The sequence below is a fragment of the Lontra canadensis genome, unplaced genomic scaffold (genome assembly GCF_010015895.1).
Source record: "Lontra canadensis isolate GAN:19392208 unplaced genomic scaffold, GSC_riverotter_1.0 scaffold59, whole genome shotgun sequence".
Lineage (NCBI taxonomy): Eukaryota > Metazoa > Chordata > Mammalia > Carnivora > Mustelidae > Lontra > Lontra canadensis.
In genome coordinates, this window is record NW_022631053.1 from 6,735,442 (window position 1) to 6,799,120 (window position 63,679).

The 63,679-nt window shown below is 39.2% G+C and overlaps 1 protein-coding gene across 1 annotated transcript; it reads left to right on the forward strand.

The window, feature by feature from the left end:
- The first annotated feature begins 225 nt into the window (after positions 1–225).
- RPAP3 (RNA polymerase II associated protein 3) lies at positions 226–41,251 on the forward strand. The gene is made up of 17 exons (XM_032876953.1): positions 226–312; positions 3,385–3,568; positions 4,732–4,872; positions 7,535–7,657; positions 8,480–8,607; positions 18,988–19,109; positions 20,068–20,138; positions 21,542–21,667; positions 22,649–22,776; positions 25,694–25,815; positions 27,335–27,405; positions 27,525–27,626; positions 34,333–34,568; positions 36,776–36,962; positions 37,767–37,864; positions 38,479–38,579; positions 40,958–41,251. Exons 2-17 carry the CDS (start codon positions 3,416–3,418, stop codon positions 41,041–41,043), a joined length of 1,995 nt encoding a protein of 664 aa, XP_032732844.1. The 5' UTR covers positions 226–312; positions 3,385–3,415; the 3' UTR covers positions 41,044–41,251.
- Positions 41,252–63,679: the final 22,428 nt, after the last annotated feature.

The window sequence follows — 63,679 nt, forward strand, 5'->3', positions numbered from 1 at the left end:
TCAAGGCGTTATTATTTTGGAAATCAGAACGAGTCAGGATGACTCTGCAGCTTTGGGTTGTCTCCTGTGAAGTTTAGCCATATTGGAAGCAGGCAAGGCGTCAGATTTGGCTTTAATACACCTGTCAATTCTCTAATTGTTCCCCCAGAAGAGGGGCGCACCTTATCTGCGCTTCTGCGCACGCTCCGCCCGGACGCCAAGGGGCGGGGCGAGGGCACGCGGGGACTTGTGGGAAAGCTCGGGAAGGCGGGGCTCGGCGTGAGACGCCGCGGGCTTGCGGTCCGGCCCTGCGGGCAGTAACGGCCTAGTGAGGTGAGCCGGCTTTACCTTTATCGCTGGCTGCAGTAGCCGTCGAGGCTTTGGGGGTGGCCTGGCGCAAAGAGGGCGCGCGGCCGTGGGCCCCGGGGGAGGCGAGGGCAGGAAGGCGTGAGCGGGGAGGCGAGGACGCGGCGGCACGGCGGTGTCCAGGGTAGCGGCGTCCCGGGTGAGCGTTCCGTTCCGGAAGGGGCTCGCCCTGCGCGCCCAGGTATGGAGGATCTGCTCCGCCGACCGTCCCTCCACCCCGGCTGCCGGGGGTATTGGGCAGATTCGCGGTGATTCGATTGCAGATCCACCCTCCTTGGAGAACTGCGGGGCGCCCGCCCCCTTTCGGCGTGGGGGTGCTGTGTTCGCCCGGATACCGAGGGTGAAAGCGATACCCCCCGGCACTGGAAGTTTCTGGTTCCCTGCTCGGACTCTATCCCCGTCGTAGGTTCCGTGGGACCAGTTGTACCTTTCGGAGCAGAAGAGGTGATGAGTGAAATGGAAAAGGGGTTCGACCCTTTGCAGCATCTCAGGGGCTTGCTGCGTTTATTCCTATTTTTGAGTTCCCAGCAAAGTACTTCACTGATTTCGTTTATTGAGATACACATGTGTGATCAAACTTGGGCACTTTCTGAAAAGAAGGTTAAAGTTAGGTTGTAAGTCAAAGCAAGGGTTCAGAAGACCTATCTGCATTTGCAACCATTAGGAAAGTGATGTTTCTAATTTCCGCTCTCTCTCCCGTGCTACTCCCCCACTCCTCTTAAGCGTTGAGTCCCTTCCCACCTTTTTGCGGACTTTTCCCCATCAGTCATCCCTTTAACTAGATCTTCTTTTACCTTGATTCTCTTCGTCCTCTTCCGCCAGACTCTACTCGTCAGTAATCTTAGATTATTAAAGACAGAATTATGCTAATCCCCATATAATCTCATTTACTCCGTAGCTCATTTTATGTCCATCCTTTTCTTAAATCTCATCGAAACTCTCAATAAATCTTTATATGTCTAAGTACAGTGCACCTTCTTTCCCCTTATGCTACCTATGTGTCATTAGGCATTGCCAACCTTTGTTCAAAGTGAGAACTCTTTTTTGGAAATTCTTTTCTGTGGCAGTACGCTGCAGGTTTTCCTCCAAGCTCTCTAGATGTTGCTGCCTAGTTTTCCTGTATTGGCATCTCCTCCTCAGTTTGTTCACTAAATGGTAGTGTTTTGCAGGCTCCACCCCCTCCCTACCCAACCCAGTAGTCACAGTGATGAAGCAGGTCCATATCCCTGATTGTAATTTCCACCTTTATGCTACTGACACCCAAATTTATAAATTTATAGCTCTATCCTATGTAACTACCTACTGGATATGTCGTCCTCATATCCCAGAAGTACCCAATTCAGCATAGCCCAAACTGCAATATTTGTCTTTCTTCTTGTCCTCCAATTCTGAAATGTCTTTTTCTTTCCTTTTCAAAAAAAAGGTGTTTTTTTATTTATTTTTTATTTTTTTAAAGTAATCTCTATGCCCAACCTGGGGCTTGAACTCATAACCCCAGATTAAGAGTGGCACTTTTCACCTGACTGACTGAGCCGGCCAGGTGCTCCCCTCTTTTCTTTTTAAAATTGTGACTCTGACTCAAATAGCACTACTAATTTCTCCAGGCTTCCAAGGTGGGCATCTAAGACTGGTTAGGTCCTTCTCTGGTCCCCTGCTCCTCAACTGAATCAGTCATCAGGTACTTTTTATTTTACCTCCAGGATACTTTTCATAGCTTTCAGACCTCACGGCTTGGTGTCTTGAGATCTGTCCATAGCCACCTCAGCCATCTCTTCCATCATCTCTTTCTTAGTCCTTTGGTGTGCGTGCCCACTCCTCCATGGTTAATCACTTTGGCTGGCCACTTTGAAACTTGGCTAGTTATAGCACCTCTGGAGACTCTTTCCTGGAACCCACCACCCTTTCCACCATCTGATTTATGCCTGTCATTTGTGGTCAGCCCCACAGCATCTGTATGTGCCTCTAGCACATTTGTTCTCAACCAGGAGTTAATATGCCTTCTAGGTCACATTTGACAATGTCTGGAGACATTTTTTTTTTTTTTAAAGATTTTATTTATTTATTTGAGAGAGAGGCAGTGAGAGAGAGCATGAGCGAGGAGAAGGTCAGAGGGAGAAGCGGACTCCACATGGAGCTGGGAGCCCGATGCGGGACTCGATCCCGGGACTCCGGGATCATGACCTGAGCCGAAGGCAGTCGTCGAACCAACTGAGCCACCCAGGCGTCCCTGGAGACATTTTTGATGGTCACAGTCTGGAGGGGAGGAAGAATACTGCCATGTAGTTGGAACACACCGGGGGTGTTGCCAACTAGCTTACAGTGCATAGGACAGACCCTCTACCACAAAGAATTAATCTGGCCCAAAATGTTAATAGTCCAAAGGCTGAAAAACCCCGTCTAGCATATTTTGTGGCTCAGTACTTGATTATTTTGTTTCCTTCTCCACTAGACCTGGGACCTTGTCTTACTTGTGTGTGAGTGTGTGTTTTAAACATATAAGTATTATTTGTTTCATCAGTCCTACACAATTCACAGCACTCACCATAGCACATACCCTCCCCAGTGTCCATCACCCAGCCATACCTTTCCTCCCACCCCCACCTCTCCAGACACCCCCAATCTGTTTCCTGAGATTGAGAGTCTCTTATGGTTTGTCTCCCCCTCTTACTTGCTTTTACATGGCCTGCCACATAGCAGAAGTTCATTAAATTTTGAAAAGGAGTAAAGGAGATAATTCGGATTAATTTATAAACGGGAGATGAGCAGAGTCTGCTACCATAGGCTACTAGCAAATTTTAGGGATTTCCCCCTCATTGCCTTTCATTGATATTGCATTGCAGTGATGCCCAGACTTGTCTGTTTATTTTTCATTTGTTCATTCAGCAAACATTGACTCATTTAAATAATAACCTGATGTTTTCTTTCTTCATCATCACTTTAGGCTCCCCCCCATGCATGTGTTTTTGCCATTTATGAAGTGGTAAAAACTCATTAATTAGCTGTGCTTCAAAAACAAATAATTCTTTTCATTCATGTCAGAGATTGGTTGGCCAAAACTCTGCAGGCCACAATGACTTCGACAAATAAAGCAATTGAATTACAGCTACAAGTGAAACAAAATGCAGAAGAATTACAGGACTTTATGAGGGATTTAGAAAACTGGGAAAAAGATATTAAACAGAAGGATATGGAACTAAGAAGACAGAATGGTGTTCCTGAAGAGGTAAGTTTCTTAATCAAGTCCTCCTTCAGAATCCAGCAAAACTATTTAAAATAAAGCACAATCTTTTAAAATGTTCTGAAAATACTGAAACTGAAGTGATTTGCCAGCTGTCAACATTTTGAAAAATTCTGCTTCTTAAGTCTTTGTAATAATTGTATTAACTCTATTAAGACATTTTAAGGCTTAGCCAATAGTTACAGAAAGGAAGTTCATGTGATAATTCTTAATTTGATATTTAAGTATATATATGATACAGATCATGTATAGTTATATATTTAATGATATCTTAACATACAGTATTAACATAACATGTAGATTACTTACCTAGGTTCAACCAAACATTTATCTTAAGACTGCATTTAAATATGGATAATTTTTTCATACTGATGATGTAGAGGCAGTTCAATTTGCTGTTGCACTGCTGCTAATTCATTGTAGTAAGGCTGAAAATCAGGCAATTTTGGAAGTGTGAATTTAGGTTTGCAAATTAAATGTATAATTAAAATTTCTAGATAATACTTTCCTTGTGACTAAACAATATTCAACATTTGTCAAAGAATGAATTAAACTTTTCAAGCATGAATTAAGTGAAGATGGTAAATTGGTATATTTAAGCCCTTAAAAAATAAAAGTACTTCTTGAAAATATAATTTAGTGAGAATTTTTTTTTTTTTTTTAAGATTTTATTTATTTGTCAGAGAGAGAGGGAGAGAGAGCGAGCACAGGCAGACAGAATGGCAGGCAGAGGCAGAGGGAGAAGCAGGCTCCCTGCAGAGCAAGGAGCCCGATGCGGGACTCGATCCCAGGAGGCTGGGATCATGACCTGAGCCGAAGGCAGCTGCTTAACCAACTGAGCCACCCAGGCGTCCCAATTTAGTGAGAATTTTAAACATTGGTAGTTATAGGGGCATCTGGGTGGCTCAGTTAGTTAAAGCCTCTGCCTTTGGCTCAGCCCCATATTGGGCTCTCTGTTCGGCAGGGAGCCTGCTTCCTCCTCTCTCTCTCTCTCTCTGCCTGCCTCTCTGCCTACTGTGATCTCTGTCTGTCAAATAAATAAATAAAAATCTTAAAAAAAAACAAAACAAAACATTGGTAGTTATACAGAAAAGTAATAGTAAAGCAGTGCTCAAACATTGTGTGTTTATTTTTTTTCCCATCCCTAGAATTTACCTCCTATTCGAAATGGGAATTTTAGGAAAAAGAAGAAAGGCAAGCCTAAAGAGTCTTCTAAAAAAACCAAAGATGAAAACACAAAAAACAGGATAAAATCTTATGATTATGAGGCATGGGCAAAACTTGATGTGGTGAGTTAATCTCCTTATGTGCTTAGTATTTGAATAAAATTGTCTTGAAGTTAGGTAAGAGTGATGGGTTAAATGAAAAGTAAAGTTCTTACCTTTGTGTCTTTCACTTAAAGATTATTTTATGTGAATCCAAATTTAACTATAGTGCTTTTCAGTTAACTAGATTATTTTTTCTCCTGAAGCCCTCTTTCAATGAGTTGGCTAAAACAGCCAGGATTCCTTTCTTTTTTTTCTATTTTTTCTTTCTTTTTTGTTTTTGCAAAAATAGTACGTGGAGGTCCAGCATACTCCCCGCCCAGTTTACTCCAGTGGTTATATCTTCCTTAATTATAGTATAGTGTCAAAACCAGGAAATTGATAATGGTACAGTATATGTATAGTTCGATGCCATTTTTTAACATGTAGATTTGGGTAACCACCGTTGCATACAGAGTTCAAAAATACTGCATCCCCATCCCATCTTTTCTTCCCTCTACTCCCATAGCTAACCACTCTTCTGATTTTTATGTTTATTTGGACTTTTTTGTTTTAAAATTTTTATTTGAAGTTCTTAAACACATACAGTAAAGTGCAAAAATCTTAAGTGTATAGCTTCCTGAATTTTTTTCTCCTGTATATACCTGAGAATCCACCATCTGCATCAAGATAGAAGACATTTCCAGCATCCCAGAAGCCTTCCTTTTCATTTGATTACCTCTCAAAGGTAGCCACTATTGTGATCTCTCATAGATCAGTTTTGTCAGTTTTGGAATTTCATATAAATGTATCATACAGTATGCACTCTTTTGTGTTTGGTTTTTTTGCTAGCATTGTCTGAGGTTGATCCATATTATTAAGTAGCAATAATTTGTTCTTTTTCCTTGCTGATCGGAATTCCATTGTGTGAATATATCACAATTTGTGTGTTCATTCTCCTATTAACATACATTTGGGTTGTTTCCAGTTTGGGGCTATTATGAACAAACCTGCTACGAACATTCTTTGTCTTTTGATGGATATAAGCACCTGGGAGGGAATTTGCCAGGTCATAGTTTATATATACATTTAGTTTTAGAAGACACTGCTCAAAGTTTTCCAGATGAGTTGTATTTTTCTTAATGAAGCCAAAGCTAATTGACTTAAGTTAGAGCTGGGACTACTAACTAAATAGCTTGCCATCTGCTTCAGTATTGTTGCGATATAAGAGAAGTATGATTTTAGTCTTGGATTTATTGCTGTGGGAAATGATACTTTCTGAACATATTTTTTCTGCTGAGTGTTATGTAGTCTACCTTCATTTTTTTGTGACCTTATCCCTCATTATACAGCTTTTTCCTTTTCTTAAGGTGGTATCTTCCTATAATGCTTTTTCCTGAGAGCCATCGTCCTTAGATCATTTCTGAGAGAGGTGCTTTCTACACAGTCATTTACTCATTCAACAGATACCGATTGAACTCCTTTGTGTGGCCAGTGCCTTCATGATGTACTGCATTGCTTGATGTCATTTTCATTTATCTATACAAGATGTAGGTGTTTACTTACCTTTCCACTCGAGTTGAGATCTGAGCAACTGCTTTAGTGTGCTGCTGCTGCTAGTGGTCTACACATGCAAGCATAACAGCGTTGGATAATCTTGGCTCTTTAATGTCGGGAGGCTGGTGGGATTTGTAGAATCTTCATGCTAAAACACTTAGCTGAGTTTCAGTCTCTTAATGTTCATTCAGTGAAACTAAGCATAGATTTTATTTTATTTTTCAGTTTACCAATGATTTGGGGTTTTTTGACATGAAGTAGTATGGTATTAAATGCAAGAAATTTTGTTTATATAATCAAGGTTTTTGTTTAAATGAGTTTTAATGAACTTTTTACACTTACTGGTTTTAAAGTCTCTTACTAAAAACCATTCTTTTATCATATATGATAAACATGATTTAAAAATCCTGATGGGGATTATGAGATGATTCATTACCATGAGAGGAATATGTGATCCAAAAGAGATTGGGAATTGTTGGATTAGTATATTATGTATTTTCTTTGATAGAGTCAGCTGGAATTTTGGAATTCATTGAGAGACAATATAACATAGTCACTGAGAGCTCTTCAGAGGATGCAGATTTGCCTCGATTCAAATCCTGACTTGGCCACTCATTAGCCGAGTGTTCTTGAGTTAACAAACCTCTGTGTCTCGGTTCCTTTCAGTAAAAAAAAAACATGGGGAATTATACTTACCTTGTAGGTTTTTGTGACGATTAGGAGTTAATGTGCTTTACAGGCAGTTTTTCATGTTTTGAGAATAAGGAAGAAAAAAGGTTTTTAGTAAAAACCCTTTCTTGGCTATTGGTTCTTTATTACATTAGTTTGGGGTTATTTCCAGACTTTGTGTATGTTAAGCCATAAACACCTCACTACCAATAGTTTGTAATTTAGGGGTGGTATAGACTCTGTTGACTTAGATATTACTTTATGACTTCAAAGCTAGATTCTTCAAGTGGTTTGGATCTTGGTTTTCTAAACAAGGGTACATTTTTCTCTGGAGATAATCCTAACATTAGAGGCTACTTGGATTGAAAGCAACTGTAGGCCTTCAGGTCCTTAGATCATTACAACCTAAGTTCTGTTGAGTCTACTTTTTCTTTTTTTAATGGTCATGTAATTATGAGCACTGTTCTCCTTATAATTTCAGGACAGTATCCTTGATGAGCTTGATAAAGAAGAAAATACCCATGATTCTGTGTCTCAAGAATCAGAGTCAGAAGAAGATGGGATTCACGTAGATTCCCAAAAGGCTCTTGCTCTAAAAGAAAAGGTATTCCTTAGGCTAGCATTAGTTTCCTTCGTGTAAGCAGGATATGTAGAGAATTACGTGGATCTCAATATCTCTTCAATGTAGTTTAGGGGGTGTTCAAACTTGTTACTGGCTGTATCTATATCAAGAGGCAGTATAACTTGTTGGTTATGAGTATATGCTCTGAAACCAGATTGTATGGGTTCAGATCCTGTGACAAGTTCTTTAATTACCTGTACTTCAGTTTTCTTAACTGTAAAAATAAGATTAATAGTATTACTAAACTTCAGTGGATTGTTATGAATGTTAAATGAATTATATGTAAAATGCATGGACTGTACGAGTCCTTTTAGGTTTTTGTTTTTTTTTTTTTTGTAGTAGACTAAAGTAACTTAAAATCGGAGTGTGAATCTTGACATGAATATTAAATTCCACTCCTCCATATCACAGGTCATCTTTGGTTACTTTTTAGAAATGTTAAACATCCCTCTTTAGAAAGCCTCATTATAAAACTATATTGCTTTTCAAGAAGGTGGAATTCTTTACAGATTAAACTTCATCTTAATGTCTTTCTTTTGTTACATTTCTGTGGGTTATTGTCAAATCAAAAGTGCATAATGCTAGGTATGTTACTCATTTTTCTGCCAAGGCTTTTTTGGCTTATGCTCACACAGTGACTAGTGAATTTCAGCATTTGTTGAAAGACCATTCTGCTTAATTTTCTTTTCTTACCTATTAACCTTGAACACAGAGCTAATGAGTTAGAAAGAGATGCTTAATATTGAAAGAAAATGGTTCTGCAATTCTTTGCTGGTATATATCTGATCCCATATGCTTTTTCAGGGCAATAAATACTTCAAACAAGGAAAATATGATGAAGCAATTGAATGCTACACCAAAGGCATGGATGCGGATCCGTATAATCCTGTGTTGCCAACAAACAGAGCGTCAGCATACTTTAGGTTGAAAAAGTAAGGGATTCCCATAATGTGTGTGACTCTTTTAACTGTTATGGAGGCTGATTTTTAAAAAAAAAATCTTTCAGACATCCAGGCAGCGACGTAATATTGAGCGATAAAAAGGCCTCAGTTACTAAGCCCTGAAAGGTCATGAAGGAACCTTAGATGCATATTTCTTCTCTGTCTTTTTTTAGTGTTACTTTTTATTCTCATAACTAAGCCTAGTAAAACAAACATATGGTCATTTGCTGTCATTATAATTTCTTGAACAAAAGGCTGTTTGGCAGTATTATTTTTTATTTTTATTTTTTAAAAAGATTTTATTTATTTATTTGACAGAGAGAGACACAGCGAGAGAGGGAACAATAGCAGGGAGAGTGGGAGAGGAAGAAGCAGGCTTCCTGCCGAGCAGGCAGCCCAATGTGGGGCTCGATCCCAGGACCCTGGGATCATGACCTAAGCTGAAGGCAGATGTTTAATGACTGAGCCACCCTGGTGTCCCTGGAAAGGTCTTTTAATGAAATCATTTGACATTTTAAGAATTTACTGTATGGCCTGTCTTTTCCCAGTTTTCATCATAACGTAGTAAAAACTTGTCCCAAATTCTGGAACTTGCCTGCAGACTAGCATTTGGGAATCATAAATCATAAAAAGATTATTTCTTCTTTTCTTGAAAATGGAGGTAGAATCTTCATTTTTTTCCCCTCCAAATTGTTATTTAAATTCCAGTTAACACACAGTGTAATACTAGTTTCAGGTGTAAAATTTAGTGATTCATTGCTTACATGCAAGACTTAGTGCTTATCACAAGTGCCCTCCTTAATATGCATCACTTAACCCATTCCCTCGCCTACCTCCTCTCCAATAAACCTCAGTTTGTGTCTATAGTTAAGAGTCTGCTTCTTGGTTTGTTCCCCCCTGCCCCCCGGCCCATGTTCATTTGTGTTGTTTCTTGAATTCCACATGAGTGAAGTCCTGTGGTATTTGTCTTTCTGACTGATTTTGTTTAGCATAATACACTCTAGCTCCACTTGCATCATTGCAAATGGCAAGGTTTCATTCTTGATGGCTGAGTAATATTCTGTTGTGTATATACTACATCTTCTTTACCCATTTTACGGTGGACTTTTGGACTCTTTTCCATAATGGCTATTGTTGGTATGCTATAAGCATCGGGATGCATGTACCCTTTGAATCAGTATTTTTGTAACCTTTAGGTAACTAGCTAATACTGCAGTTGCTGGAATGTAGGGTAGTTCTGTTTTTAACTTTTTGAGGAACCTCCATACTGTTTTCCAGAGTAGCTGCACCAGTTTGCATTTCCACCGTCAGAGTAAGAGGGTTCCCTTTTCTGCCCATCCTCAATCAATACCTGTTATTTCCTGTGTTGTTAATTTTAGCCATTCTGACAGGTGTGAGGTGCTATCTCATTGTAGTTTTAATGTGTGATGATGAGTGATGTTGAGCATCTTGTCATGTGTCTATTGGCCATTTGTATGTCTTCTTTGGTGAAATGTCTACTCATATCTTCTGCCCATTTCTTAACTGGATTATGTGCTTTATGCGTTTTATAAGTTCGTTATAGATTTTTGGATACCATTCCTTTATCAGATGTGTCATTTGCAAATATCTTCTCCCATTCTTTGGGTTGCCTTTTAGTTTTGTTGATGGCCTCTTTTGCTGTGCAGAAGCTTTTTATTTTGATGAAGTCCCTGTAGTTTATTTTTGCTTTTGTTTTGCTTGCCTCTGGAGACATATCTAGTAAGAAGTTGCTACAGCCAATGTCAGAGAGGTTACTGCATGTGTTCTCCTCTAGGAATTTGGTGGTTTCCTGTCTCACATTTAGGTCTTTTGTCCATTTGACTTTTATTTTTGTGTATGGTGTAAGAAAGTGGTCCAGTTGCTTTTTTTTTCCATGTTACTGTCCCATTTTCCCAATACCATTTGTTGAAGAGACTATCTTTTTCCATTGGATATTCTTTCCTGGTTTGTCAGAGATTAATTGACCATAGAATTGTGGATCCATTTCTGAGTTTTCTGTTCTATTACATTCATCTATATGACTGTTTTTATGCCAGTGTCATACTGTCTTGAAGACTGTAGCTTTGAAATATAGCTTGAAGTCTGGAATTGTGATGCCTCCAGCCTTATTGTTCTTTTTCAAGATTTCCTTGGCTCTTTGGTTTTTGTGATTCCACACAGATTTTAGGATTGTTTTAGCTCTGTGAAAAATGCTGTTGGTATTTTGATAGGGATTGTGTTAAATGTGTGAATTGCTTTGGGTGGTGTAGATATTTTAACAATATTTGTTTTTCCAATCCATGAATGTAGAATGTTTTTCCCTTCTTTGTGTCCTCTTCAGTTTCTTTTTTAAGTGTTCAACAGTTTTCAGAGTACAGATCTTTCACCTCTTTGGTTATTAGGTTTATTCCCAGGTATCTTAACGGTTTTTGGTGCAATTGTAAATGCGATTAATTCCTTGATTTCTCTTTCTGCTGCTTCATTATTGATGTATGGGAATGCAGCAGTATTCTGTACATTGATTTTTGTATCCTGTAACTTTACTGAAATTGTGTGTCAGTTCTAGCAATTTTTTGGTAGAGTTGTTTAGGTTTTCTATATAGTGTATCATGTCATATGCATAAGTGAATGTTTGACTTCTTCCTTGCTGATTTGGATCCTGTTTATTTCTTTTTGTAGTCTTGATTGTTGAGGCTAGGACTTCTAGTACTATGTTACATAACTGGTGAGAGTGAACATCCCTGACTTCTTCCTGACTGTAGAGGAAAAGCTCTCAGTGTTTTCCCATGGAGGATGTTAGCTGTGGGTTTTTCATAGATGGCCTTTGTGATGTTGAGGTAGGTTTCCTCTATTCTCACTTTGTTGAGGGATTTTATCATGAATGGATGTTGTGCTTTGTCAAATGTTTTTCTGCATCTTTTGAGAGGATCATGTTTCTTATCCTTTCTTTTATTAATGTGGTATATCATGTTGATTGATTTGCAAATACGGAAATATTTGCAGACTAGGAATAAATCCCACTTGGTTGTGGTGAGTGACTCTTTTAATGTACTGTTAGATTTGATTTGGTAGTATTTTGTTGAGAATTTTTGCATCCATATTCTTCAGGGTTATTGGCCTGTAGTTCTCTTTTTTAGTGGACTTTTTGGTTTTGGAATCAGGGTAATGCTGGCTTTGTAGAATGAATTTGGAAGTTTTCCTTCCATTGCTATTTTTTTTGGAAGAGTTTGAAAAGAGTAGGTATTAACTCTTCTTTATATGTTTGGTAGAATTCCTCTGGGAAGCTGTCTGGTCCTGGACTTTTGTTGGGAGATTTTTGATTATTGATTCTGTTTCTTTGCTGGTTATCAGTCTGTTCAAGTTTTTTGTTTCTTCCTGTTTCAGTTTTGGTAGTTTATATGTTTCTGTGAAATTTACCCATTTCTTCCTGGTTGTCCAATTTGTTGGCATGTAAGTTTTCATAATGTTTTCTTATAATTGTATTTCTGTGGTCTTGCTTGTTAATGTCTCCTTGCTCTTTTGTAATTTTATTTATTTGGGTCCTTTCTCTTTTCTTTTTTGATAAGTCTGGCCAGGGGTTTATCGATTTTATTAATTCTTTCAAAGAACCAGCTCCTGGTTTCATTGATCTGTTCTACTGTTTTTGTTGTTGTTTCTGTATCATTTATTCCTTCTCTGATCTTTATTATTTCCCTTCTTCTGACTTTAAGCTTTGTTTGTTGTTCTTTTTCTAGCTCCTTTCTAGGTGTAAGGTTAGGTAGTATAGTTGAGATTTTTCTTGCTTTTTAAGGTAGGCCTGCATAGCTGAATACTTCCCTTTTAGGACCGCTTTTGCTGTATCCCACAGCTTTTGAACCATCATGTTTTCATTTTCATTTGTTTCCTTGTATTCTCTTATTTCTTCAGTGATATCCTGGTTGATCCATTCAGTCTTTACTAGGGTGTTGTTCATAACATCCATGTATTTGTGCTCCTTCGTTTTCTTGTGGTTGACTTCAAGGTTAATAGTGTTGTGGTCAGAAAATATGTATGATACGATCTCAGTCTTTTTGTACTTGTTGAGGCCTGATTTGTGACGTAGTATGTGATCTCTTCTGGAGAATGTCCCCTGTGCCCTTGTAAAAAACATGTATTCTGCTGCTTTAGGATGAAATGTTCTGCATATATCTATTAAGTCCATCTGGTTCTGTGTGTCATTCAAAGCCATTGTTTCCTTGTTGATTTTCTGCTTAGGTGATCTGTCCATTGCTGTAAGTGCTGTGTTAAAAGTCCTCCACTATTATTGTATTATTATTGAGTTCCTTTATGTTATTAATTATTTTATATTTTTGGGTGCTCCCACATTGGGGACATAAATATTTAATAGTTGTTAGATCTCCTTTTTGGATAGTTCACTTTATTATAATATAGTGCCCTTCTTCATCTCTTATTGCAGTCTTTGATGTGAAATGTAGTTTGTCTGATATAAGTGTTGCTATTCCAGCTTTCTTTTGACTTCTATTTGCATGATAGATGGTTGTCCATCCCCTCACTTTCCCCAATCTTTCAATCAGGTGTCTTTAGGTCTAAAATGAATCTCTTGTAAGCTGCATATAGATGGGTCTTTTTTTTTTTTTTAATGCATTCTGACACCCTATGTCTTTTGATTGGAGCATTTAGTCCATTTACATTCAGAGTACTTACTGATAGATATGAATTTCGTGTCATTTTATTACTTCTTTTGTTGTTTCTGGAGATTTTCTCTGTTACTTTTTAGTCTTTGTCACTTTTGGTCTTTTTTTCCCACTCAGAGGTCCACTTAATATCTCTTGCAAGGCTGGTTTAGTGGTCATGAACTCCTTTAGTTTTTGTTTGTGTGGGAAACTCTTTAATCTCTCCTTCAATTCTGAATGACGGCCTTGCTGTATAGAATATTCTTGGTTGCGTATTTTTCCAGTTCAGCACGTTGAATGTATCTATCATTCCATACCCTTTTGGCTTGCCAGGTTTTTGTGGCGAGATCTCCACTTAGCCTTATGGGTCTCCTGTGTAAGTTAGGTGCTTCTTTTGTTCTGCCTGCTTTTAGGATTTTTTCTTTCTCACTAGGTTTTGCACATTTAACTGCAATATGTCTTGGTGTTGGCCTATTTCATTTGATTTTGGTGGGAGTTCTTTGTGCCTTCTGGGTTCTGATGTCTGCTTCCTTCCCCAGATTGGGAAAGTTTTCAGTGATTATTTACTGAAATAAATCTGCCTCCTTTTCTCTCTTTTCTTCATCTAGGACTCCTATGGTATGAATGTTATGTGTGATGGAGTCACTGAGTTCCCTAAGTCTATTCTTGTGATCCATAATTCTTTTCTTTTGTTCAGCTTCTTTATTTTCCGTTATTCTATCTTCTGTGTCACTTATTTGTTTTTCTGCATCTTCCGTCTCTGGGGTCATTCATTACATCCAGTCTGTTTCTAATCTCAGTTACTACATTTTTTTTTTTTAAGATTTTATTTATTTATTTGACAGAGAGATCACAAGCAGGCAGAGAGGCAGGCAGAGAGAGGAGGAAGCAGGCTTCCTGCTGAGCAGAGAGCCCGATGCAGGGCTCGATCCCAGGACTCTGAGATCATGACCTGAGCCGAAGGCAGCGGCTTAACCCACTGAGCCACCCAGGCGCCCCACTACATTTTTTATTCTGATTGTTTTTTAACTCTAATCTCTGTGGCAAGGGTCTCCCTGATGTCTTCTATACTTTTCTCAAGCCCAGTGAGTATCCTTGATTGTTGCTTTATATTCTCCATCAGGCATATTACTTATCTGTTTTGATTAGATCTCTGGCCATGACCTTTTCTCATTCTCTTTTGGGATGAATTCCTCTGTGTTGGCATTTTGTCTGAGTCTCTGTCTTCTGTATTTTAGAAAAGCCTGTGATGTTTCCTAGCTTTCTGGAGAAGAGGTCATATAGTGTCCAGGGCGTGGTGCTCCGGGAGTGTCCGGTGTGTGCTGCGTGGACTCTGCTGCTGTGTTTGGCTCTTCTGTCAGGTATCAGCAGAGGTTCTTCTTGCCTGCTGTGGGCAGTATTTGAACCTTGGCCAGAGTATGGCAAGTTTTAAGTAGGTGTGCTCTGGTCTGCTTGTTAAATGAGACCTACTGCTGCTACTACCACTAGAACTGAAACCTTGCAGAAAACTCTCTGGTCAGTAGACGTGGTGCATGTGGGGGTTTCTGCTGGTGGTCTGGGGAAAGGGCCTGCTGCGCTGGGACTTAGGCACACTTGCCTGAGAAAAGCCATACCAGTGGGGCGCAGGAGGCTGGGACTTGGTGTAATAAGCAGGTTAGGCAGCCAGTATTGGTGCTGTGCTATTGACTAAAGTTGGTTTATGTTAAGGGGTTTGGAGGGATGGTTCCTTTGTACCCAGAGAGGGGTCTCCACTTGCTGCTCTCAGGGAAACACTCCCAGAAGAGCAGTTTCCCAGGTGTTCAGGTCGTTGTTTCCAGGCTGTGTGTCTCCTGGTTGCTTTCCTGCTGGAAACAGTGCAGCGTACTTTGCATTCTGTCCTAGCCAAGCCTGCTGACTTCTAAAACTCTAAACTTTAAAGGATACCTGAGCTGGTCTTCTGGGGGAGGCTCTTGCTGCGCAGGGACGAATGCAGGTTTGACCAAGAAGGGCAGTGGTGCCACAGCGCAGGGGTGTGGGATTTGCAGCAAAGCCAGCCAAACAGCCAGTGTATCTGGACTAGCCGGGTTAGCTGCCCTCGGCAGGTGTCTCTGCACCTCTGCTGGGGGGCAGGGGTGGGAAATGGCACCTGCTGGCTTTTTCGTCCCTCAAAAGGTGTCTTTGTGGGGCGCCTGGGTGGCTCAGTGGGTTAAAGCCTCTGCCTTCAGCTCAGGTCATGATCTCAGGGTCCTGGGATCAAGTCCCGCATCGGGCTCTCTGCTCGGTGGGGAGCCTGCTTCCTCCTCTCTCTGCTTTCCTCTCTGCCTACTTGTGATCTGTCTCTGTCAAAGAAATAAATAAAATCTTTAAAAAAAAAAAAAAAAAAAAAGGTGTCTTTGTGGATGCTACCTCTCCAAGAAGAGTGCTCCAAGAAGAGTCAACAGTCTTCCCGTGTGCCATAGGCGAACCTCAGATCACTTCTTCTGCCCCCAGGTAGCTTGCCTGCCTTCTCCCCAGGAGCAGGGCAGCAGCCTCAGGGCTCTATCCCAGCCAAGTCCAACCTCTAAAACTCCAGTTGTCAAGTCCTACTGGCTGCAAAAACTGAAAATCAGCTGCTCTCATTTTCCAAGCCAGTGACTTTAGGGACTTGCTGTGCCTGTCCCTGAGCACTCTACTCTATCACCGTTCTTCTCAATCAGGATCAGGGCTCCCTCCACTCCACAGCACCTGAGATCCGTTTCTCTCCCAAACCACATTTCTGCACTCTCTACCTTCCTTGATAGGGTCTCCTCTCCCTCGAGTTGTACAGTTCGTTTTGTAGTCCTCAGGTCAAGTACTTGGCTATTTAGAATGATTTGATATTTGATATTTATCTAGCTGAGTTGGAGGAATGAGGCAAGCCTACAGTCTTCTGCTACACCACCATCTTAGATCCCCTTTAAGATGCATATTTCTGTGTGAAAGAAACTAATCTGAAAAATCTATATGCTGTATGATTTCATACTTTTCAACTCTGTGACATTCTGGAAAAGGCAAAACGATGGAGACCATAAAAACATAAGTGGTTATCAGGGGTTGGGGGTGGTGGAGGAATGAATAGGCAGCGCACAGGAGATTTTTAGGGCAATGAAAATACTCTGTAATAATGTAATGATAGATAAATGCCATTTTATATTTTTCAAAACCATAGACTGTTCAGCACCGAGAATAAGCTGTAATGTAAACTGTGGACTTTGGAGGATAATGGTGTGCCATTGTGGGTTCATCTCTTGTCCAGATGTACCACTCTCATGTGGGATACTGATCATGATAGCCCTGCATGTGTGGAGGCAGGGAGTGTACAGATGAGAAGTGTCTGTACCTTCCCCTCAGTACCGCTCTGAGCCTAAAACTGCTCTAGAAAATTTGTCTTAATAAAAAAAATTAGAATAAAAAAAATCTTTCGTGATAAAGTGTCTGTGAAGAGATGAAACCCGTACTATATTTCTTTTTAGCTGTAAATTCTTACGGCTCGCTTCTTTTTATTGAGTTATTTTATTCAAACCATTTTAAATGGTTTAAATGGTTTCAGATGTTCAGACCATGCTCCTGTAGTTCACATTACCAAGGCGTTCCTCCAATAAAAATTTGAGTAATGCCATCTTTACCCAATTCACAAAAGAAAGTTAGCTGGGTACATATTGTATAGAAATTAATATCCTTATTTTGAAAAATCATTTATCCACACTTTAAGCTAGAGACCTTTCATTATGGAAAACTTAAAATATGTTCTAATCTTTATCTTTAAGTCATACTGACCCTTTAAAAATACATATTTATGTTGAAGAACATGAATGTATTATAGTTTTATCATAAGCAGAGAATGGACTTATGTAAGAATTTAAAAAAAGACAAATACCATCAAGATATTTCTTGAATATTAAAAATTTTAACTGTTAAATAATTATTTGGAAATACAAATTATATGGGTATCTGAGTTTTTTAATAGCTTAAATGGCATATTTAGGTCTCTGAAACTTGTTAATAGCCTGTCAAATTATAATATTTACATTTTATAATATAACTATAATTTAGTATGTGTAAGTTATGGAAAATAATTTTACATAAACCCACATGCACGCAGTGTTCCTTGGGGGTGGGTCACAGGATGTATATATGTTCAACTTTGCATGGTGATGACCAATTGTATAAGTAGTACAAAGGTGGTTGTATGAATTTGTATTCCCGTTAGGAGCATGTAAGAATGCTTGCTCCATTATCTTTACCAGCACTGGTAGAATCGGGCCTCTTAATTGTTTTCAATCTAGTGGATGTAAAATGGTAATTCACTGTGGTCTTAATTTGTATTCCCACAGTTGCTAGTAATGTGGAACATTGTCTTATATATTTATTTACCACTTGTATTTTTTATCCCCCTGTGAAATGCCCGTTTTGTCTTTGGGCCACTTTTCTGTTAGGCTGTTTTTCTGTTGATTTTTAAAAATTCTTTATTTTGGATACTAATCCTTCAGTGTTTTTTTATAATTATTTTCTCCTAATTTGCTTTTTTAATTTTCTCCCAATTTGCTTTTTTTCTTTCTCTATGAAGTCTCAGTGAACAGAAATTCTTAATTTTAGTATATTTCAATTTATTGACTTTTTTTTTAAAGGTTAGCACTTCTAAAAATATGATTTGTTAAAAAAAAAAAGTAGTTTCCTTCCCTGAGCTCATATAGTCTTCTGTATTTTCTTTCAAAAGGTTTTATGTTCTGCTTTTCACGTTTAAGTCTTAATATATGCTGAAGGTAGAATTCCAGTTTCATATCTTTTCATATGAATATTTCAATCATTTAGTCTTATTTATTGACTCCATGCTTTTTCCATGGATCTGCAATGCCACCATTATTCTGTGTCAAGTTTGTACTGATGATCTCTTTTATGTCACTGTATTTTCCAGTTGATCTGCTGCTTATCCTTCTCCCCGTTCCATACCATCTTTAACTGCTGTAGTATTATAAGTCTTGGTATATGGCATTGGGCATGTTTTCTTACCTTATTTTTGAGGAATGTCTTTGGTATTCTTGGACTTTTGCTTATCAGTGTGAATATTAGAATCATCTTGTCAAATTCCTTAAAAAATTATGTTGGGGTTTTGATTATAATTGCTTTGGATTTAGAGCTCAGTTTGGAGAGAATTATATTGCCATGTGTCTGTGACTTATTATAGATCATGAATGTGCTATATCTCCACTTACATCTCCTTTAATGTTTTTCAAGACAGTCTTCAAATTTTCTGCATATGGGTCTTTAAATATCTTTTGTTAGATTTATTTCTGTTCTTTGTTGCTTATCTCTAGTAAAGCAGCCACCTTGCAAACTTTGATTATTTCTAACAGAGTCTCTAGATTGTTTTGAGTGATTTAGGTAGACCATCATATCATGTGAGAATGTCAGTTTTATTCGTTTATTTTCCAGTCTTTTTATCTATTTTTCTTCCTTATGAAACTGTGTTAGTCAGGACCTCTAGTACAATAATGACAAAAAGTGGTGATAGTGGGCATTCTTGTTCCTTGCTTTAAAGGGAACATTACTTACATCTCACCATCACGAATTAATGCTTTTCAGTAGCCTTAAGTAAATAAAAGAAGGTGGGAAACACACCTTTAATTGTGAACTAAATCCCCTTCTTGGGGATTTCAGGAACAAATTTTGAAGTTTGGGTTAACAAATGAATTTTATTAACCTTAATTTTTTTAAATTGCAGATTTGCTGTTGCTGAGTCTGATTGTAATTTAGCAATTGCCTTGAATAGAAGTTATACAAAGGCTTATGCAAGGCGAGGTGCTGCTCGAGTTGCTTTGCAAAAATTAGAGGATGCCAAGAAAGGTATTAATGTATTTCAGTTCCTTAATATCTAAAAAATTCCTTAATGATTTAATTTAGCAGATGCTGTACAAAGAATACTAGACAGTCACAGTTCTTACCTCTGGAGAGCATTCTGTATTTGAATAAAGCTCATTTTTGCTTTTTTAAAAGAATCTTGATACTTGGGAAAGAATGCATTATTTGCCTCCAATTAGACTTTGGTTCAAATTCTCATTCCACTAATGTGGAGTGAGACACCGATCACATTAGGTGGGTGACCAAAGGGAAGGTTATGGATGGATCTCCTATGATTTTCAGTTTATCTGTAAAGTAAGGATTAAAACATCTTGTTGGATAATTTGAGGCAGAGGCACTACATATAAAATTCTTTTTTTTTTAAAGATTTTATTTATTTATTTGACAGAGATCACAAGTAGGCAGATAGGCAGGCAGAGAGAGAAGGGGGAGAAGCAGGCTCCCCGCTGAGCAGAGATCCTGATGTGGGGCTCGATCCCAGGACCCTGGGATCGTCACCTGAGCCGAAGGCAGAGGCTTTAACCCACTGAGCCACCCAGGCGCCCCTGCATATAAAATTCTTAACACATTTTTCTTTATTTGTAAATTCTAGGGCTTGTATTAGTCCATAAAATAGGTTTATGTACTATAAATAACAAAATCTGAATAAAGTTGATAATATGATAATTCTGCTGCTCCTTGGTTTTATGATATACAACTTAATGATAGCAAGTATCCTTTCTGGGGTTGGTGGAAGAAGGTGATTTGTCACGGGATTCTCTCAGGGTTTTGTCTTAGGGGAGGGAGAATGGAGAAAGTCTAGTAGCCTGCTGTTGTTAATATTTCTTACTCTTAATTTTGCTGCAGAACACTTGCCTGTTTGTCACATGTAGCAAATGATTATTGTTTTGTAGAATTTTTAAAATATCCTGTCTTTCAAATATTAATCTTCTAATTTACCTAGATTATGAAAAAGTATTAGAACTGGAACCAAATAACTTTGAAGCAACGAATGAACTCAGGAGAATTAATCAGGTAAATCCTAGTTACTTAAATTAAGTGCATTACTTACCTTTATTTGATGAAGTGTAAAGGTTTTGGCATAGTCTTTGTACTGTAAATTACTTAATATAGACTTTTTCTGATTTTTGTTCTTTGTACTGTATAGTTTTACTAAACAGATTTGCAAGCTAGAGGAAGTAGAATGAATGTTATTTAAAGATCCGTAGGAGTCATCATCTTAAAAAGTTGTCTGAGGGGCACCTGGCTGGCTTAGTCGGTAGAGCACGCGACTCTTGATCTCAGGGTTGTGAGTTTGAGCCCCATATTGGGTGTGGCGATTACTTAAAATAAAATCTTAAAAAAAAAAAAGTTACCTGATGTCTGTGAACCACCGCTGCTTTTTTCTTTCCCAGATGATTGAATTACTTCTCCTTATCCCACTAATTATTCTTTATTGGCTTGTGCTTTGACTTCTATATTAAACTTCTGCATATTTCTTTGATATAGGCTCCATCCTTATAGTTTATATTTTAGCAAAAACAATACTAGTTTTTTAACAGTGAGAAAATAGTTATTACTTAGCTAAAAAATTTGCTTTCAAATGATATTGCACAGTTATATATTCCTTTCATTATGCTGTTCAGTCAGTTACAGTTATTGTGCCATATGTTAAAACTTGGAGGAAAAAGTGGGGAAAATCTGCTTTTATTTATTTTTTATTTTTTATTTATTTTTAAAGATTTTATTTATTTGACAGAGTGAGACACAGCAAGAGAGGGAACACAAGTAGGGGGAGTGGGAGAAGGAAAAGCAGGCTTACCGCCAAGCAGGGAGCCTGATATGGGGCTTGATCCCAGGACCCCAGGATCATGACCTGAGCTAAAGGCAGATGCTTAACGACTAAGCCACCCAGGTGCCCCAAAAATCTGCTTTTAAATATTGCTATTACTTATTGCTCATAATCTGATAAATTTATCAACTTGCTTATAATTGTGAATTATGTTATATATTTTTGTATTTTGTCTGAGGTTAAATAATGACTGAATATTAAATATGAGAAATTTGGATGTGTGGTCTTAATTATCTATTTTATTTTTGAAGATAGTTCCTAGAATGGTGCCTGGCCTGTGTAGAAATTCAATAAATATTTCTTGAATAAATAAATGAACAACTACTATTAGTGGATATGGCTTATTTTCATTGGAATAAGATGTATATTAAATTCACTATTTTGTTTTTTAATTTGAATTAGACGTTGGATTAGAGTAAAAACTATTATTTCAATATTAATTTGAAATGTGTCAAAAATTCTAATACATCTAATACATCTAATACAAAAATTCTAATACATCTAATAGTGATTTACTATTTTAAAGTCAAATATACATGTATCTTGCATTACTTGTTTTATTTTAGCTGACTACTGTGTCTCCTAGGCTTTAACATCCAAAGAAAATTCATATCCAAAGGGAGCTGATACAATGATTAAATCATCTGAAGGAGAGAAGAAACAAATTGAAGAGCAACAGAATAAGCAGCAAGCCATTTCAGAGAAAGATCTGGTAATCCAGAGGGATTTTAACATATATATGTTTTGCTGAGTTTACTCTTCGTTTCTTGTGTATTTGTTTCTGTCTTCTCTAACGTTAAAATTCTTCAATAAGAGCTGAAAATTATACTAAAAAACCCCTGGAGCTTACTAATTCAGAATTTGAGTAATTGATGACTTAGTACATAATTAAAAATATAACATAGTTTAGGGAGCAAACTACTTTTGAGGATTTTAACATACTTATGTATAGGTGGTTATACATTTAACATAGAGATAAGTTACAATTCATTCTTAGAATTTTTTTTCATTAATTCATACTGGACTGTTTCTAATCAAAATTCCTTTAGAATCTTGAGTTGAGATTAGTTTAACATATTTGTAGCTTTTTTTGGAAAAATACTTATGGAATGATAAATACATATGGAATGATATTGATTGTGAGAAACCTGACTGATTATAAATAAGTTTGCTTATAGTGATGTCTGGTATATACATTCCAGTATGGTTTAATTTATCCTGTGTTTAGACATGTTAGTGTTACCAAAGAATGAGGTATACAATTCTGGTACTCTGTTCTTTCACAAAAATTATTTGAGTTAATAAAATTCTATTGTACAGCTTCTAATATTGAAGAGTATAATATTTGGGCCTCTATTTATTAAAGTGTTTTTTTTAGATTTAAGTTTTGTGTAATATTTAACTAGTAGAATAATGGTTAATGGTGTAAAGTAGCATAGTAGTATACTTTTTTCTTTTTAGTACTGAAAAGAGAATAATGCCACTACAAAACATAACCTAAACTAACAGATTCTAGAACATGTATCATGGATTGGATATTTAACATTAACATATACTTTAATAACTGATAGAGTATTGATGAGTATTCTCATAGTGTTTACTTAAGATTTGAATTCAGCTAATTTTTTATTCTTTTTGCATATTTTGCATTTTTTTTTTTAATTCTTCTTTATACTTCTCTCCAAAATGATAGGGGAATGGATTTTTCAAAGAAGGGAAATATGAAAGAGCAATTGAATGCTATACTCGGGGGATAGCAGCAGATGGCACTAATGCCCTTCTTCCAGCTAACAGAGCAATGGCCTATCTGAAGATTCTGAAGTAAGGATTGGTTATACTTAATACTTTTCAGGATGAAAAAGAAATTTACCATAAATTGGCACATTAGATAAATAGTAATAAAATAAAATTTATTTATTCTTGAACGTTAAATTTAAATGAGAGAGATTGAGTGTGTATCAGTACATATTCAGAAAATGTTTGCTCTTATTATTTTCCCACTTGAAATAGTGTGGCATTACACAATTTAACATTTCTTTGTTTTATGCATGTTATTCTGAATTAGTGATTTAAAAATTATTTTTAACCTCAGAACCTTTTGGGCAAGTTCTTATCTGGCAGTGTTTTATACATAAGAGAATTGTTGCCATTGAGATCATCTGATTGATTATATATACGGCAAAAACTTGGTCCTGTGATACTAACAGTTATTTCTGGATGCACTCAGGTGTTCCAAGTTGAACAATCAGGAGGATAATATCTGCTGGTAGAAACTGTCTCATAGTTCTTTATATCTGTTGTAATCACCTTTTATACTTTAGTGACAGAATTTAAGAAAAAACCTGTGAATACTTAAAATGGGGATTCTGAAGTTTTTTTGGTACCGTGGACCCATTTGGCTGCATGGGGAACCTTTCTCAGAATATTTTTGAATGCATAAGTATACATTTGAGGTTACAAAGGCATCCAATTATATTGAAATATAGTTTTTAAAATACTGCGATTTTTGACATAGTGGTATATATACTTTTCTATTGACACAACGAAATAAACTACATTAAAAATATAGGCAGATATAAAGCAAAAATTTGTTTTGAAGACATAATATGAAAATTTAAATTTGGGCTGATCTGTGACATCTTCCACATACTGATGAACTAATAAGTGTGAATAGGAAATAAAAAAGTAACACAAATGATTATGTTACCAGTGTGGTAACATGAGACTTTGCTCTTTGGTATCTGATGACTACTAAGGGCAGAGTTCTTAGTTGCCTACTAGTTGGCCACTTGGGTCCTAGGAGCATTTATAGACCAGGATGCCGTGGTCACATACAAATAGGTTTAATTACTACTGTAATTCTGAAACAGTGGTGAACATAAGTAATACTTGGAGATATCTGTAACAGTTGTAATGTGATATGAAAGTATCTATGATATTTACTGAGGCAAAGTTAAAGCTACTGCTTTTGCTATTGTGGTTTCTTGTTTATAGTCATAATTGAAAAAAAAGCCAAATCCCATATAAAAGTTAGTGAAAATAAGGATGTAATATTTTTCCCATCCCACTTTTCAGATCTTTCAAAGGACCTCAGGTTAGGAAACTCCTGTCATAGAAGTAAATTTTGTTTGTATATTTATTGTCATTTAAACCAATAGACACAATTAGAGATACATTATTTGGTTAGAGTAAGTGAGGTGAAAAACAGGTTGAGTGTCCCAGTACAGGTTTAAAGGCATGAGAGTGAAAAAGTTAATGTAACTTCCAGAAAGGGCAAGTGGTCCATATTATGGCTGTTAACATAGCTGGAGAGTCAGGCAGGCCTTACTTTGCTCTTTAAAGTACCTTACCCTGAAAACTGGGGTGGGGGGAACAAGGGGGTATGCATGTGTCTGAATGAGAGAATGATACAATCAGCAAAGTAGAGAATATATTAGTGGGCCATGGGCACATGCACTTGCATAGACACAGACATATTCTTTCTTCCGTTGAAAAGTGAAGTAAAGAACTAGAAGATATTTAAGTTCACTCAAAATTTTGATTGTGTTTTTATGAGGTCTTGTTTCAAGGGTAGGATGGCATTCATTTTAGGCTTTGGGGAGAATGTCATTGCAGGAGATTTTCTTTTTTTGGAATTTTTTATTATGAAACTTCTACAGATTTCATGTAAGTAATATAATAAATCCCATGTACCAAATCATCTAGGGTTAACAAACCATACCTTTGTCATTATATTTAGTTAGCTTTTTTTCCCTCTGAATTATTATAAAACAAATTAGAGACATTATGACATCTTATCCCTAAAGGATCTTTTATACATAATTGCAATGCCATTATCTTGCCAAATAAATTCACAGTAATTCATTAATGTCATTTTGACATATACGAGGTCTTCAGTTTTTCTGTTCTTTTTTGTTTTGTTTTGTTTTTAGCTCTCCTTAACTTTTTGTTTTTTAGAGCACTACCCAGTCTGACTGAATTGATGGCCAGTTGCATGGTTGAGTAGAGTTTAGGAAAGGTGTTAGATGATATGCCATCACACATGTAACAGGTCCTGAGTTTTGCGTAGATTAGTTTTCCTTAGGTGATGTATAACTTAGGTGATCCTTCGGTGGGTAAATACTAAGTTTTATTAGAAAATGAATGCCAGTTTTAATTGTCAGTGTAGTACCTGTGTGTATTGAGTATTGGCAGGGTGCAGGGTGGGTTCCAGCCAGTGTATTCTTTTGTCTGCTTGGCTTGTATTTTACCACCATTTTTTACATTCTTCCGGCACTTTCTATCCTGACTTTCCTTTAACCTTGTACCTTTTCCCTCCTTCCTAGATGTTTCCAAGATTCAGTGAGAGTGAACAATTAAAAAAAAATAGTCTTTCCTCTGAAAGATAGATTTGGAAGTTTTTTTTTGTTTTTGTTTTTTGTTTTTTGTTTTTTTTAAAGATTTTATTTATTTATTTGACAGAGATTACAAGTAGACAGAGAGGCAGGCAGAGAGAGAGAGAGGAGGAACAGGCTCCCTGCTGAGCAGAGAGCCCGATGCGGGGCTCGATCCCAGGACCCTGAGATCATGACCTGAGCCGAAGGCAGAGGCTTAACCCACTGAGCCACCCAGGCGCCCCCAGATTTGGAAGTTTTTAATTAAAATAAATATGCCTGCATTTTACATTAGAAACTCAGTTTATGTTAAGTTTTACCTATAAGCCGCATTTTTCAGTTGGTAATTTTGTCATATTAAATAGATATGAAGAAGCCGAAAAAGACTGCACACAAGCTATTTTATTAGATGGCTCATACTCTAAAGCTTTTGCCAGAAGAGGAACGGCAAGAACATTTTTGGGAAAGTTAAATGAGGCCAAACAAGGTATGACTATCTTTCTAACAACTATCACTCACTCATTCTTATGAGACTCCCATGTTATAGAAGCAGAGATTTGTGTAGCTTTTCCAGTGTTCAAGGGTACAGAACTTACAGAAGTAAATTTTCTTTCACAGTTCAGATCGTGAATAGTTTGCAGATTTGAAGGAATGCAGCTTTCATAGTGGACCAGATTATCTTTTACTCTAATAGTGTCCAGTCTGATCTGGCTAATTGCCAATCATAGTTAATTAATAATTTGAATTATAGGTGAGAAGGAAAAGGCAAAAAGAAAGGGAATCAGCTGTTAAAAGTTAGAGGATAATGTGAGATCTGCAGTGATGCTCCTTTTTATTCTTGGTACTAGTTATTTTGTTTTTCCAGGATCTTTTAAGTATTCAGTCTGTTAGCTTTCTTGAAGAACTAACTTGGTTTTATAGCATATGTTTTCTGTTTCACATATTTCTGCTCTTTCTTTCCTTCGATTTTGTTTAGGCTTATGTTATTTTATTTTAAAGATTTTATTTACTTGAGAGAGGGCGGCCTTGAGTGGGGAAGGGGCAGAAGGAGAGGGAGAAGCAGGCCCCCCTGCTGCTCAGGGAGCCTGATGCAGGCTTGATCCTGGGATCTGGGGATCCCAGGATCATGACCTGAGCTGAAGGCAGACACTTAACAGACTGAGCCACCCAGGTCCCCCTATTTTGTTTAGGTTTCATTTGCTGTTTTTCTAATATCTTGACATCAATACTTAGATTATTGATTTTCAACCTGCCTTCTTTTCTGGTATGTGCATTTAAATCTGACAGTTTTTCTCTAAGCCTGGCTTCAGCTGTAGCTCATGAATTTAAAAAATGGTAGTAAAATATACATAACATAAAATTTACCATCTTAATTATTTTTAAGTGTACGATTCAGTGGCATTAAGTACATTCACATTGTTGAGCAGCCATCACCATCACCACCAAACATCTTCAGCGCTCTTTCATCATCCAGTCCTGAAAATCTACCCATTAACAAAAACTCCCCATTCCTTCCTCCTTTAGCCCCTGGTAACTATCATTCTACTTTCTGTCTCTATGAATTTGATTGTTCTAGGTACCTCATATAAGTAGAATCATGCAGTATTTGTCCCTTTGTGTCTGGCTTCTTTAACTTAGCTAATGTCTTCCAAGGTTTAAGGCCAAATAATATTCCATTATATGGAATTCTCTTAGATTCTGTCTTAACATTTAGTGAGTAACCCTGTCATTTTTTAATAATGTGAGCTTTGGTAAGTTAGATGACCTCTAGACCTCAGTTGTATCATCTGACAAGTGGGGTTGTGATGGGGGTCACACGAGAATTCACATAAAGTAACTAGAAGAGCACCTGGTCAATGTTTAGCTCTTACTATTGCTCAACCTGTTTCCTAGCGCCTTAAGTAAAACTTCTAGAGAGAAGCCTGGGTTATTAACTAAATGTATCATGTCTTGAACTCTGTAAATATTTTCACTAATTTATTCTGTTTCTTAAAAATTCACTTTAGATTTTGAAACTGTTTTGCTTTTGGAACCTGGGAATAAGCAAGCAGTTACTGAACTTTCCAAAATTAAAAAGGTAATGTATTCTTTTCAGCAAAATATGGTCTTGTTTTCTGAAGCAGAAACACATTACTATTATATAACTAACTTGAGAATATATATTTTGGTAGTCATGCTTACAAATTTATTTTCAAGGACTTAATTGAGAAAGGACATTGGGATGATGTTTTTCTCGATTCTACACAAAGGCAAAATGTGATAAAACCTATTGATAATCCATCTCATCTTGGGTCAACTGTAAGTGAAACACTTTTCTTTCATTTTTTCCTTCCATTTTAAATATCAGTGTTATATTAATAAGAGTTGGAGACAAAGTGTTGAATAAATAAACTCTTTTTAGAATCTTTAAAAAGCACTCTTAGGATTATTGATATAATGAAAATGGGGAAAATTCAGCTGTTTAGTATTCTGGGATAACTTTTTCGTTGACTTAACACTACAAATTTAAATATTTCTACATATTTTCTTTTAAAAAATTTTTTAAAGATATTTATTTATTTGACAGACAGAGATCACAAGTAGGCAGAGAGGGAGGCAGAGAGAGAGGGGGAAAGCAGGCTCCCCACTGAGCAGAGAGCCCGATGTGTGGGGCTCGATCCCAGGACCCCGAGATCATGACCTGAGCTGAAGGCAAAGGCTTTAACCCACTGAGCTACCCAGGCGCCCCTGTGATTTTATTATAATAATAGCCTTGCATCTTCTGTGGGGTTAGATCTAAAATCATCACTTAAGCTCAACAACAACAAAAGTAAGATGAATGTGCATTACAAGTCCACTCACACTGCTCAGATCATTTATCAGGTGGTGCGGGTGGGGCGGTGTGAGTGGTTCCCGGGGCCACCGAGGTGCAGGGGGTAGAGGTGGTTCAGAGCCCTGGATGGTGATAAAGGGGGGGCCCACGGAGTAGCATGTGCAGGATGGTCCTGATAAAGGGGGTGTCCTCTGGTCACCATACTGACTTGCAGAGCAGAAGTGAAAGCTGTGTTGATATGACAGACAAAAGAGCCAATATCAACAACAGCTGAACCCCAGAAAAGCAGGCATCTGCACCTGCCATCTCTCCTATGCCAGGTTCCCAGAGAGCAGAATCAGTGCCAGAAAACTCTTTCCCCCCACTGGGTGCCGCCTGCAGCTTGGGGGAAAAGAGGCCAGGAGGTTAAATTACTGTCACCACATGTCACTGCCCATGTCTGCCACTGTGGAACAGCTGGGGTTCCATCCTAGAGGATTACCAGAAGTAATTTCAAACTAACAAAGGCACGTACTCTAGTTAGGCAGGCGTCTGTGTCCAGGATAACACTGTGTCCCTCCTCTGTGGCTACAGGAGATGGTTCTTTGTGCATTGAGAACAGAGAGAATGAGTGAGATTAAAAAGCCCATTCCACACACGGAATCATAGCCACTCCTGTGGAAAGATTCTGCTTGCCAGCGCACGACCTTCTTCCTTTGCTTCCCTCCCTGACAAAAGGGGTCTTCTCTCTGCAAGTTCTGTCAGTGGCCTCAGGGACCTCTCGGAGGTGGGGATGCCTGGAGACTTGGAGAGGAGCTGAGAGGGTGTTTTCTGGGAGGAACCTGTTACTTATAAATGTTAACTAAGCTCAGCTCTGTTTATCTTATCAATTCATAGGTAGTTCTGATTTAAGTACACTGTGAGACACATAGTAATTATGTTGTATGGAAAAAGGCAAAAATTGTAAATAACAGCATGAATGTGTTTGGATGTGTGCTATAGAATTCCCATAATGTATCATGAGAGGCAGGATAAGTTCTAACAGTGACTCAGGACACAGCAGAACCCGCTCATATGAACACAGCAGAAGGACTTTGTGTGGAACTGGCTCTGCAAATAGTAACTGATTTTTCTCTCTTCATGACTTCACTGCTAGTGTACATTTTCTACTACAAATCTGTCACCTCCTATAATTCAGAATATTTTTACCCAGGGTACAACTGGAGGGATTCTGCATATAGCATATTTACCAACAGAGATGGAGCAGTGATGAGTTAGGAAGTTGACCTTCTCTAAGACCATTCAGAATTGCACAAAGCACACAATGTAAAGATGGAGGGACGGCATTTCACATTTACCAGTTGAAAGGATTATTGGAGATATTCTGAATAGGTTAGTTGCCTAACTGGCAACAGGAAAGGAGGAAACAACAATGATTCCACCTAGAGTCGTTCTGGAAGGAGTAAGCCAGCCCAGGAGTATTCAGCGTGGAGTGTGGTGTTATCCTCTCCATGTTATTCACAGCCCTAAGGTCCTCAGCCTTTAAGTACTTTGGCTTCTGGAGGCACAGCCAAGATGACACAGTGAAAACAGAGAAGCCTATAGGCTCTTGGGTTGAGAGTTTGCACTTTGAAAATAAGTAACACAGCAGACATCTCGCACCACCCACAAAACAGAGGTAAGGCCAGGGAGAGTGCTGTACAAAAAGGCTTCCCAAAAGGGGTACTGCTGAAAATGGCCACAGCATTTACCTTGCCCTTCTCTGTGTCCTTGGTAGAGACAAAGCTGCTGTTCCTCAGGGGGAGCGGCACCAGCTTCTGGATCTCATGAAGGCTCTGGGAGGAATGGAGGTTTATTTTGATATGCATGGGCTCTGCAGAATTAAAACAAACCCTCCACTCATTTTTCCACCAACTTGAACTCTTCCCTACTCTCCGGTCTCTGATTGGCAGAGGATTTCCCACATGCTTAGATGATCCCCAAGGATAAGGGGGAGCCCTGTACTCTATACTTAAAGACACGACAGGGCCCTGCCTGGTTCAGGTATTTTCATAACTCATCAAACAACTGTGGACAGCTTGGGGCTCAGATCAGCTGGAAAGAAAGAGGTATGCTTCATGGCTCAGAGAACCCAGCATGGGGTATTGGTACAGTGCACATCCTCAGAAGTGGTGTATGTCTGCCTTTGTTTAAACAGCCTCATTTTTTTCTCTGCTAGAGACCCCCGCTCTCCAGCTCAGTGGGCAGAAGTGACATAGCCATCACAGGGGTATCCTGAGAAACCTGAGGATGGGTACAGTGTCCTCAGCCAGGTTTACCCTTACATTGCAAGACCCTCAGTACCCTTGGTACATCTTTAAAAAAAAAAAAAAAATTCACCTAAGGCCGAGCTCTAGTATAAGCAAATTGCCTTTAAAAATATACATTGCACATTGTTTTTGGTATACCATACTGTTTTTCATTAAGTCCAACAAAGCCAGTTTTTTTCTCTGCAATATTATAACAGAAAGAGTAGCTGGCATGAATTTAGCAATTTATTTTGTGCTGAAGAGTCCACAAGACTAAGATTTTAAAAATAATTATAAAGTGAACACCCATGAAATCACCAACTAAGTCAAAAATTGAAAGGTGTCAGCCTCCAGAATCCCCCTGTGTGCCCCCCCCCCACTGGCCATGATCCTCTCGCTGCCTCTTGGAAGTAGCTGTTCTGCATGGTGGATGCTTTGAGAGCCTTAATTTTATAAGGAAGTCAGAGCAGGTATTTTTATCTTCCTTTTACAAAGGAAGAAAATGAAGCAAAGAAAGTTTGTTTTGTTGAGGTCATATTTCAGGTAGCAGTGAATTTCTGTTAAATGCTTTTCTAGTGTTCTTTTTTTTTTTTTCCTTTTTTTTTTTTTTTTTTAATTAAGTAGGCTCCACGCCCAGTGTAGGCACTCCCAACTTGTGACTCTGGTATCTGGAGTCCTGTGCTCTACTGAGAGCCAGCCAGGGGTCCCCCACTCCCAGTGTTATTATGACTTTATTCTTGGATTTTCTGAGACAAGACTTGTTTCGGGACAGGCAAAAATCTAGTTGCTTCCATACATTGTATTCATTTTCATACATTATGTTAATGTGCTGCTATTCTTTTCAATTAAGGTGATCAAATGTTTAATGAAAAGTGGTTTTAAAAAAGTGGTTTAAACTTTTACATCTTTGTAAGACATTTTCACAAAAAATTGATAAGGTTAAAAAAAGCATTTGTCAGACTGTTGTCCATAATTATAAAAACATGGCCGTGTGGTAGATCAAATGTCCCATGGCCAGTATATAAGGACTTTTATACATTTGTGGGGTTCTCTTCTCCCTCACTTTAAAAACCAGTTTATGTTAATAGTTTGAAAATGCGACATGCATTTAAGTCTTTCGTGGCAAGATCTTAAAACACCTCTGTGAAATGAAAGATCTGGGGTGGACTATTCTGTAAATGTTCCCAAACAAAATAAACCAGTATCTTAGCAGGAAGGGGAAAAATTGCTGTTTATTTTTGTAGTAGGTCTTCATAATAAAAATGTGGGCATTATTTGAAAGATAGAAGATGCTGTTTGGTGTACTGTTTTTAAGAGTTGATTTGAGCCCCCTTGTGCAAGTTACCTAATCCCTGTGTGATCCTTACTTTTTCTCCCCGAGGATAACTCACAGGTTAGTTTTGATCGAAGGAAATAATATCCATTAATGCTAAGGCAGTTTTAGGTGAAATGGATATTAATTTCCTTCTCAGTCACATATTTGTGAGAGAACCATACCACTGGGGAAGAGGTCAGGGAAGAGAGGAAAGTCCAGGAAGTGGAGGGAGAGTCCTAGCATTACTTGAGTCAAATGAGAGCCTAGGCCAGGGAAGTCTGCGTTTTCAGGGGCTGATAGCCTGGGGGTACTTTTGGCGAATCTTCTCCAGAGAGCATCTAGGAGAGCAGTGATGTAGATCTCCTGGTACCCGGGGTTCCTGGGTAGGTGGTAGTAAATGAAGGGTCTCCTGATCTCATAGTCTTATCTGAAATACTTTATTTTGTTTTATTTTCATTTTTCTGTTTTCCTATAGCAAAACTTCATCTTTCCACTTGGCCCTTCCCCTTCTTTCTCCCTTTCTGTTTGTTTGTTTATTTATTTATTTATTTATTTATTTTTTAAGATTTTATTTATTTATTTGACAGAGATCACAAGCAGGCAGAGAGGCAGGCAGGCAGAGAAGGGCGGGGAAGCAGGCTCCCCACTGAGCAGGGAGCCCGATGTGGGGCTGAGACCATGACCTGAGCTGAAGGCAGAGGCTTAATCCACTGAGCCACCCAGGTGCCCCCCTTTCTGTTTATTTTTATATTTCTCTTCCTTTTCTTAAAATGGCCATAGCATAGAGCTAAATAAAATGCATCTAAATGTTAGTTTTGAGAAAGTGTTAGTTGAACCTTTCATATTTTCTTAAATCTTTCTGTAGTGATATCTTTTGTGTTTCACTCCTGTTAACCAGCATACTGTCATCACCCCTGTCGCTCCCAACCATCAGTAGCCCTCAGCACTACTAGCTCCCAGTACCCACTCATAGGTCTATACTTCACAGAGACTATTGATGAAGGAATTTTTAAATTAGGATCATGTTTACACATCTGTTGTTAGTTTTGAAAGGATTTTGTTTTAAATGGGACTGTATTGGGGCGCCTGGGTGGCTCAGTGGGTTAAAGCCTCTGCCTTCGGCTCAGGTCATGGTCCCGGGGTCCTGGGATCGAGCCCCACATCGGGCTCTCTGCTCTGCGGGGAGCCTGCTTCCTCCTCTCTCTCTGCCTGCCTCTCTGCCTGCTTGTGGTCTCTCTCTGTCAAATAAATAAATAAAATCTTTAAAAAAAAAAAAAAATAAAAAAAATAAATGGGACTGTATTGATTTAGTCCAGTGATTTATTGCCTGTCAGAAATCATAGTCCCTTGTGCAGCACTGACACATGCCCATTCTTGGTTAATATCTTCAGAGAAAACTGTTGCTCTTCAGAGTTCTCAGCAAGGCAAAGGCTTCAGATTAACTCGATTGTACTTTAAATAGAACGGCTGCTGGGATTCTGTTAATAGTTTTGCTAATACCTTTTAAAATTTATGTTTGTTCATCCAGCAACACTCAGTTGTAACTGTTAGAGGTCTTATCTTGGCTATGTTAATAGAATGTCAGAGTTTAATATGTATGTCTAAAGTTTTTATATTTAAAACTTTTTGATTTAAAATTCACCCATACAGTTGAGATGAACACTTAGAGTAAATTGAGGGTTTTTTAAATTAAAAATAACAGAGTATTATATGTAAACTTAAGAAGAAATTGAACATGTTTGACATTTGTAATGATTGAAATAAATAGTGAATCCTACTTATTTTGTTACATTAGAAACTAATTATGGTCAAGTCTTACTGACTTTGTGGACATATTTGGCAGATCTTTAATCCTGGGCTGGTTTTGTCTAGCGGCTGCATGTTTAGAAAATCGACTTAGGTGTTTTTTATTTTTTATTTATTTATTTTTTAAATCTACTTAGAGTTTAATGTTAGTCTGTTTCATACAGAGTGCTGGTCATTGTCTGACCTTGTTCTGCTTGCCTTCAGTTAGTTCACTGGAGATTTGGCCATACTTTTTCTTGGCTTTGTTGCCTCTCGGGTCAAGTCCAAACTCCTGGACGTGGCACGCAATTCCTTTATAAGCTGTCTTTAAACAGCCTTTCAGGCTTCGTTCCCCCCAACTCCTCCCCTTGCTCTAGCCCTTTTGGACTTCTCATCTTTCCACTGACCATGCTGTGCCCTTCCACATTGCCACTCATGTGTACTTTTCTGTGATGACTCCCCTGATGCCACTGTTTGTCTTCCTTCCCTGTGTTCTCTTAGCATGTGGTGCTTTCCCCTTTCACAGCATGTGTCCCATTGCCTTGGAATTATGTATATGTACAGCTCTTCTTTCTCCCATTCAGACTTACATACTCTAGGTGCTATGCATCTTTTTTTATTCTTTGTATTCTCAGAGTATGACCCCTGTCTATCTTGCCATCAGAGTGAACTGACTTAAAACTGTTAGTCTGTGAACTTAAAATCTAAGTACGTTCTCTAAATAGGGAGTCGATACTAGATAAGAACACTGCAGCCTTTTAATTGGTGACCCTAAAATAGGAAACCTTTAATGTTGATTTAAAGAATTGATTTTAATCGTTGTAGAAACCACTCAAGAAAGTTACTATTGAAGAGACCGGTAATTTGATCCAGACCATTGACGTGCAGGGTAGCACTCCTGCCGCTCCACAGAACAACCCTAGTCACCTGGCAGACGGAATAGCAAGTGCAGGCACTGCGAGTAAGAAGAATTCAAGCCAAGATGACCTTTTGCCCACCAGTGATATTCCGAAAGCGAAAGTATTGAAAATAGAAGAAATCAGTGATACTTCAGCCCTGCCGTGAGTAGAAGAAATACTCTTTAAAAAAAAAAAAAATTATTTTGAGAGAGAGAGAGGGAGTGAGAGCAAGGGGAGAGAGAGGGAGTCTTATGTAGACTCCGCGCAGATCCTAAGCCTTACGTGGAGCTTGGTTTCATGACCCTGAGATCATGACCTGAGCCGAAATGAGAGTTGGACACTTAATTGACGGCGCCACCCAGGTTTCCCAGAAGAAATACTCTTGATACTCATCTAGAGTGGTAATAATGCACTAGAAAATTGGTATTACTGATGAGACTTCTGGTATGTGCTTATCACCATAGTACTTTGAACTGCCCAACTTCACATTCTAGATTTTTATTTGTACTTAAATTATAAGAGAGGTTTTGCTTAAGGTGTGATCACTATTCCTGTACCATAGTGGGAAATTCAGAGGTAAGAAAGTATCTTAACAAATTGATTCTCTGCATTTTTATTCTAGAACTTTAGTATTTGTATTTCACTTTGTAATTCAGCAAAAAAAGTTTTTAAAAGGAAGCTTCAGGGGCGCCTGGGTGGCTCAGTGGGTTAAAGCCTCTGCTTTCAGCTCAGGTCATGATCCCAAGGTCCCGGGATCAAGCCCTGAATTGGGCTCTCTGCTCAGCGGGGAGCCTGCTTCCCCCTCTCTCTCTGCCTGCCTCTCTGCCTACTTGTGATCTCTGTCTGTCAAAAAAAATTTTTTAAAGGAAGCTTCATAAAAAATGTAGAAATTAGTCATCATTATTCTAGCCATTAATCTAAGATTATTTGTGGGCTCTTTAAATTATGTGTGGAATTTTAAAAAATAGTCATGTGTTTGCTTAATGGTGAGAATATAAAAGATCTAGATTAATTAGGTTTATTTGGGGATGTTGAAACTTTTTTTTTTTTAAGATTTTTAATTTATTTGACAGAGATACAGTTAAGAGAGGGATATAAGCAGAGGAAGTGGGAGAGGGAGAAGCAGGCTTCTCGTTGAGTGGGGAGCCCGTTATGGGGCTCAATCCCAGGACCCTGAGACCATGACCTGAGCTGAAGGCAGACATTTAAGGACTGACCCACCCAGTCACCCCAGGGGATGTTGAAACTTTATTCATACATTCTTGTATTGACACTCAGCAATCCTATTAAAAGGTTTTTTTGGGGGGGGGGCACCTGGGAGGCTCAGTGGGTTAAGCCTCTGCCTTCGGCTCAGGTCATGATCCCAGGGTGCTGGGATCGAGCCCCGCATTGGGCTCTCTGCTCAGCAGGGAGTCTGCTTCCCTTCCTCTCTCTCTCTCTGCCTGCCTCTCTGCCTGCTGGTGATCTCTGTGTGTCAAATAAATAAATAAAATCTTTAAAAAAGTTTTTGTTTTTTAATGTTGACTTTTAGTGGTTTTATTTAAAGTGATAGTGATTATTTAGTGATTTGGGGAAAACACTGAACAGACAGATTTTTTTTTTAAGATTTTATTTATTTATTTGAGAGACAGAGATCACAAATAGGCAGAGAGGCAGGCAGAGAGAGAGGGAGAGGCAGGCTCCCTGCTGAGCAGAGAGCCCGATGTGGGGCTCGATCCCAGGATCCTGGGATCATGACCCGAGCCAGAGGCAGAGGCTTTAACCCACTGAGCCACCCAGGCAGCCCCAGACAGATTTTTTTAAAAGGAGGAAGCATTTCTTGGTGTCTGGGACTGTCTTTCCTGAAACTGTCATAATTTGGATTTCTGAAAGGCAGAGTTAAGAGTGTATGTGATGTAGTGATGCAGTATATAGAAATGGTGTGCTTCAAAAAGTGGCCAGGCTAGATTAGCGCAACAGATGAGAATAGTCATTACATAGCCAGCATGTGAAAATTGGCAAAGGAAAGGGGGTGGGGGGATAATAGGGTGTTGGGTATTGAGGAGGGCATGTGCTGTGATGGGCACTGAGTATTATACTTAACTAATGAATCATTGAACACTGCATCAGGGACTAATTATGTACTACACAGTGGCTAACTAAACATAAATAAATAAATATTTAAAAAATCGGCAAAAGCATTATCTGCCTTGCCAAAAATATAGGTGTGTTTTTATTAGCCGGCAGAGTTCACTACGTGTGGAATATAAATAGTTACAATACTATATTAATAAAGTCAGGAATTGAAAATCTCCATTGACATTTCCTTGTATAAGCTTTAACTATTTGTGGTTCTTTTCTAATTGTTTGATGCCTCTGAAATATTTCAGACCTCCAGTCAACTTGAACCAGGAGGTATGTCCGTCTTTCAGTGAGAAGATTTCTGTAGAGACAGATGAGACACCTGCGCAGCTTGTCACAACTCTTCTTCCTCCAGTTCCTGCAAACTCATTTCAGCTTGAATCTGATTTCAGACAACTAAAAAATTCTCCGGATATGTTGTATTGGTATTTGAAGGTAAGAAAGGAAGCTAGTGGTTGTAGTTTAAGTAGAAGGTCATAGGACTTATTTTGTCACTAGTACTGTACACTAGGACTGTATCTGCTTTTTGTAGAATATGTTTGTAGAACCCTTCCTTGCCTGCGCGTATTACCTCAGCCAGACTGTTTTAAATGTTTGCAACTGGGAAACCTTTGGAAATAGGTTCTGTGTTAAGTTCTGTGGTTTAAAATAACTTGATCTTATTTCAGAAATCCTAACTTAAATTTAATACTTCATTCTTCAAGATGGGGAGAGAAGTTAAAACACATTGAGTGCCTTCCATGTGCCCCAAGCACTGCTTGCAATATTTAGACAATCATTTTCTTATGTGAGCTCTTATTTGCTCCAAGAAAAAGGATCAGATCTTAGGAAGTTTCCCAAATAATGGATTTTAGCATTGTCTTTTCAAGTGTGGTTATAGTAATAATCCCTTACAGTTTTCTAGTATACAGTTACTTCTAAGTGCATTATCTCATGTAATTCTGTTTTTTAAACTAGTTATTTTTATTGCTCCTTGAGAGCTCTCTTCAAGTTTCCTGTCTTTGGGAACATCTCTCTGTTCATGGATTTTTCTCTGCCTCGAACAGAGTGATTTATCTAACATTTCCTCCTACTTTTGTTCTTCACTCGTAGTTACATTGCGCTGTGACCCCATTACTCAGTCAGCACTAGTGCATAAACAGTATTCTTCCCTATATTCACGTAAGCAGTTGTTATATACATAATTTGTGATATATAAATGTTACTGTGATATAATTTTCTCTTTTTATCTTTTCCAAGCAAATTGAACCATCCATGTATCCTAAGTTGTTTCAGAAAAATCTGGATCCTGATGTATTCAACCAGATCATTAAAATTCTGCATGACTTTTACATTGAGTAAGTGGAATTTTTTTTGTTATACCTGCATATTGTAATGTTAGGCTATTTGTAGTGGTTTGGGAAAGTCATTCTCCTTGATGTCGTATTACTTACTGCCTTCTGTATAGCAAAATTAGCTCTCTGGTAAATTTCACCATTGCAGAAGTTGTGAAGAGATGACAAGTGCAGACAATAATATGGGAAATGTATAGGTAGGAGGAAACAGGACTTTAAAACTTTTTTTTAAAGAAAGGGAGGTGTAGAAGTGATAAATGTGATAGCAAATTAATAAAGTCTGCTATGCGATATAATGAGCACTGGATGTTATATGCAACTGATGAATCACTGAACTCTACCCCTGAAACTATTAATATACTATGTTAATTAACTGAATTTAAATAAAAAAATAAATTTTTAAAAAGTCTGTGCTAAGCCTCACATTTAAGAAAATTATAATTTCTTCAGTTACTTGATAAATCTCTTCATTTGGGCACTTAAAATGTAGACCACAACCAGGGAAAAAAGATAAATGGAGACCTTATTTATGTATAATTAGAAATACTGTGTTAGAAAAACAGAATTACATGAGCTACTTTTAATTAATCATTTGTTTTATATTTGGATTGTTTCAGGAAAGAAGAGCCATCACTCATCTTTGAAATCTTACAAAAACTTTCTGAACTAAAAAGGTTTGATATGGCAGTGATGTTTATGTCAGAACCTGAGAAAAAAAGTAAGTCTGTGAAGAAAGCTTTTCCAGATCTTTATTCTGACATGTTCCTTCATTTATTCAACAAATATAGTGGACATTTATTAAATACTTACTCTAAGATACATATAGTTAAATTTAAATTAATCACAAGTTAAATTGAATTACAGTTAAGTAAAATAAAATCTTTTAACCCCCAACAACAGCATTGTGAGCTTTAAGTGTGATTATTAATTCCTTTTTACAGAGATAGAAACTGAGGCATAGAGAGGTAAGGAACCTGACCAAGGTCGTCTAGGTAGGAAGCCAGACCCAGGATTGATTGATTTTTATTCTTTTTTTTTTTTTTTTTTTTTTTTTTTTCAGATTTAAAGTTAGGCAGTCTGACTTTATGTCTGGACTCTTCTACTTGAAAACTCAGTAAAGCATAATGGTTGAGAGCTTGCTTTGGTGGGACTTGTTAAGGGTTCCTACCACAGATGCATGTCACCCGGCATGGGTGCAAGGGAGGTCCAGTCCCTTCTGTGAGAGCCAGTTTCTTTGTGTTTGTTTGATGGAACCTGAATCCTCAAAGACATGCGGGAGTCAATCAGATGAAAGGGCTGGGGAAGAGTGTTAGACCCGGAGAATGATGTATGTGGAAGTTCTGAGGCAGGAAAGAGCAAATTGTCTTCAGAAAATTAAAAGAAGTACAGTGCGGACTGTAGAGTCGGGACAATTGGCGGGTGATGAACCTGCAGAATTCTATTCCTTATTTATTTTTACATCTCTGTTCTTCCCATGAAGTGTCAGTTTAGGGAAACCTTAAGTAAAATCAGACTGTGCAGGAACTTCAGTTAGGTAAGAGTTTTGGGCTTTCCTCAAGTTTTTGGAAAAAGAAAAATTATTAGAATGCAGCAGTATCAGGTTTTTAGTTTTAAAAATAACAGAAACTCTATGTACCATTTTCATGTATCTTCTGGATTAAATATACCTTGGGCTCCTTTTCTTGTTTCTTTATGTTTCTAGCAGCAACATTGAATGAGTCTGAATCACTAAGAAAAATACTCTTTGTATTGTACTTAAAGAAGTGGACATGTCATTTTACGTGTGATTTTTAAATAGGGTTTAAGCTAAAAGACCTTTCTGTTTTATCTTTACTCAAAAACAGTCCCTAAAGTTCCCTGAAAAATACTAACTTTTCTTACTATTATAACTTACTGTTATAACCTCTTCCACTACTTTTTTCGATTACTCTGCTCCACCATACTAACTTTATATTTTTTGATATACCAAGCTGGTAAACTTATTTTGGCCTTGGGCTCTTCGCAGTTGGCCATTTCTGCAGCCCAGAATATCTCCCCCTTGCCAGCTTCTTCACTTCATTCAGTTTCCACCAGAGTTACCACTTCAGAGACCTCTTTCCTCAGCAGACCTACTCAAAGTAACTGTCTGCCTCCCTTTATCATCCTCTGGCTTCTTACCCTCCTTTATTTTTCTTCATAATGTGTAACTAGCTGAAAATATTTCATGTATTTGTTTATGATGTCTCTCTCCCTAATAGAGTGAAAGCTCCACGAGAGCAGGAACTGTGTATACCTTGTTCTCTAGGCCTCAGGGCATAGAGTAGTGCTTAGAGCGTAACAGCCTGTCTGTATAAATGCATTGAGGAAGTGAATTTCTTGCTACTGTAATGTGATAAGTAGAAGTGTACTCATAGAATGCGAGTTGGTTCTTTACACTGGCCTACCAACAGTACTCTCTTGGTTGGGTCACCACTGTCAGCTAAGCTAAACATGGGGAGCACCTGGAATGGTTCCTAGAGTGTACCTAATAAGCATTTGATCAATATTAGCTGGTGTTACCTTTTTTTTTTTATCAGTAACAACCAGTAGCCAGTGTTAATGTTGCACTCTACAGAGTTTTCCAAAGTGTTGATTGTGGACCATTCAGTGGTATAAAAGATGATTTTATATGATTTATAGGCAAGTTTTGTTTTAATTTTTAATAGTTATGTATTTTATTGCATATTATAAAAATGTATGGCTAACATTTTGTAGATGTTACTGCTAAGTTTCAATTTACAGTAGTGGATACAAAATTTTCTTTTAAAATAGTTTCAGTTTGAAAAAGTTAATTAAAATATTGAGTAAATTGTGCTCGTTACAGAGGGCAAAATGTTTAAAGTAGGACAGAATGTGTTAAGTTTAAGTTAATATTTTTTACAAAATATTCTGGTAAGAAACATTAGATTCCTGTATAACTTTCTCAGATTAGCTTTTTAAATATCTGGATTAGAATTTGCAAATATAATGGTTATTGCTTTAAAATATGAGAAGTTTTATTTGATAAATCAGATTACTCTAATTTTGTCTCAGTTTTTAAAAAATGGAGATTAAAATGAATTATTTTTCTTTTTTCAGTTGCACATGTATTGTTCAATCACATAGACAAATCAGGATTGAAGGATAAGTCTGTTGAAGAACTCAAGAAAAGATATGGTGGTTGATTTTCATTTTTATTGAAATTACTGTCTTTGACTTTCATATGTAAATTTTTTTATTGAAAATAAAGTATTGCTTTTTAAGAAAATGAAATCATACAAGAACAGATTATCTTTAGACATAAGTTAATTAACTATATAGTGAATTGTGACTTAAGTAATGAGAATGTACTCAGATAAGCTATTTGTAAGACATTTTCCAAAAATAAAAATATAATGATGTATACTGGTAAAGATTGGTATCTTATGTTATTTGAAATTCTAAATCTAGATGCATCCTTCAGTGCCCCGTAATTTTAACATTACATTTTCATAAGTTTTTGTAGCCACATGCTAAGGTTGCTTCATTAGCATGCAAATAAAGTTATGGTTGTATAGAGGGTGTTAAGTAGATAAATAAATTGTTTCTTTATAGTTTTAATATTGTGCTGGTTCACTAACAAAAATACTTATTTACAGGATGTGTATTTTTAGTATTTACAGTGAAAGGAGACTCTTACTAGACTCTTTAAGTAGGTTACTTGAAGAGTCACAACATCCTTAAATTTTCATGCTGCAGTTTTTTTCCCTCATGATATCCACATTATATATCATCTAAAGGCAGATAATAAGCTAAAGCAAAGTGTAAAAATTTTAAGAACTAGGAATGTCTAAAGTAGTAATTAGCATGTATCTTGTGTATATGTGTTGTGTATGAGTGTGGTGTCTGTACGTTTTGGAAGCAGGGCTGGTATTCTCTTCCTGGTTTTGCATAGTACCTGGCACAGTCCTTTGCACATAGTTAGGTGCTCAGTTGATGTTTATACAACTTAATTGAATTTTACCATAGGGATCAACTTTAGCAAATGTCTAAAATAGCACCCTAGCAAATTTTGGGCGTGCTGTAAACATTGTTAAAACCAAGTGAATTTTAGAGGCTACCAGGTTGTTAAAATATTAAGTCACTATCCTCTAGCTGTTATCAGCATCAGTAAGACTGACCAATTTAAGACTTTCATACTGTTATTTCTGTTGTATCATACATATGCTTAAAATTGAGTAATAATCATAATCTATTTACAAAGATAATTTCCCCAGTTCACGGTATGAATTACTGAAATGATCATAACTTGTATAGCCTCAGTATTTTATAGTACACTTAGGATAGAGTTTGTTAGTGTTATACATTGCTAAATGTATTGTATTGTGGCATATGAAAAGGTAATGAAATTGAGCCTTTTATGTATAGCTTTTACATGAGCTATAAGTATTGAATTTTGAATGACTTGAATTTTTCTCAAGACATTAAATAAGTTGATTTTGATGTACAGAAAAACCTTCCAAAGGCAAAAATGTTCTTTCATATATTTTCTTATGTGATCCTTAGAAGAAACTTATGAAGTAGTTAGGGCATGTAGTATGATTGCCATTTTTTTTAAGTTTTTTATTTTAATTCCAGTATAGTCAACGTACAGCATTATATTAGTTTCAAGTGTACAATATAGTAATTCATCTCTTCCATACATTAGTCAGTGCTCATCATGATAGGTGTACTCTTAATCCCCTTCACCCATCCTCCAACCCTCCTCCTCTCTGGTAACCATCAGTTTGTTCTCTGTAGTTAGTTAATTCTTGGTTTGTCTCTCTCTCTCTTTGCCTTTGCTCATTTATTTAGTTTCTTAAATTCCACACATGAGTGAGATCATAGGATATTTGTCTTTCTCTGACTTCCTTGCTTATTAGCACAATACTCCCTTGCTCCATCCATGTCATTGCAAATGGCAAGATTCCATTCTTTTTGATGGCTGAGTAATATTCCATTGTAGACATGTACCACTTATCTATTCATCTGTTGCTGGCTGATTGCCTTTTCTTTTCTTTCTTTTTTTTTTTTTTTTTTAAAGATTTTACTTATTTATTTGACACAGAGAGAGAGAGACAGTGAAAGAGAGAATACAAGCAGGGGGAGTGGGAGAGGGAGAAATAGGCTTCCTGCTGAGCAAGGAGCCTGATATGGGTCTCAATCCAGGACCCTGAAATCATGACCTGAATCACCCATGCGCCCCTGATTGCCCTTTTTAACATAAGAATAGGAGATTGAGAGAGTAAATGGTTTCATGATTACAGAGGTAAAAAATAGCAGAACAGGTTCAGAATCTTCTGTCTTCTGCTTATAATCTACAGCTCTTGAATTACTACCTGCTGCAGTATTTATGTTGCATTACTTCTGTAAAGACTGGGTTGAAGAGGTATAGATCCCAAAATTTACTTTAGAATTTGCATTAATTATTATTATTTTTTTTTAATTTTAACCTGTTTTTTCCCCAGAGACAATTTCATATAGTGGTTAAGACAAAAAGGCTTTGGAATCAGACTTCTCATATTTGAATTCTGGCTTCATCTGGCTTTCGGGCCTTGGACCAGTCACTTTTCTGTGCTTTGGTTTCCTAAGCTGTGGGTGGGCATCCTGATAGTTTCTACCTCATTGGGCGACTGCTAGGATTAAAGGAATGGACACGTTTGTGTTTGCAGCAGTGCCCAGATACGTAGTAAGCACTTACTGAGTTACTGGTATTATTACTACTGGAATTACCCTCCTGTCCTAAAAGTTGTTGGAGTAAAGTATAGTCTTTAGGGAATGTCATATTGTCGCCTTACTGCAAAATAGCATGGTGGTAAATAGAAGCATTTTGTATAGTTACATGACCTGAGTGGACATCCTGTTTGCATTTAACTAGCTTGTGACTTTGGGCTCATTGCTGAACCTCCTTAAGCCTTAGTTTCCTATTACATAAAATTAGAAAAATAGTAAGTGCCTACTTCAAACATTCTTGGACATTATCTAAATGTGCTAATACATATAAGCATTTAATACAGTGCCTGCCATGTAGTGCTGAATTATTTTTGTTAATAATAGTAATAATCATTAATTGACATAAAGACACAAAAGCAGAAGTTTCCCAAGTGATTTCTTTCTAAAAATGTATTTCTTCACTGTTAATAGTATCTTCTTATTTGATAGCATCACTTAAATCATAGTCTTGTATTATTGATAGAAATACCATGCCTACCATTTGTTGGCTTCTCCCAGTCTTTTTTTATTTGCACTAATTTCAACGAATGAGTAGAGTTACACAAATCCTATTTCAGTAATTTGTGCTTATGCATTTGAGAAAGATTTTACTCCTGACCTATAAATCTATTATCTGTGTTAACAGAAGGCATTTCTGAACACAGTACCAAACCTCAGATTACCTTTTTGCAATTTCTTAATGTTTGACCTTTATCAGAGAATTCTGTTTAAAGTGACATTAAAAAATTTAATGTTAATGAAACATTGGTTTGATTCATTCATTCATTCATTTATTAATTTAACAAGTATTTATTGAGTGTGCATATAATGCCAAGCACTAAAAATGGATTTTGCCTCTACAAAGCTGAAAGTGGCATGGGGGATACGTATAAATAAACAGTATGATAAATACGATTACAGGTAACGCCGGGGGGTCATGGGAAATAGTAGATGTGAAATGTAAGACGTGTTTGGCAGATGAATTTGGAGGATGGAGTGGGAGCCAGATAATGGTAAGAAATGAAGCTAGAGAAGAAAGCAGGGCCAAGGTCATAGGAGATATCGGGCTTTTATCACGAGGTAGCTGGGGAACTAGTGATGATCGATAGAGAGCAGTGACCGTCAGGTTTGTATTTTGTGACTAGTTTACTTTGGCTGCTGTTGGAAGAACAGTCGCATGGGGACACTGCAGTCAGGGACACTTGTTGGAAGACTTTTTAGGTAATTAAAGCAAATGATTATGGTATTCTGAATGAGAGTATTCTGAACTAGCCATAAGGAGGGAGAGAAGTAATAAGAATGGAGAAATATTTAGGAAGTAGAATAGGTGAGACTTGGCAGTGGAGTCAGGGCCACCACATTCAGGGCTTAACGCTGAAGAGCACCTGTTCACGCTGTCCAGGGAATGGCCCCTCTGGAGACCATGTGAATGCTTCCTGATTTGTGTAACCTCTTGATCCTGTGTGGGCTGGGTATTCGGGTGAGAGACAAGTTGAGAAGCAGGAGGAAGCATTGAAGACCATGCCTAGAGGGGCACCTGGGTGGCTCAGTTGCTAAGCGTCTGTCTGTCTTTGGCTCGGGTCGTGGTCTTGGTCCTGGGATCGAGCCCCACATTGGGCTCCCTGCTCAGTGGGAAGCGTACTTCTCCCTCTCCCACTTCCCCTGCTTGTGTTCCCTCTCTCTGTGTGTCTCTCTTTCTGTCAAATAAATAAATAAAATCTTAAGAAATAAACAAAGCACTTTCCCATATTTTTCCCCCAAAGGGTGGTGGTTTCATTCACTGAAATTGAGACCACAGAGGGTGACCCGGGACTAAGCACTGGGGAAGACTAGACAGAGCTTCTACCCTCAGGTAACTCCCAGCTTAGCTAGGGAGTCATTAAGCAGCAGCTACAGTGCAGTGTTTCTGGTGCCCTAGGAGAGGCTTGGAGAGAGCCCTGAAGGGGCACGGGAGGGCAGCTTTGAATCAGATGGGGTGGGACGGGGCAGGAGGTGGCAGAGGGTGATAGGAGACCTGAGAGAAGAGCGCTATGGTCCAGGTGAACAAAAGGGAGGGAAGGTGTCCAGGCAGAAGGATCAGCATAGCTGAAGACTCCTATGAAATGGTCATGAGCATCTTGATTTGCCTTGGGTTGCCCTGGGAGTTCCATACATCATGGGAGGTGGCAAGTGGGGGAGAGTCCGAGTTGATTGCCTACATTTTCCTTCCATTTTTTACTCATTTTTCATATAAGCATATCCTGACTCTGTACTAGATTTTAAGCTATGTGACGGTCCCGATATTGTCTTGTATATTGTTGCTAGCATTGGCCTTAAGACACAGGCTGAGTTAATGTTTATTGGTGATGGATCTGCATTATTACTGTTATTGGTGTGTTTCTTCTCTCACTGTGATTGTTTAATACAGGACGCTCAAGTCGCACAATCCTGGTGCTGGGGAGCTGCAGATGTGTCATACCGTTTGCTAAGCAGTGGGTTTCTCCTTAGTAAGATTCAGTGACACTGAAACAACTCCATGAAGAAACTCTGGATCTAGTTTATTGTATACCGTCTCCTCCTTTCTTCTGGGGCTGCTACTGATGTGGCTTGGCCAGCAGGTACTTTGTAACAGCTAATCTTTACAGAGGTAGTTAAATAAAACTTCTTTTCATGCTTTTAAACATCTGAAATGCTGTGGAAAGTTGGCTTTCAGGAGCTTTTGCCTTTTGAAAAAGATGAGAGAGATTGCGTTGTTCTCCTGAAGTGAGTTATAAAGCAGGGGACATTAAAAAATAGAGCAAAATTTCTAATTCCTTGTTGAATGACACTATTCGCAATCTTTTCAGAGTAATCACTTGAAAAGAAGAAAAATGAAGCTATCCATGGTACAGGTTATTCCCAAATCAGTTGATTATATTTTGTCAAATAATAATTTGGGGCAACAAAAGGACTTGATTAGCAATCCTTTTTAACACGATTGTTTTGAATTTTATGTAAGTTTAAAAATTCACTTATTTCCCCCTGAGGCATGAGGATGGAAAGCCTCGCTTTGAATTTGCCCTAACAGCAGCCTGTCTAGCCAGACTTAACAAGATGGATCACTTCTTTTATGTTTATCTAGCAGGCCATGTGCACTCCTGATTCTAACCTGCTCGCGAGGGGTCCGAATTCGCCATCCCTCTTTTGAAAATGGCTGCTTCTAAAGTAGGAGCACCTCAAGTATCTGGAAACCTTCAGTGGCTGATGCTTTCTGTGCAGTTTGAAAAAGACCTCTGGATGATTTTATTCAATCAGTGTTATTAGTCTGTATATCTCATAGAATATCCATATTTAATAACAGACAAAAAGACACATGCCCACACCCTGCCGACAACACGGTAAAGCCTGTGTGTGTGCACAGCCCTGCCCTGGGGGACTACATCACTGGATGCAGCCCTGCAGGGGACTGCGGGACGCTGGCGCAGGGCTTGGTCTCTGTGTGTCTCCCAGGACACAGGGCTGCGGGTCGCATATCTAAGAAGATACTTCTTCAGTTTTTGCGACCTCTCTGAATGCAACCAGCCAGTCAAACGGCGGGGAAGGACAGTGGATCCTCTGAAGCTCATGGACTCAGGACTGTGCTCTTGCAGGGACCGCTGCCACGTTGCTGGGGCAGAGCAAGCAGGGCTTGGTGTGATGAAAGACGCAGTGGAGGGACTGGACTGATGATTCTGGAGCTGGTGGTATGGGGATAGGCAGGGAAGACTGTGTGGAGGGGCTGGTCTGAGCGGCTGGGCAGGGCACGGAGTGTCTGGTTAGGTGGAAGGGGGCGACGTGGACAACAAAGTAGCAGAATGGAAGTTCTGGGGAATGACATTTCCCCAGTGGCACAGCAAGGCCCAGTCCTGTCCCTCCAGAGATGGCTTGGGGAGAACAGTAAAGTAATAGAGTTGTCAGCGGGTGTGTCTTCTGGAAGTTCCTGTATTTTCTCTGATGATGCTGTAGCATTTAAACTTCACACTTTTGAAATACCAGCCTGAGGGGTCAAAGAGAAAAATCAAAGGAAGCAGACAGTCATGCAATCGACATGGATAAAACTATACATTTAGGCCTCATTAGAATCCTTCTTTTGGTTTATTATCTCTTCAGGGAATAGCATAAATGAGGAAGAAGTGTCTGAGTTCTGTTTTAATCTACTCCTACTGCTTGCCTTACTGACTGACATTGGTGATGACCTTGAGGCCGCTGGTGGGGGGAAAGTAGTTTTATAAAACGGCATCCTTTGGGGATATTGTGGGATGGGTGAACAGGGTAGAATGAGAAGATTAATAAAGGTTGGGTAGAGACAGTAAGAAGTAGTGAAAAATATATAAAAATGTCCACAATGATCAAAGATTTCTCAGCTGAAGTTCCTGAAGTATATCAAATGCTTTTCTTTTTTTTTTTTTTTTAAGATTTTATTTATTTATTTGTCAGAGTGAGCACAGGCAGACAGAGTGGCAGGCAGAGGCAGACAGAGAATAAGGCTCCCGCTGAGCAAGGAGCCCGATGCGGGACTCGATCCCAGGACACTGGGATCATGACCTGAGCCGAAGGCAGCGGCTTAACCAACTGAGCCACCCAGGCGTCCCTCAAATGCTTTTCTGACCTGGTCTGGCTCTCTTAGTAACAAGTCTCTCACTACATGAGCCTGCTTCCTCCCTCAGGAAGAAAACCGGTTTGCATGGAGCAGAGCACAGAGTAGGCACTCAGTGAACATCCACTGAATGAGAGGTGAGCAAAGCTCCAGACAGTTGTTGCTGTGTCTTGTCTACCAACAGCAGGCAGAAGTGAATCTAAATTAATTTGATCTTACAAGAGAATTTTTAAGATGGCCATCTTTAGATGGCCAGAGTGGGGGAAACACACAAGGGTAGATGACTCACAGTCATTCTGCTGACCTTGTACCAGAATGGAATTTGTAACACCATTTAGAATACGTCTGGATCTCTGTCCCAAAGGATCAGGGCCATGGTAGAAGGTAGAGTTTTTTGTTTTTGTTTTTGTTTTTATTACAACGGGTTCTGGTGCAGCATAGTCTTCTTGACATTCAGTTATCCTCTGTGACGCTTGAAACTATACATAGGGTAGCTCTTAGGTTAAATTACTTACCCAAAGTCATGAGAATAGCAACATAACTCAAAACTTTGTGGTGGTTCTAGAAATTTCTGTCAGGTCCCCTCTCATGGAATCCAGTAGTGACATTATGACTCAACTTTTAGCACTACAAACCATTGAGTGTGGACCCTGTGAGAGCTAGGTTAAGTCTGCATATCAGTGGGATTATATACATGCAATGTGTTTTCACAGCACATTACTTGGCACATTATATGAGGTTAATAAGTATTTGCTGAGTAAATGAATGAATGAATTGAAGCACTGTGGAATGAGATGAAGTAGCCAGGTGAATAGCCTTTTAAATTTGGCTCAAAGTATTTGCTGGAACATTAAAGACCTTTTCATCGTCAGTGGGGATTATTTTAATTCTATTTCATAGGATTATGTTCAGAGAGCTCCACCCCATCCCCATGTTCTTTGAATTCTAAATGAGCGTGGAAAGAGAATAGGAATTTTGTTTCTCATGGGGAACTCTCTTATTGTTCTTCACAGTTCCAACAGGCTTACTGATAATATTACCTGCCATTTATATGCACTCCTGTGTGCTAGGCACTGTACCGGGGGCTTTGCACATATTATCTCAGCCCTAGAAACAGGCTTGAAAAGAGGTGGTTCTGCAAAGCTGGGAGTCACATGGAGGTTAGTCTGACTGAGACACTTGTACACTTCAATCATGGCCAAGCAACCTTGATGATAACACAAAAGTACGGTGGCTGGAGAAGCAGGCTGGCAGCTGGCCTTTCTTTGGTATCACTGCCACCCACTGTACCTTCGGAAAAAAGCACAAACTTGACATAGTATGCTGATAGGAATCCGAATGAGAGTGAATTTTGATATCTTCACAAGACATTGACTCTTCAGTGTCGGTAGAAGTCTTCTCATACTTCTAGCAAAAGTGAAGGTCTCAGCTTTGATGGTGTTGCCCAGTACTGGAACCTGGGAGGAGGATAGGGTGAAAGAATGGAGTGTGGCCAACAGTTTGTTGAGTCTGGTCTTGCATGCGTTCTTCAGTTAATTCTCTTGACTAACACATAGGTCCTGCAGACCAGACCTCCTCTGTGCTGGGCACCATGGTGGTTGGCTTGGGTAGTTGGCACACAGCAAAGGATGTTAGTGTTTACTTGGCCCCCATTATGAGCCAATGGACTCATTGTCCTGGCCTCCCTGGGTGTGGTCATGCAAGGAGTTCTGTGAAGTCCCTAGGCAAATGTTGAGCCGGGGAGCATCCATCATAGTCCGTGCCCAGCTCCAGCCACATCAGAAGCTCCCATCTTCCTCTACCAAGCAGAATTCCTTTTTCTAGTGTCACAAAGTCTTTCTGTTGACTGGGAAGGGGTGGGGGCGGCCATTCTTCCCTTCAGAACTCTAGTGCACAGGACCTGGATCTAAAAAATATAACAGACTAGACTTTGAAGGGAAGAGATGTCACAAAATGCAATCAGAAAGGAGTGTGTAGAAATGTCTGTTCTTCCTGGGACAGTGAAGGGGGAGGTGCGTATATGTGCGTGCATGTGTGTGTTCCTGTGTGTTGTGTGTGTGTGTGTACATTTGGGATATGGCTAAGGGTCTCTGTAGGATACTCGGGTCTGTTTCTCTTCTAATTTGCTTGCCTCCCATTTTCCATCATCAATAAATTGTTTTGATTTTTGCTTTAAGGAGTCCGTTTGAGTAAATAATGTATGGTGATTTGAGTATTTATTTCTCACTGGATAATTTGTCACTGGTATATGCGTGTTCTAAAACATCAAGCAAAAGCTGTGATCACTACTAAGTCGAGGCCGATCCTGTGTTATGGTAAAGTCGTGCATTTGCCATAGGAGAAAGCCAAGTTGAGAAGTTGTCATAGATTTGTGGTGATTGGTTCAATATCCTGAAGACTACCATGTACAGCCCTCTTTTCTACACTTTGTATCAAGCCTTTTCTGAGTTCTGAACATCCTTGAATTCTTTGTGATTAGTCACTGCTCATTGGGCAGGAATTAGCTTATTAGGATGGCAAGAAGACCAAAGGGAAGGACTCATCCATTTATTGCCTAGCACCAAAGTGATATGCCAGTCTGTTTCTCTAGCTGAAGTTGCTACTGACCCAATTTTAGCCCTAAGAGCCTCTGATTTGAGACCCAGGGCATTATTATCCCTAGAGTCTAACAGTGGTACAAACTCTGCTTGGGTATAGGCTTGATCATGTCCTCAGCCCTGGGCCTGGATTAGACGGTTACCAACAGGCACCAGAGGGCCGCTTTTGCCAAATACATCCCCACACTGGCTTGCTGTGGTGCCTGAGAAACCTATTCTGGACGTCATGGAAACAGTTTTACCTTGGCCCAAGCATTGTCCTTTGAAAGAGCTAATTGGTCCCTTAGCACAGATGATTTAATCTGGTAAAATCCATATTACCCTCAGGCCTTGGAGAGGATGAAGGAATCCAAAGGGAGGCTTGGGATGCCAAAGTCCGGGTGGAGTTCCGAGTAATCTGGAAGTAAAGAGTGACCTAACTAGGGAAAAAGAGGAAGGCACATGCTTGCTGTCCACCTCCCCTAGGCTCACAGTTTTCCCTGGGGCCTTGGGATGCTGGGGTCCTGGGCTCCCAACCTTGATGTAAGTGTAATGGGTCTCCAGGGTGAGCGTTCTCCCGTGTCGGTTCAATATTAAGTACTCTGTTACCCCAGTAATAACTAGATTGAGGTTAGTGGAAGGTAAGGTTCAGTGGGGTGCTGTAAGTGGCCCCCATCTGCCTTCAGCCCTATTGTAAACCAAAGAACAAGGCCATCTGAAGCCCTCACACTGAGAATGGATTCAAATAGACTTGGGTAGCTGTCACCATGATATCTTCAAGGGTTCCAGCTCTAGTGGGTCATCCATTTCTTTGATTTCCCCTAAACATAGCCTGAGCCTCCTACTTGTGTCCCTGGAAGACACCATCTTCCAGTGGTTCCCAGCAGCCCCCACCCCAGGGAGGGTGCACACATGTGCAAACCCATCCAGTCCTCTCCTCCTTGGCTCTTCAGTGGACAGCTGCTGCAGGATTTCCTGCCATGGCCTTTGCAGCTTCTTCTGGCTCCTGTTCCTCCCAAAGCCTGTTCAACCCCAAATGTGGCACAGAGATGTTAGCCTCCCAAACATTTAGGTGGTACTAGAGGGCAAAGTTAAACAAGGCTTCACTGAACACTTGGGGATGTCATCAGAGCCGTACAGGAGAGAGAACATGAAAGCAGGCATCCCTGCTCCTAGAGGCCACTGCTTCCTTGCACAGTACCCTTCCTCCAGCCAGAATTCTCTCCCAGCTGGCCTAAGCCAGATGAAGCCAAGACCAGGTGCCCTCCTCTAATAGTCTTTGCACAGGTTCCCTCCTCAGAGGTGGCTTTTCCATTCGCAGGCTCAGCCTCTCAGTCTGCAGCCTCCGCCCCTGCACTTGGACCATGCCTGCTTTCAGGACTTCCCAGGAGAAGCGCGTAGGCACCTAACCTTAGATCTGCTTGACCAAAACATCAGCTGTCTTTCTCAGAGCAGTAGGAGAACCTTCCCAAAGGGTGGGGGGTGGGATATCCAGTATACACAGGATTCAGAGAATGCTTGTAATTCCCCCCAGATGTTGGCTGTTGGCTTTTTTTATTTTTTATTTTTTTTAGTTTTGTATCTTACATAGGGTACTTAGAATTTGACTTAGCCCATTTTACTCACTCTTTTTACCTTCTTTTGCATCCAAGAAAGCCTGATTTGGGTAAGCAAAGTAAGTAAGAATGTTCGAATTAAGTGTGTCATCTGTTAAGTAAACTTGAGTCTTTGCAGTCTGAAATGTTTCAGAGTCAGACTACAATGCCTGTTTGCCATCCCTTTCGTCATCTCTCTTGATTTGTTATTGCTTTTGATAGAGCAAAGCAGAACAAAGCTGTCACTAACTGAACACACGGCATCATCAACCACAAGAGCGTTTTGAATCCAGACCTGGTAGAAATTAAGGAAAAGAATAAATTATATAAGGGAATCAGGCTCTTAAATGAACTTGGAAGATCAGGTTAACAGGTCAACTTAACTAGCTGTAAATGATCTGAATTCAGGACTAAGATTTTCATTACTATAGTGATCAATAATGATTTTTTTTTTTAAGATTTTATTTACTTATTTGAGAGAGAGCACAAGCAGGGTGGAGGGGCCGGGGGAGAGAGAAAAGCAGACTCTCCACTAAGCAGGGATCCTGACATGGGACTCAATCCCAGGACCCCAAGACTATGACCTGAGCCAAAGGCAGACACCTAACCAACTGAGCCACCCAGGTGCCCGTCAGTATTGATATTTTAAGAAAGATTTTATTTATTTGAGAGAGAGCGGAAGCCAGGTGAAGAGGCAGAGGAAGTGGGAGAAGCAGATTCCCCACTGAGTAGGGAGCCAGACGAGGGCTCGATCCCAGGACCCTGGGATCATGACATGAGCCAAAGGCAGGTGCCTAACTGACTGAGCCACACAGGCGCCCAATCAATACTGATTTTAATGACATTGCCCATAATGTTTGTTAGAAGGAAAGCAGAGTCTCATTTTCATGTATAATTACTTTTTGTAGATATCCTTAGATAGAGCTATATATTATGCTCATTTTTAAAAGGGCTGCATTATTAACTTTGATCCAGAAGATGGCAGTGTGCTTTTTGTTTTGGACTGGTATGTGAAATCTTTTACCTCCCTCTCCCATGAGCTGGCATATATAATACAGTCATGCATTGTGAAACCCATGATGTAATGTGTTCATTGATTCACTATATTAAAACAATAGTAAAACATTGAATTGGAGTCGTAGGAATGGGGTCATATTTTAAATTCATAAAATTAATCTTATTATTATTTTTTTATCAAGCAAATAGTGAATGCTTAATCTCTGTGCTGGATTTTCAGTGGGTAGAGTAGAAATATAAAAAGCCATCATTGCTTTAAGAAGCTTAAATCCTAGATGTGGACTCACAAGGCTAATAATAGTGAAACATGACAGTCTTGTATTAAATGAATTAGGAGTAAAGAGGAAGGAGAGATTGCTGTGGTCTGATATCAGCAAGAAGACTCAGAGATCATTAATTAAAGGGATGGGTGGGGACTTCTGGATAAAGATGTGGCTTAAGCACATTCTTTTTTCTTTCCCTCTCTCCTCAGATCCTACTAAAATAGTAGTAAAGGATTACAAATGAATAAGCTATAAGCAAAAAGAAAGGCAGCAGGGCTTTAGGAAATGAGATATCAACAAATTTTGGAAAGATGAAGGTGGAGGCAGTTATAGAAAGAATTTGCATGAAGGAGATAAAGAAGGTATTATGGCTGAATTGCATTCTCCCCAAATTCATATGTGGAAGTCCTAACCCCCAGTACCTCCAAGTGCGACTGTCTTTGGAGAGGTAGTTAAGTTAAAATGCAGTCATTGGACCCTTATCCAATATGATTGTTGTCCTTATTAAAAAAAAGATTAGGACACACAGAAGGAAGATCATGTGAAGAAACATGGAAGAAACAGCTCTCTGCAAGCCAAGGAGAGCCCTACAGTGGAAATCAACCCTATTGAGATCTTGGTCTCCAAATTGTAGCCTCCAGAATTGTGAGAATATAAATTTCTGTTGTTTAAGCCACGTAGTCTGTTGTTATGGTAGCTCTAGCAAACTAATCAGAATGTATTCTGGAATGTGTTCTGGAATGGTTTAGAGGCTCGGGACCCAGGAAAGGGCAGGGTAGGTGTCTATCATTAATTTTGGGAAATTTTCAGTCATTATTGATTCAAATTATTATCCTTCTGGTATTCCTATTATGTGTGTATTACACCTTTGGTAATTGTCCCACAATTCTGGAATATTCTATTTTGTCTTCCCTTTTTCTCTTTGTATTTCAGTTTTAGAAGTTTTGTGTTCTATAGTTAGGTCTATGATCCATCTGATTAAGTTTTTGTGAAAATTTCACTGGCTAATTATACTGGTCAGATCTTCTCAAATTATGCTAAGACTGGTAAAGGGAACTTTCTGCCTTGATCCTAATTTTAGGGGAAAGCATTCAGTGTTTCATCATTAAGTATAATGCTAGGTGTGCTTTCTTTGCTTTTTGTTTGTATATACTCTATCAAGCTGAGGAAAGTCCCCTCTATCCTCTGTTTTTTAATTTTTTTTTTTTTAAGATTTATTTATTTTAGAGAGAGAGAGCGAGCACAAGTGCCAGAGGGAGAGGGAGAGAGTATACTCCAATCTGAGCTGGAGCCCAAGGGATGTGGGCAGGCTCAAGCTCTTGACCCTGAGATAACACCTGAGCTGAAACCAAGAGTTGGAGGCTTAACCAACGGTACCACCCAGGTGCCCCGAAAGTTTGTTTGTTTTTTAAATCAAGAATGGATATTAAATTTTTTCTAATTCTTTTTCTGTACTAATAAGATCATGTAGTTTTTTCCCATTAGCCTTCTTATATGGCAGATTACAATTGATTATTTTTCAGATATTGAATTAGGCTTGCATCCCTGGAGTAAAGCCCATTCATGGTATAGAATTCTTTTTATATCATGCTGAATTCCATTTGCTAATATTTTGTTAAGACTTTTTTACATTTGGGGGCGCCTGGGTGGCTCAGTGGGTTAAAGCCTCTGCCTTCGGCTCAGGTCAAGACCCCAGGGTCCTGGGATCAAGCCCCGCATGGGGCTCTCTGCTCAGCAGAGAGCCTGCTTCCTCCTCTCTCTCTGCCTGCCTCTCTGCCTACTTGTGATCTCTCTGTCAAATAAATAAATAAAATCTTAAAAAAAAAAAAAGAATTTTTTATATTTGTATTTAGGAGAAATATTTGGTCTGTCTTTGTACTGTCTTTGGTTTTGGAACCAGGGTAATACTAATTTCATAAAGCAAATTGGGAAATGTTCTCTCCTCTTAATACTTCTTGGAAGGGATTATGTAGAATTGGTGCTGATTCTTCCTCAAACATTAGATCAGATTGTCCAGTAAAACAGTCTAGGTCTGTATATTTATTTCTTGGAAATTTTTAGATAACAAATTTCCTTTGTATTATGGAGATAGTCAAATGATCTATTTCATAATTGTGGCTTGCATTTTGATCCATTTCTTCCAAGTTGTTAGATTTGTATGTGTAGAGTTGTTTGTAGTATTCTCTTATTATCCTTGAAATAATTTCAATTATTTTAACGTTCTTAAGGTTTGTTTTATGGCCCAGCCAATGGTATATGATTTGTGGACACTTGAGAAAGCTGTGGATTCTTGTGAAAATTACAATAATCTATATTTTATAAATGCTCAACCTGTTGGTTGAGGGTGTTGAGTTCTTCTATATCTTGCTGTTTTGTCTAATTGTTCTATCGATTGTTGAGAGAGGAGTATTGAAGTCTCCTACTCTAATTGCATATTTATGTATTTCTTAATTCAATTCTATCAGTTTTTGCTTCACATACTTTGTAGCTGTGTTGTTTGGAACATACACATTTAGGATTGCTATGTCTTCTTGGGGGATTGATCCTTTTGTCATTATGTAATCTCCTTGTTTCTAGTGATTTTCTTTCTTCTGAAGTCTATTTAATATAAGTACTCCTTTGATTGCTTTTCTTTTATTAATGTTTGTGTGATAAAACTTTTTCTATCCTTTTACTTTCAAACTTCCTTTTTTTAAAAAAAGATTTTATTTATTTGACAGAGATCACAAGTAGGCAGAGAGGCAGGCAGAGAGAGAGGGGAAGCAGGCTCCCTGCTAAGCAGAGAGCTGGATGGTGGGGCTTGATCCCAGGATCCTGAGATCATGACCTGAGCCGAAGGCAGAGGCCTAACCCACTGAGCCACCCAGGTGCCCCACTTTCAAACTTCTTATATCATTATATTTGAAGTAAGTTTCTTGTAGACAGGCTGTAGTTAGGTCATGTTTTATAGTCCAGTCCGTTGATCTCTCTCTTCTAATTTGTATATTTAGACCATTTATAGTTAATGTAATTATTGATACATTAGAATATAAGTTTGCTATTTTATTTTTTTCTGTCCTTAGTGTTTTTCATTTCTGTTTTCTTTTTCTTGCCTTTTTAAAAAACATTTTTAGAAATTTATTTATTTGACAGAGAGAGAGAGATCACAAGTAGGCAGAGAGGCAGGCAGAGAGAGAGAGAGAGGGGAAGCAGGCTCCCTGCTGAGCAGAGAGCCCGATGCAGGCCTCCATCCCAGGACCCGGAGATCATGACCTGAGCTGGAGGCAGAAGCTTAACCCACTGAGCTACCCAGGAGCCCTTTTTCTCGCCTTCTTGTGTGCTACTGGAATATTTTTTAAAATTCCATTTTGATTTATCTCTATATGTTTTTTAAAAGTATGTGTTATTAATATAGCATTTTTATTGCTTGCTTTAAGTATTGCATTATTTATACACAACTTATTGCAGTCTATTTGTATTGTCATGTTACCAGTTTAAGTGTAGAAATCTTACCTCCCTTTATGTCCCTTTATCCTCCCATATTTGTAACAGTCTTATATTCTTCTCTACATATATTTAGAACCATATCAGACAATGTTACAACTTTTGCTTCAACTTTCAAACATAATTTAGAAAGCCTGTTGTAGAAAATAATGTTATGTAGAAAAAGCAGAAGAAAATAATGTAGGAACAAAACCCTGTTGTATCTTTCTCTTTAGAGAACTTTCTTTAGCCATTCTTTTGGACAGGTCTTCTGGTAAGACCTGTTTTCCTTCATGTGAGGATTTTTTTTATCTCATCGTCATTCCTAAAAGGTAGTTTTATTGGAATCCAGTGAGTCTGTTAGATTCTTGGTTGGTAGTTCTTTCTTTCAGAACTAGAAAGTATTGTGTCCCTTCTTTTTGGTGTCTGTGGTTTGTGGTAAGAAATACACTGTCATTGTAATTTTCTTCTAGACAAGTTGTCATTATTCTTTGGCTGCTTTCAAGGTTTCTAATCTATTAATTCATTTATTCTGCAATTTCTAATGTTCTTTCAGTTCATTGTTTCTCCCTTATGTTTCCCCTTGCTGTTGAGCCCATCCACTGAGATTTTCATTTCAGTTATGTATTTTTCAGTTCTCAGATTCCATTTCCGCTTCTTTACATCTTCTGTTTCTTCATTTTTATTTGTCTTAAGCATGTTTGTAATTGCTTATTTAAGCATTTAATCATGGCTGCTTGAAAATCTTTGTTAGATCATTCCAACATCTTTGTCATTTTGGGGTTGGCCTTTAGTCCTTTTTTTCATTCAGTTTGAGCGCTTCCTTTTTCTTCATATAACAAGTGATTTTTAATAGAAACCTGGATATATGCATATTACATATGAAAGTCTGGGTCTTATTTAAACCTTATTTTTTAAACTGATTTAATTCAGTACTTCTCTAGCAGGGATGTGGGTGGGGGTACTACCACACGGATACTGTCCGGTAGAGGTAGAATTCTGGGTTCTCCACTCAGCCTGTGTTGACACCTGGGTGAGGGTGGCGATACCTTATTACTGATGTGGAGATGGGAGTGTTGTTTTCCTCATGTAGTAACTCTGGTAGAAGCAGTTTTTCTCTCTCTCTGTTTTAAAGATTTATTCATTTATTTTAGAGAGTGTGCATGGGTGGGGGGTTTGGGGAGGAACAGTAGGAGAGGGAGAGAGAATCTCAAGCAGATTCCCCCTGAGCATGGGGCCTGACTTGGGGCTTGATCTCATGACCCTGAGATCATGACCTGAAGTGAAATCAAGAGTTGGAAGCTCAACTGACTGAGCCACCCAAGCGCCCTGGGGCAGTCTCCTTATTGCTGAATGAGGTCAAAGTTCTGATTCTCCATTAGGTCTCCTTTGACATCATCCCATCTGGTAAGGGGAGTGGGCACCTCATTGCTGGGTGGAAGTAGTAGTTCAGTTGCTCTGTGGTGTCCATTGATACCATAAGGGGTGCGCATGCTTATTACTGTCCAGTGGGGATGAAATTCCTGGCCCCCTATTTGTCCTCTCTTACCTCCCCCCTTCAATGTTGGGAGCTCCTCATTATAGGCTCATGAGGGTGGGAGCCTAGGCTCTCTACTTGGCTTTTGTTGGTATGGGTGAGGGTGGAGCCACAGATTTTTTTGTGGTGTTTGTCTGGAGCAAAACAGCTGTTATTTAGAAGTTTCTGCCTTATTTGGCTGCTCTTTGGCAAACTTTTGGGGCCTTTTTTGGTCTGTGCCCATTGGTGTTTCTGGGTTGCTGGTCTTTTCAGCAACATGTTTGAGATAATGAGGCAAAAAGAAAGCCCAGGGTATTTGCCACTGTGTTCTCAGTGTCCCAATCTCCCTAGCTGATCTGAGGTTGCTTCATTCTCTCTATGTTTCAGTCTTCTTATATTTGATTCATTAGTAATGTCCAGAGATTTTATTTGTATTTAGCAGGAGAACTAGGGGAAAGATACCTACTACTAATAGTTTTAAAATATTTTATGTTCTTTCAAATTTAATCTCTCACAGAAGCTTAAGTCAAAATCTCTGCATCATGCTTTGTTCCTCACTTTCCCTCATTTTCCATCCGTGAATCCTCTTGGCTCTATCTCTGAAACACAATCAGATCCTCTCCTCTCCATCTTCACTTTCATTAGCCAAGGTCAAGTCAGGATCTCCTTTCTAGACTACAACACGTAAGAGCAACAGGGATCCTTGCTTCCATTCTTGCCCCTGCAACCCATTCTCTAAACAATTGTTACAGTAAACTTTTAAAAACATAAATCACTCATGTCACTACCCTGATTAAGAACTTCTAAATGTTTGGGGGCTGGGGTGGCTCAGTTGGTTAAGTGACTGCCTTCAGCTCAGGTCATGATCCTGGGGTCCTGGGATTGAGTCCAACATCAGGCTCTCCCCACTCTGTGGGGAGCCTGCTTCTCCTTTTCCCTTGGTCTGCTTCTCCCCTTGCTTATGCTCTCTCTCTCTCTCTCTCTCTCAAATAAATAAAATCTTTAAAATAAAAAGAGCCTCTAAGTGTTTTTTTTCACTGCATTTTGAATAAAATGTGAATTCCTTGCCCTAGTCTGTTAAGTGTCCAAATGATCTACCCACTGCCTACCTCTCTAACTGCATCTCTTTTACTCCTTTAAATCGAAGTGATCCCATTGTAGACCTCACTTTTCCTCCTGAATGCTTCTATCTTGTACCTGCCTCAGGGCCTTTGCCCTTGCTATTGCAGAGCCCAGAGTGTTCTTCTCCTAGATCTTCACAGGGTTCCTTTGCTTATGTGGGTTCCAGCTAAACATCACCTTCTCTGAGAAGATTTCCCCTACCACCTCTCTCACCTAACTCACTTTCTGTATCAACACTCTGTTTAATTTTCTTCAAAACATGTAGCCCTAATATTTCCTGGTATATTTGTTTACTAGTCATCAATTGTCTTCTCCTTATGAGATATGAACTCCATGAGATCAGGGTTAATGCCTATCTTGTTTACTGAGATATCCTAGAGATATAGTATCTAAATATTTTCTTCTGATTGGATGAATTTAATCAACTCCTAGTGAGCTAATTATGTACAGTGGTCTATGTTGGGTATAAGATAATTTTTCACATCTGCCATAGAGACTCTGAACCCTGACATTTTGTAGTAGATCTCTTGGTCACCTTTTATGAAGGAGGAAACTGAGGCTTGAGGAGATTCAGTACTTTCCCCAAAGTTAATGGAGTCAACTCTATCATCACGTACTGAGGGCCACTATATGCCCAGCAAAGTATGTGATCCCAGGAACACAAACATGAATGAAGGAGGGCTCTTGCCCTCGAATTTCTCGCAGTCTGGTGTGGGAGACAGAGCACAAACCAGTAACTGTATTGGAATATGATGTGTGAATAAACTGTGGTAAGCCTTATTCTCAAGGTAGGAACAAAACACAGAGAGAATTGTGTGACTAGTTTTGCTGGATGGTTGGATGAAGATTTTGAAAAGCTTCACAGAGAATACGGCATTTGAGCAAGGCCTCCAAAGATGAATAGGATTTTGCCAGGTGCAGAAGGGGTGATAAGAGCTCTCCAGACAGAGAGAAGAAGAGATGTGAAAGCAGAAAGGCTAGTTAGCTGTCTGAGAGCAGCCTGGGCTTTCACAGCATTGATTAAAGTCAGCATTAAAGTGAATGTGGCCCAAGAACTGCATGAATAGACATCCATTCTTTTCTGAGTTAATGAATTTTTGATCTGTCTCCAGGAGTCAATAAAAGTTTGCTTTGTCTAAGATTTCACTTCCAAAGTTACATGTGGATTTTCCTCAGTCAAACTCTTCTATTCAAATGAACTATGGTCACACCATGTGCAAGTGAGGATAAGATCACGGTCAACCCACAAATACCCTGGTCTGCTTTTTCTGTGGGCTTGGTGTGGTATGATGTACCATGGTTAGGGAAGGCTCTCTTACCCTCAGCCAGTATGGCCATATGGCAGGCAATTCCTGAACTAGGAGTTCTTTGCTGTGGACTCAGCCTTGCTGGTTGGGACACAAGTATCACAGGGAAGGGGAGGCAGCTGGGTGGCTCAGTCGTTAAGCATCTGCCTTTGGCTCGGGCCATGATCCCAGGACCCTGGGATAGAGCCCCATAGCAGGCTCCCTACTCAGTGGGGAGCCTGCTTCTCCCTCTGCCTCTGTTCCTTCTCCCACTCGTTCTTGCTCTCTCTCAAATAAATGACTAAAATCTTAAAAATATATATATAACTGGGAAGAGAAATCTATAAAACTGTTACTGAATGTTAACATCTTTGTGAGAATGAATTGTGAGCTGCTCTTCCTTCTGTGCTAGGCAGTGTAATCCTTAGGGATCCAAGGGCATGGGCGTTTGGTTGTCGGGGAAGGACAAGGGGGAGAAGGATGATTTCCAAAAATATACAGAGCTGGGTGCTCTGGTGCTTTTGGCATGTTAACTTTCTCAACACTAATCTTTTAATTTCACAGATTAGGTCACTGAGGCACATAGAAGCTGAGTAGCTCAACTGAGATCACACTGCTAAGGGTGGTAAAACTGGAATTCTCCGGCCTGCTTCCAAAGCAATACTGGCTCTCCGTGCCCGCCTTTTGTAGTCTACAGCATGGGGTCACTGGGCGAGGGTGGTGATGGGGTGCAAGTAGGGACAACGTGGCCAAGACTCAGAGTGTGGAGGCCAAAATTCACTCAGGTCAGTCACACTTCGGGCCGACCCTGAGGATAGCAATGTCTCTCTGGTCCAGGAGTCGTCTCTTGGACTTTAGTCATGTGCTAGCTATCTAGAGCTGTTGGAGGGGGTAGAAGCATTACCTGGATAGGCTGATAAAATTTGGGGCAAAATAAAATGTACCAGATAACCCTTTAAAGTGGCCTGTGGGCTTGCTTCCTACAGTGAATCTGTGGCTTGGAGATAATCAGAAACCTTTTTCATCAGATGTCACTTCACAGATGAGAAAAAGCAGTACAAAGGAAGGCAACACGCCAGTCAGGCAAACAGTGCGAGGTACAGGCTGGCTTCAACCCCTTGTCCCTCATCCTTCACAAGGCTGGTGTGATTCTCTGCTGAGTTCCCTTCCAGTTCATCCCATGAAAGCGCCAAGCATGACTTCAGGATCTGCCACCTGAAAATGGAAACTCCAGTCCAGGGGGAAATGGCCCCCTCCTGTGTGTTACACACATTTGTCCTCCAGTGATTAGGGAAGACTGTGCAGGCAGCCAAACAAAGAAGCTATCGTGTAGTTTGTGGGGAGGGGCAGCACACACCCACACACGTGCATGCACGCGCGCGTGCACATGTATGCACACACATGCCCAGCACCAGCGTGCTGGTCTCCTACTTGTGTTGCATGCACACTGCTGGGCTCTGATGGGCAGTTGTCCGCTCTACAATTCTGCTGGAAGTCTAGCCAGCCAGTCAGGCGCTCCCAGTGTGTGGTGGGCTGGGAGCTAGAACCTCTGCTCCTCGGCTCAGTGGCAGGTGTCTGTCCACTACAGCACTGACCGTCATGTAACTTCTTAGAACTGGAAGCTGGGTAGTGTTCGCCTTTTCACTCCTCCAGGCAATAAGCGTTTTATTCACTGGCCATGACATGTACCTTGAACACATCAATGCCGTAGACTCAGTGGTAAAGGAGATGTTGTTTGCTCCTTCTGACACTGAACATGATTTCTCACTTTCAGCATCGGACACAATGTCCTTGTTCATTTCTCTCCAGCCACTCGGGCCTCCATTCTGTTTCTCAAACATGCCTTAGGCCTGTGCCTGGGACTCTCTTCCCTCCTCATCTTGCAGGCCTCGGCTCAGGGGTTACCTCCTAAGAGAGGGCTTCCCTCCTCACTTGGGCTCAGGTGAACCCCGTCCTTCTCTGCCACGCACCTTCTCTCGGCATTCTCTAGCCAGCCTGTCCACTTCTTTTGTTACAGTCTTAGCCTTTGTCACCACCTGATTGATCCTTTTTGTTTTATCAGTTGTTCCTTGTCTGTTTTCTAACCTCTAGAATGTTAGCTTCTTACAAACAGGGACCTTGCCTGTCGACTGTACTCTTAGCCCTCCAAATCTCTTGAATTAGCCTATAGTTGTTGTGCAATAACTATTTGTGAGTGAATGAATGACACATCCTGCATTTGTGCTTGTAGTCCAGAGAGGCAGTTTAGCATCAGAAGTTAGGCTCGGGAGTCGGTAATGCTAGGAGCTTGAATCCCAGCTGTGGCATTGATGACCTAGGTCCCCGAAGTTCAGATTCTTCATCTGTGAAAAGGAGGTAGTAATAGTACGTACTTCAGAGTTGACGTGAGGATTAAATGAAATAATTCATCTAAAGTGCTTGGCATTGGGTTCGTGACTTAGTGACAATATGTGCTGTGTTTTATTGTTACTAGGAGTGACTCTAATGAGAATGCAGTAAAATGTTAGGGATGAGGGGGAGCTCAGGTGTCCTTGATGACATCCAAGGTGAGACCTGTTTCAGAAGGTTTCATTAAGGAACCAGCCAATGCTCATGCCAATTATGCCCATGACCCAAATCAACAGATTCGAAGGAAAGGCATTAGTGAGGGTCCTCACTGG

What these genes read in the sequence shown, in the direction of transcription:
- RPAP3 (XM_032876953.1), top strand. Translation starts at nt 3,416, where the DNA reads ATGACTTCGACAAATAAAGCAATTGAATTACAGCTACAAGTGAAACAA. An exon ending in GTTAAATGAGGCCAAACAAG is followed by an intron (nt 25,816 to 27,334) that starts GTATGACTATCT and finishes AATTCACTTTAG; the next exon opens with ATTTTGAAACTGTTTTGCTT. An exon ending in GTCAGAACCTGAGAAAAAAA is followed by an intron (nt 38,580 to 40,957) that starts GTAAGTCTGTGA and finishes TTCTTTTTTCAG; the next exon opens with TTGCACATGTATTGTTCAAT.